This window comes from Gymnoscopelus braueri (genome assembly GCF_963280865.1).
Source record: "Gymnoscopelus braueri genome assembly, chromosome: 10".
Taxonomy (NCBI): Eukaryota; Metazoa; Chordata; class Actinopteri; order Myctophiformes; family Myctophidae; genus Gymnoscopelus; species Gymnoscopelus braueri.
The window spans coordinates 49,547,996-49,620,084 of record NC_137611.1 but is presented as its reverse complement, the minus strand read 5'-3'; the positions used below and the strand labels follow the sequence as shown (position 1 = coordinate 49,620,084).

The following is a 72,089-nucleotide window of genomic DNA, read 5'->3' as shown; positions in this document are numbered from 1 at the left end:
AGCAGACTGCTAGGATACAGGCAGGCAGAGTCACAATTCGGATGGAGGAAGGACAATTGTAAACCAGTTAAACAGAGACAGGGTCAATGCATCTTATGTTGGGCGAAATAGGGAGTACATTAAAGTGGTACTTGATGTAGCTATGTTTTGTGCAAAGCAGGACATCCCACTGCGTGGCCACAGGACCACTGAAGGAAATACAGGTAATTTCTTAAAACTTTTTGATATGCTAAAAAAAGATGATCCAGAGATTAATACTCGTCTTGATGAGCTAAGGTTAAGCCCAGAAATACAAAATGAATTACTCGAATCAGCTGCTTCCCTTCTTCTCCAAAAGATAAAAGAGGATTTGCATTCTACACCCAACACCCATTATGCCATATTGGCAGATGAGTGTAAAGATCTGTCTAAAAAAGAACTTGTGGCTGTGTGCCTTCGGTATGTGCAAAATGGACTAGTGAAGGAAGAAGCAGTGTTTTTTTTAGATACAAATGCTATGTCTGCAAATGGAATTTCAGATAAAATCCTAGAAGTGTTGGCACCATTCGACTTGGACCCCTCATTGTGCGTAGGCTTTTTTTTTGACGGGGCTTCTGTGATGTCAGGGAGTCATGCAGGAGTGCAAGTGATTCTTAGACGCACTTTCATTATATATATATTCATATTCGTGAATATTCATTGTCAAGATAACATAGTTGTCTGTTGGACATGATTAGGCAGGGACTACAATCCTTCTGATGACCATGAACTGTGCTTGGACATCTCTCCTTTCAATGCATGTCGTGAGCACTGAACTTTTGTTTCACCCGCATCTCCTGACATCATTATATCACATAAAGCTGCTCCGAGTGCTCCCGCTTGCATGCTTTCACTTCAGGCACAATACTGAAAGTTAAGTATTTTATGCTCTTTTGATCTCACCAATTAAATGTACAAAAATAGCAAAGCACAATCTTGTTACTAAAGGCAATGGCAGCCGAAACTCTGATTGGTCTGATTGATGTAACACCCAAACCACACATTATTAACTCATTCACTGCCATAGTTTTTCAGAACACTCTGCAGCCAGTGCCAGCGTTTTTGAGCATTTCTACAAACCTTTCAAGTGTTGGCAACTTATATCCTTTTAAGCTTTAGTTAATAGCAGTTGGTATTAGACTAAAAGCATATGTGTGTCCTAATTACTATTGTTTCATTGTTGTTCATATATACACCCAAAGAAAATACATTATTACCCTATGAAATCAATATAGCTCTGTTAGTATGATATTCTTAGAAGTAGAGTTATTGTGATAAATATGCTTATATTATCTGCTCGTATAGCGGAACTCTGTGTGCTATCTCCCAGTAGACAAAAACTCACTCCCCTGTTCCGGGCCGACACTTTGAGACAGCGGAGGCTTACAATGATATCAGCATCCACTAGTTAGGGAGGTTGTGTTGCATTCCACAGGTGCGAGGGACTCGGCCTGTGGGATCCAAGGTCGTCGGTCGAACCCGTAAATCAGGGGGGGCCACTTGCCCACCCTGCTGAAGAGAACCTGGTGGACCAATGGGGACTTCTACTGATAAACTGTTCATGATAATATGCATATGATATAGGCTCCAGGGAGAGATATATCCTCCAGACTTCATGAACTGGACTGAACATAACTTCTTGTTTGTTAATTGGGAGCCCAGAGATCTCTGTTAAGTACATTTCTATATTCAATCTGTAATTATTTTAACTTACTGCTTAATTAATAAATACACTTAATTTTAACAGTCTTGTCTGCTCTTAATTTCACCAATTCAACGGACGCGCGGAGACGTGTGATCTGAAGGGTTACACATTATTACATTGCACTATTTGTCTGTTGTTTTTAGCCCCAGTCTCCAACACAAGAGCCACAGAATATTTAGCTCCAGGACAATTGACACACTGAGTGTCACAAAAGACGGAGGAGTGTCTCTGCTTCCATTGAAGAAAAAAAAAGTGTGTCACCGGAACCCTCTGCTCTTTAGTTATTGGCTGTTGAATATAGCTTGTTCTCGCCAAAAAAGAAAAGCAGAGAAAAATGTATGTTTCTAAATCCTCAAATATTAGATCAAACTGGGTTTGTTGTCATCGTTATTTCCGGGTATACTCTTCTCCGAAAGTCATAGGATCACTCGCGTTAACACTGAAAATACCGTTTGGGTTTGTTGTGATCGTTATTTCTGGGTATACTCTTCTCTGGAAGTCATAGGATAACTCACGTTAACACTGAAAACACTTTTTTGACGTGTTGCACATCATTGACACTCTGGGCTTTGGAAAAAAATCGGTGTTACACGTCATTGACACTGAATTAGTTAATCCAGGGCCTCATAGTGTTTAGCACCGTGTTGCACCCGGTGGAAGATAGCAAAGTGGCGCTGGGTCACACCCTGACAGCACAAGGCAGCACCAGGCGCTAAATTGCGCCCTGGAAATAGGGCCCTTTAAAAACACTACAAGTGTTCTTCCCCAGTGTGAGTTCGCATGTGTGATTTTAGATCACCCCTTCGACCACAGCATTTGCCACAAACTGTACAGGTAAAGGGTCTTTCTCCAGTATGAGTTTGCATGTGTGATTTCAAATCACCCCTCCGGCCACAGCCTTTGCCACAAACTGTACAGGTAAAGGGTTTTTCTCTGGTATGAGTTTGCATGTGTGATTTTAGATCGCCCTTTTGACTACAGCCTTTGCCACAAACTGTACAGGTAAAGGGCCTTTCCCCTGTGTGGGACATTAGGTGTTTTTTCAGATCACCCTTTTGACTACAGCCCTTGCCACACACTGCACATGTAAAGGGTTTTTCCCCTGTATGAGTGCCCATGTGTAACTTTAGCTGACCGTTATAAACAAAGCATTTTTCACAAAGTGTACAAGTAAATGGCTTTTCCTCTGTATGACTCCTCATGTGTTCTTTTAGATGACTCTTGCGACCAAAGCCTTTCCCACAAACTAAACAAGTAAAGGGTTTTTCGCCTGTATGAATCCTCATGTGCTCTTTCAGTTGACCCTTTTGACCACAGCCTTTGCCACAAACCAAACAAGTAAAGGGTTTTTCCCCTGTATGAGTCCTCATGTGTGTTTTCAAACTTCCCCTGTGCCCAAAGCCTTTGTTACAAACTGTGCAAGTAAAGGGTTTTTCCCTTGTATGACTCCTCATGTGCGTTTTCAAACTACCCATGTCACCCCAGCCTTTGCCACAAACTGTACATGGAAATGGCTTTTCACCTGTATGAGTCCTCATGTGTGTTTTTAGTTCACCTTTTTGACCACAGCCTTTTCCACAAACTGTACACGTAAATAGCTTTTCCCCTGTATGAGTCCTTATGTGTTCTTTTAGATGATCCATTCGACCATAGCCTTTGCCACAAACTGTACAAGGAAATGGCCTCTCCCCTGTATGAGTCCTCATGTGTCTTTTCAAAGTTGAGCTTTTACTAAAGCCTTTGTAACATACAGTGCAATGAAAGCTTTTCTTCTCTGTGTGACCGGAGTGTGTTTGTTTTGAGGATTTCTCATCACTGTCTTCAGTGTCGGATTCAGAACATTCTGAAGAGAGGAGATGATCATCACTAGATGGTTGTGATGGTCCAAAGTCACTGTCTTCAGTGTCAGATTCAGAAAAGTCTGAAGTGAGGAGCTGGTCGTCACTAGTTGGTTGTGATGGTACCCAGTACTCTTGTGTTTTCATGTATTTCGTTGAGGTGCTGGCTACAGGCTCTGTCTCTCCGTTTTCATCATCATCTTCACTTTTCACTGATAGTAATGGTGACGTTGACTCCTCTGGTCTTTGAACGAGCTCCCCCTCTTCCTCTTTAATCTGTGGAGGTTCTGGTTCCTCCCGGACCAGACCGGTGCTCCTTTTCTGTTGTTCAGAGGAAACCTTTTTACAGACAGTGATGTGCAGGAGGTCAGATTCAGTCAAGTCTGAAGTGAGGAGCTGTCCATCACTAGTTGGTTGTGATGGTACCCAGTGCTCTATACAATATTGAGTTTTCATGTGTTGAGTTGAGGTGCTGGCTACAGGCTCTGTCTCTCTGTTTTCATCATCAGCTTCACTTTTCACTGCTAGTAATGTCAATGTTGACCCATCAGCCTCCTCTGGCCTTTGAATTAGCTCCTCCTCTTCCTCTTTAATCTGTGGAGGCTCTGGTTCCTCCTGGAGCAGACTGGTGCTCCTTTCCTGTTGTTCAGGGGTATCCTCTTTACAGACAGGGATGTGCAGGAGGTCTAGGCAAAAGGTATAATGAGATAAAACAAGTAAATGTTTGAACTTTAATTGTTTTCGCATGCAGTATTTCCTCTCGTCTTATAGCTGCAGTTGTTGTAAACCATCAGTTTATCCTCATTTTTAATAGACATGTATCCGTTGCATCCATTCTAATTTACCAATACACTTACGCTGTGGTAGGAATTGAATACTCTCAGTTGTGTAGTTCTCCCCACTCCCTCCATGGCTGATTTGTTGAACAGATTCAATTACCTCTGTTAAGTATAATAACATATCTGCCACCAACATTAAGTATGAACTGTTAACTGTTATTCTGACTGTTAACACAGATTTCTCTACAGTAGACAGTCAAATCCACCACAAAACAAAACATGGAAAAAAATAGATAAACAGTGCATACCTATCCTGTACAACGTTACTACCGGGTCCAGCCTTGCATCCAGCAGACCACGTCTCTGGTCCATCTCTCACTGTTCCTCTGACAACGTTGAATTTATTTCAGAGGCCATCTGTGTGCTGTAGATCTGTCCCTCGGATGGTCTGTGGAAATCACCATTACAAAAACAAACAAACAAAAAACATTTAGCTATCATTCAGAAACCTTACACACCACAGAGAATAATGTAAGAGCTGCAATAATGATATAACAACATTTTCCCACTGGCCATCGTCGGACGAAATATTGCCCATATATTCACGCGAGAAAATCAATGGAAGAGCACATCGCCATTTTCAGAGGATGTAAAGATGCAAAGAAAAACACAAAATCCCCAATTTGCCATTATTTTGGATTTGGCAAGCCCAAAGACACAACTCAAGTGATTTCTTTGCAAGCGTCTTTGCCTTCAAAGGATTCTAACACGACACATTTGCATGAACATTTGCAGAGTCACCATCCCGCCGAGCATGCCAAACTTGCACCGAAAGCAACAGACGTTTGGCGATAATAGCCTATGTACAAGATTGCAGTTTGGCAAATTTTCTAAATAAGGTGATTTGATGTAGTAAGGGAGAGGGGGGGGGGCATATACAGGCCCACGGGGGTCTATACAGATATGTTTGAATGTGTACTCTCTGTTATCTGTAAAATCAGGAAAGAATAAGTGAGACAGAGAAGGTGGTTGCTTTCTCTCACAATTGTCTGTAAACAATGACAGTAAGATGACGCGTTTCCCTGCATATAGGTACTGTTTTTCTGACTAAACCACTGACTAATACTGCCACCGATCGTTTTGGAAGACACATAGCAGGTTTGCTGTGGTACTACAATTGGTGTTCACCATTACAGATCACTGGTTATTGTCTCCGCCAGGCTGAAAGGCATGGGTGAGGGAGTATGTTTTGCGTGTGTACAGCTAACCTCCGGCACTGTTGGCTTGATCGCAGCGAAACTGTGCACACGCACTCCCTGGATGCCAATTCAGAACCTCAACCAGGAGGCGGCTTTTTACAAAACAATTGTTTTTACAGTACTCCTACATATTTTATTCAAACATCACGCAACTCGGTATACAGTATCTCTATAGTTATTAAATGAAACGGGTCTTAAACAGTTTGCAGGAGTGCTCCATTTTGAACAAAATGGCTCAAATCACGAACACAGCATGCAATTTCCGTGAAATTTTGCACTCACATTTCCACTAGGTTGAGGAAGAAGTGCCACTTGAGGCCAAGGAAAAACATTTGTCCTGCATTTTTCACATCTGCCTTTTATAGCGCCACCAGGAGGCCAACTTATGTAAAACACATTTTTGGATATTGCTCCTTCAGATCTTATCAAAATTTCATGCAAATCTGTACAAATGATCTCTATAGTCATGTGATCAAGACGGATCTGTTTGATTTTTCATCCATTCTGCTACCAAAGTTTGCAAGAGTGGCCCGTTTGGAACAAAATGCCGCAAATCATGACCGCAGCGTCCGATTGCGGTGAAACTTTGCACGCACATTTACACTAAGCTGAGGAACAAATGCCACCCTTTCAATATTGCCCTATTATAGCGCCACCAGGAGGCCATTTTTTGCAAAAGATTTTTTTTATATTACTCCTACAAATGTTGTCTAAACATCACGCATATCGGTACATATTATCTCTTTAGTCAAGTGATCAAGAAAGATCCGTCCGTTCTCTCTGATTTTTCACATTCTAGAATGTGAAAAATTGATTGGCGAATTCCGAACAGTGCTGGCCCACACTAGCCTACCTGACCTGGCGGAGACCTGTGCTCCGAGGAGCACTTTTTCTAGTTTTTAAATGTAAATTAAATGAGCACATCATAGACAAATAATACAACAATAATTATACCCCAAATTTGACCACACAGTAGTGGGTGTCACACACTTCCCAACAAAGAAAAATGACTCCTGGCATTGCAGATAAAAATACACCATCTTTAACTCATCAATACACATGTCATTAATGACATGAATGCTGCCTGTAACTGCAAACTGTTCCTGTTCGCTGATGACTCGGCACTCCTGATCTCGGGTGAGGACAAGTTGCAAGTTGAGGAAGCTCTCAGCTCTGAACTCTCCAAAATCCGTACTTGGCTTACCGATAACAAACTGTCACTACACCTTGGGAAAACTGAATCCATTCTCTTTGGGACCAAACATTCCCTCGGTAAGATGAAGGTAAATGACTTCAAGGTCAAAGTCGATGACACAATCATCTCTATCAAAGAAGAGATTACCTATTTGGGATGTATTCTTGACTAATACCTGACAGGTGAAAGCATGGCAACAAAGGTGGTCAAAAGAGTAAACCAGAGAACCAGATTTTAGAGTTTCTTCTTTTGTCAACCCTCAGGCCCTCAGGACCCTCTCAGGGGCCCTGATTCAGCCCCTTGTTTTGACTATGCTTGCTCCTCTTGGTACTCCAACACCTCAGTGTCACTGAAGACTAAGCTTCAAACCTCCGAAAACAAACTGATTCGACTACTTCTCGGGGACCCACCTCTCTCCCACTCACTTTGCCAGCCTAGGCTGGCTCAGGGTGGAAGACAGGGTTAAACAACAAAAAATGGGGCTGGTCTTCAAAATTGTAAATGCAGATTTGCCCGAAATGCCCCCTATACCCGCATATCTGTCTAAATACCTCCAAAAAGTTAGTGACACGCACAGTCACGAAACTAGAGGGAGCGTAAACAACTATCTAATACCACCCACCCATAAAACAAACATGGGCAAATTCTCCTTCTACAGCACGGCCACCAAGGTATGGAATAGTCAACCCCTTCCCTCAAAAAATGCAGTTCGCTGGGCTCATTTAAAACAGCCCTAAAAACTCATCTTTCTGGAGGCCAAAAGAGGAGGTAGTACCAGTTTCCCGGTAGACAGTCGACCCCTCCCCCCTTTTTTTTGTACATATTTTTTGTTTTTGTTTTGATGCTTTTTTGTACATAGTGTTATTCTTCTCTGTATTTTTTATGTTGATTTTGAACGGTTTGGTTGCTACTATATGTGTCTATGAAATGAATACCAAGGACCCAACGGAAACAAGTCTGCAAGGACTTTTTTGGACGGACCTTTTAGACAAAAGTATTATTAATGTAATTGTGATGTTTTACATTATTTTTGCCTAATACAAATTTCAATCAATCAATCAAATCACAAAGGGAAGTATAGGGCAAACACTGAAATGGAGGGTGGTTGATATGGAATGTGGTGGGGCTGCATTTGCCATACTGGTATATGTGGCACCCCATAGGCACAGTGTTAACTCTGCCCTCTGGCTGGTAAGACGGTTCACCCAAAGATTCATAATCTGTCTACCAGAATTGAGGCTGACACCCATGGAGTTCGGAGTCAGCGTTGGAGAGGGTCTCACACCACACGGGTGCTCCTACTGACTCCACATGTTGTACACATAATGCTCAGTGCTCTGCCTATAGTTAGAGCTGCTTCCCGCGTCGTTAATGTACTTGCACGATGTACAGTTGTATGAAACTCCACGATTGCGCAATAATTTAGCGCCCCCAGCGCCGGAAGTCCTATGATGCAATATACGTCACATTTTTGCAGTTCACAGTGCATGCAAGTGTGTATGTGTGTGTGTGTGTCTGTCTCACACAGACACACAGAGAGAGAGAGGGACACAGTTCTTACGGCAGTAAGTCAATACAGTTTTCCAAACAGACTGTATAAGCTTTAAGGCATGCGATCTGCCTTTTCAGAGACATCATATAGATCGCGATACAGCGAGTGCACATTCTATGAATTGCAGTTCCATACCTTAATTTATACTTCTGTAGTATGGCGGTTTCATTAGTCAAAAAGAACATATCTACAAGCTAACGTGTGGCGACTCAGCGCGTTGTTAGCTTGAAGATCTGTTATTTGAGCACATGCATGCTATTTTCTTATACAAACTAATAATCATCATGCCACAAAGAAAATTAACACCAACATCATGCGCTTGTCATCGCACTACAGCTACAGAAACAGCTTGTCATTATGTCAACATGTTACATGTGTGTGCGTTTGCAAGCACGTACAGATCCGCGTGTGTATGTCACAAGTGCTGACACGAAGAGCCGTCTCCTGTCCAGTGTCCACTATTGTCTGATAATGAAACTTTTCTGACCTCTGGCCGCACTGGACAGCCCGCCACTTTTTTTTATATTACAAATTATCTCTCAATGTTCACCAAAGTTCTGTACTGGTCTGTATCAAGTTTCTATCAAGTTCAGGGGCGCTCAGTTATGGAACACACACACACACACACACACACACACACACACACACACACACACACACACACACACACACACACACACACACACACACACACACACACACACACACACCAAATCTGCTAACATTTATGTCCTTTATCTTGTTTTTATACTGTGTATCCATATGTCGTTAAAATATATACGTTCATTTATTTTTTTCTGATTACTGATTGCATTCTTATTTTGATTGTTTTTTTTTGTTAAATAGGTGAGATTAACTTTATAAACCCCACACGTTTTTTTTTTATCTCACCGCTCAATCTGCTATTATTATTTGTAGCATATTTTGTTGTTGCTTTTTTTTTCTTTCGAGAGTGACCTGGACTAGAGGCAGCATTATTACAACAATGGACAGACAATACAAAAACAATACACATATCTAAGACACAAATGAACACAATATCCAGTTAAAGTGCAAAACAGGATCAGACACTGTGCACATTAAATGGGGATCAATAGCCAATTTAAATCTGGAACAACCTGGCACTTAGAAGTGCTCTAGTTAGCATAAGCCAAAAGACATACATCATACATGTATTTTAAAAATACATTTGTCTAAAAAATATAAAAAAATATATATTAACCATGAATCTGTTGCTAGAGCCCAGTGTTGCCATATTTTGTGAGATAAATAAGCAACCAGGTCTATGAAAACAAGCCCAAAAGAAGCAACCAAGCTATTTGAAAATAGCAGATCTACAAGCTCACAACGTGTCGTGAGCTTGTAGATCTGCTATTTTCTAAAATAAATCTTGAAATAAAATGGAATATTTGGAAGATTTTTGAAACATTCTAGCAACAACAAATCATAAAACATTTTCAGATGGGGGTTATAGGGACAAACTAGCCTACATATTAATTTGGGGGTTCATGACATGAAAATATTTGAGAACCACAGGTTGAAATAACTATTTTTTTTAAGCAAGCCCAACTACATTTCAGAAACAAGCCCAAATAAGCAGCCCACAACTACCAATATTTACAAGCAATTTTACAGAGAAAAAAAAAATCCCAAAGTTGCTTATAATAACAGGGCATGGCAACCTCGCCATGCTAGCAAAATCAGAAAGTGAACCCATCCAAAGCAAAGAGAATCTTTCATCACATACCAAGTTCCATCACTGCTACAACTCCTGTTGTTGACTTTAAAAATCCTAAAGAGCAGCAGCTTTTGATGAAACACTGCGTGAGATGAAGGCAAGCAGTTAGTCTTCTCCGTTTCTTCTCTGTGAAAACACCATGAGAAGTCTTTACAGTCTGTGGCTGCAGCCTGTCAACACAAACGTCTTCCTGTCTGCGCTTTCACAATAAAACCTGGTGTGTGTGTGTGTGTGTGTGTGTGTGTGTGTGTGTGTGTGTGTGTGTGTGTGTGTGTGTGTGTGTGTGTGTGTGTGTGTGTGTGTGTGCGTGCGTGCGTGCGTGCGTGCGTGCGTGCGTGCGTGCGTGCGTGTGTGTGTGTGTGTGTGTGCGTGTGTGTGAGAGAGAGAGACAGAGACAGAGACAGAGACAGAGACAGACGTTCAAGTACTGTATTGCCTAAGTACAATTTTGAGGCATTTTTACTTTGCTGGAGTATTTCAGATTTTCAATACTTTTACTTCTACTCCTCTACATCTCAGAGGCAAATTATACTTTTACTCCACTACAATTGTTTGCAAACTTTAGTTACTAGTTACTTTGGATATTTTGAGTATTATTACAAAACATACAATACCCACTTCAGGCCTATGTAAATAACCAACCAGGTCTATGAAACCAGGGGTCCTTGAGGGAGTCCCAGGGGGTCCCCAACAACATATTTTCAGATTGGGGTCAGATTGGGGTCCGCAGCCAAATAGCTCATTTGGGGGTCCTTGACGTGAACAAAAAAAATAGATAACCACTGATTTTTGTTATAGGATGATGATGATGATGATGATGATGATGATGATGATGATGATGAAGAAGAAGCATGATTCTTCTTCTTCTTCTTCTTCTTCTTCTTCTTCTTTTTCTTCTTCTTCTTTTTCTTCTTCTTCTTCTTCTTCTTCTTATAATTGTCTTGGAGGCGGAGAGTATGTTTTCGCTTCGTCCCGCTGTGTGTCCCCCTCCCCCCTAGCCAAGCTAACATTGGTCAAACTTCACGTGACACGTGACAATATGTTGTCACCAATGCTTTTGATTGGCTAGCGAGACGCATGACGAAATAAAATCCTATAAATAGGTGTGTCACTTCAAAAAAACATTTATGTTTTTTGAAGTGAGGTAAGACAGGATCAATCAGTCTTGATTGGAACAGTACCTTCCAGTACAAATCACCCGTCCGTCCGTCCGTGCGTGTGTGTGTCCCTCTGAGAACACCTAACATTGGTCGACGCATGACGAAATAAAATCCTATAAATAGGGTTGTCACTTCAAAAAAACATTTAAGTTTTTGAAGTGAGGTAAGACAGGATCAATCAGTCTTGATTGGAACAGTACCTTCCAGTACAAATCACCCGTCCGTGCGTGTGTGTGTCCCTCTGAGAACACCTAACATTGGTCAAGCAAAGGCGCAGAAGGCCAAAGCTAAGAAAGCATACTCATCTACAACAGTAACACAGAAGAGGACTATAGAGTTGAATTGATCCCACAACAAGGCCGAAGTCTTAATACTGTAACAATTGGCCACCTTGTAGCACTAGAGAAAACTGACATAGATCAAACACACCAATCAACTGCTGAAACTGTTCAAGACAATGAAGATGAAGAAGACAGACAAGCATTTGAACAAACCAGTCAATTATGAGGACTCCCATAATATGACACATTGCTTCAAGAAGATTTTTTTTAGATGCAGACACTACATATTCAGTCGCCCCTGCAGAACACCAAAAACCACGCGCATTCTACCAAGACGACCCGTTCTACCAAGACGACCCGTGCTATTAAAGAAAATGTGCTCCGAGGAGCACATTTTCTAGTTATTATTGTATTTACTATTATTACTTGTATTCAGTGGTGTAAAGTAACTAAGTACATTTAGGCTACTTAAGTACTGTACTTAAAGGGATATTTCACTTAAAAAAAAAACGTTTGGTCATTTTATGGTCTACTCAGGCTTTTGTGAGCCCCCCAGACCGTTTTTAAGTTGCTTGATTTAGTATTTAGATATTTGATAATCATGTTATCAGACACGCCCCCTTCGTATACAAACCCATTATAACTTCAAACTCCATTTTTAACATGTTAGATTCATCAAAAACACCCGTCCTTGGTTCTGGTGGCTCACCCTACCCTCCTAATACACGAGGGGGCGTGTTTTTTCGATAACTTTTTTCATTTATTAAAATAAATAAATAAATACAATAAAAAGGTAAAATAAAATAAATTCTGAGGTAGGCCTATTTGTACTTTACTGGAGTATTTCCAATTTCCAATAGGCTACTTTTACTTCTACTCCACTACATCTCAGAGGCAAATATTGTACTTTTACTCCACTACAATTGTTTGAAAACTTTAGTTACTAGTTACTTTGCAGATATCAATTATTATATTATAAAATATACATTAACCACCTTAGCCCTGTTTTATACCTAGCCTATTTGAAAATAGCAGATCTACAAGCTCACAACACCTCGCATCGCGACGCGTTGTGAGCTTGTAGATCTGCTATTTTAAAACATTTTGGTACTTTTACTTTTGGTACTTTAAGTATATTTTGATACCAATACTTTTGCACTATAACTCAAGTAACATTTTGAACACAGGCTTTTTACTTAATAGATTTACATAATAGAGTATTTTTATATTGTGGTATTGCTACTTTTACTTAAGCAAAATATCTTAGTACTTTTTCCACCACTGCTTGTATTCATTCATTCGTTCTGATCGGACCCCGATCATTTTCATAGATCGGGGTCCGATCAGAATGAATGAATGAATGGACGTGGGCGTAAAATAACTCCTGGGCTAGAATTTAAGCTGATTTGTACTCTGCATTGATAAATGAGGGCATTGTATTTTAATTGACAGCTCTTTGAAAACACATAATATGGCGCCATCTTCAGGCGAGTTGAAAATGTCACAACACGGACTTAAAACTCGTCTAATAGACGTCTGTTAATTTACTTAGACGGTCTAAGTAAATTAATTCACTTCCTGGAATGAAAACGTATATACATTAAATGTATATATTTGCATAGTTTAATAGAATAATTCATATTATGTTAAACTATGCATACGATGCGTAGGTTTATGCACTTCTTTGCACAATGAACAACATAAACTGATTGTCCAGCTTGTTGGGTTTTACTGTGAAAGTGTGGACAGGAAGTGCCATGTGTTGTAATCGTGTTTAACTTGATGCTTTGCTTTGACGTTTATCAGGGTTGCCATGTCCACTTATTATAAGCGACTTTGGGCTTGTTTCTCTGCTAAGTTGCTTGTAAATATTGGTGGTTGCGGTTTGTTGGGCTTGTTTCTAAACGTGTATTTGCTTATTTGGGGCTTGTTGTCCTTAATCATTTTCATGTCAAGGACCCCCCACATTGATATGTATTTGTCCACGGACCCCCCATCTGAAAATAACTTGTGCCAATATTTTGCCCCCAGTGTTGTTAATGTTCTAAAAATGTTCCAAAATTACCTATTTTTTCCCCCAATATTATTATTATTATTATTTTATTTTGAAAATAGCAGATCTAGCTACAAGCATTTGAAAATAGCCGATCTAAGCTCACAATGCGTCACGATGCAATGTACTTTGCGAATGTACATTTAGATGCCAATACTTTTGTACTTTAAGTACATTTTGAATTCCAGACTTTTACTTGTTAACAGAGTAAATACATAATATGTATAATACTATGATATTATGATATGGAGGTTGAAAGCTATAGGTCTCATGTGTGGCCTAATAGTCGCTTTTCTTTTGGGCTTGTTTCCATAGACCCGGTTGCTTGTTTCTCTTGCAAAGAATCTGGCAACGCGACTGTGTACTCAGAGCTCCGTTCCGGTAGCAAATATAACACATCCGGTTTTTGAGCTAGCAACTATAAGGTTTCCGGTTGCCTTCAAAGTAAGAGCATCGCATTTAATGTTTTATGAAAGACATACATGCATTTCGAAAAAGACATTTATACAGTGGTGGAAAGTAACTAAGTACATGTAATCAATTACTGTACTATGCATTTTGAAAAATACACGTATACAGTGGTGGAAAGTAACTAAGTACTACTCCACTACATTTCAGAGGCAGATATTATACTAGTTACTTGTTACTTTGTATATTTTTGATTATAATTACAAGACCACTTCAGCCCTATTTAAACTTTGGAAATTTGAAAATAGCTGATCTACAAGCAAAAGATTTTTATATTTATACAAGACCACTTCATCCCTATTTAAACTTTGGCAATTTGAAAATAGCAAAATATTTGTATATTTAATTACATTTTGATACCAGTACTTTTACTCAATTACATTTAGAATTCAGGACTTTTACTTTTGTAGAGTATTTCTACATTGCAGTATTGATACTTTTACTTAAGTAAAACATTTTAGTACTTTTTCCACCACTGCATTGATGGATGTATTTATAAGAATTAGCCTACGCCCTAACAGGTCGTTATTGAAATTGGCCTTTGATCCACATTCAATGGGCACTTAGCACATTTTCCATACACCCATGTTTAACCACTGTGATTAACCTGTCCAGTGTCCAATTTGTATACACTATTGTCTGAAAACGGCCCTTTTCTGACCCCTGACCTCACTGGACGGCCCGCCACTTTTCAAAATACAGCTCTCCCGCTTAGCGGAGAGTGTGGCGGTGTAGAGGGGCTCTCCCCGAACGCGTGCGTACCTCCGAAGTTCCGGCGCCAAGCACCGTCTCCTGTCCAGTGTCCAGTGTCCAATTTGTATACACTATTGTCTGAAAACGGCCCTTTTCTGACCCCTGACCTCACTGGACGGCCCGCCACTTTTCAAAATACAGCTCTCCCGCTTAGCGGAGAGTGTGGCGGTGTAGAGGGGCTCTCCCCGAACGCGTGCGTACCTCAGAAGTTCCGGCGCCAAGCACCGTCTCCTGTCCAGTGTCCAATTTGTATACACTATTGTCTGAAAAGGGCGCTTTTCTGACCTTTTCTGACCATTTATCCATTTAGATAAATTATTAATGTTTAAAAAAAACGTTTTTGTTACACAGAAACATAATATGTGTGCAAATTAACCGTTTTTCAATGGCTCCTTTTTGCTCTAGAGGGTACTCTTATTCTGAAGAGATCGTCCACCGGAAGTCTTATAGTTGCTCCGTTATAGTTGCTGACGGAACACTGCTAGACTTCTCATGGTGTTTTCACAGAGAAGAAACGGAGAAGACTAACTGCAAGCCTTCATCTCACGGAGTGTTTCATCAAAAGCTGCTGCTGCTCTTTAGGATTTTTTAAGTCAACAACAGAGTTGTAGCAGCGATGGAACTTGGTATGTGATGACAGATTCTCTTTGATTATTGTTCACTCTCTCCTTTTTACATTATGGCTAGCTGAGCATTTAGCTTATTATCTCAGCTGGTGTCTGTCTGTCTGTCTGTTTGTTTCTCTTTCTCTCTTTCTCTCTTTCTCTCTTTCTCTCTCTCCTCTCTCTCTCCCCTCTATCTATCTCTATCTCTCTCTCTCTCTCTCTCTCTCTCTCTCTCTCTCTCTCTCTCTCTCTCTCTCTCTCTCTCTCTCTCTCTCTCTCTCTCCCCCCCTCTCCCTCTCTCCCGCTCTCAAAAACAACATTAGGAAACAAGCCCAAATAAGCAACTACCCCAGCCAGCACGCCCACATGGGACCCATATGCGTCCAATGCGGGCTACTTGGGTACCAAGTGGGCATGGGCTTGAACTGGGCAAATTATGAGGGTCCCACATGGGCTGCATATGGGCTAATTGGGCGTGGGATGGAAGTGGGCAAGCCCATGTGGTTCCCGCATGGTCTGCATATGGGCTAACTGGGCGTGGGATGGAAGTGGGCAAGCCCATGTGGTTCCCGCATGGTCTGCATATGGGCTAACTGGGAGTGGGGTGGAAGTGTGCAAGCCCATGTGGTTCCCACGTGGTCTGCATGTGGGCTAACTGGGCGTGGGATGGAAGTGGGCAAGCCCATGTGGTTCCCACGTGGTCTGCATGTGGGCTAACCGGCATGGATTGGAAGTGGGCCAGCCCATGTGGTTCCCACGTGGTCTGCATGTGGGCTAACCGGCATGGGTTGGAAGTGGGCATGCCCATGTGGATCCCACGTGGTCTGCATGTGGGCTAACCGGCATGGGTTGGAAGTGGGCATGCCCACGTGGTTCCAACGTGGTCTGCATGTGGGCTAACCGGCATGGGTTGGAAGTGGGCATGCCCACGTGGTTCCCACGTGGTCTGCATGTGGGCTAACCGGCATGGGTTGGAAGTGGGCATGCCCATGTGGTTCCCACGTGGTCTGCATGTGGGCTAACCGGCATGGATTGGAAGTGGGCCAGCCCATGTGGTTCCCACGTGGTCTACATGTGGGCTAACCGGCATGGGTTGGAAGTGGGCATGCCCATGTGGATCCCACGTGGTCTGCATGTGGGCTAACCGGCATGGGTTGGAAGTGGGCATGCCCACGTGGTTCCCACGTGGTCTGCATGTGGGCTAACCGGCATGGGTTGGAAGTGGGCATGCCCATGTGGTTCCCATGTGGTCTGCATGTGGGCTAACCTGCATGGGTTGTAATTGGGCAAGCCCACATTGTTCCCACGTGGTCTGCATGTGGGCTAACCGGCATGGGTTGGAAGTGGGCAAGCCCACATTGTTCCCACGTGGTCTGCATGTGGGCTAACCGGCATGGGTTAACAAAAGGAGTAAAGGAGTGTAAAAGCCTATTCACTTTCAAAACTGCCCTAAAGATACACCTTCAGGAGGCTGCCATTCGAAAATGGCCCCTGTTTAAGTCTTAACCCCCCCGCTCCCTGATTTTTCTCTTCTCTTGTACATGATTTTCACTCTTCATACCAGTAACCTGTAAGCTGATTGTATGACATTCTGTTGTTCTGCATACTGCTGGATTTATTGTGCAACTCTTGCAGGCACTCAAAACCAACTTTGAACTGGTAACAACACAAATAAACAAACATTTAGAATGAACATAACGTAAACATAAAGTACAACATATAAACGTAATGTATTAAAGAAAATACACTCCAAAATAATAGCATACCTTTTTGCTCTACAAAACATATGGGAATGAGATCCCTGGTGCCCATGAACACAGTGACGCACACATTGAAATAAAATTAATCAATCAACAAGACGTTCAATAAGACGTTCACAAACATAACCGACATGTCCCGTGTCACGTTGTCAAACAACGGAAATGTACTGTGTAATCACCTAGGTGTCTAACTGACACCAGACCATAAAATAATGAAGTGTTCCACATGAACCCGCATGAACTGAATTAATTGGCACTTCCAACACATATTAATAAAAAATGCACGGTGGCGCAGTCGGTAGCGCTGTCGCCTCACAGCTAGAAGGTCCTGGGTTCGATTCCCGCCGGGGACGCTGTGGGCACTGGGGGCGTGTCTTCTCCTCCGCGTCATCAGCGCCCATACCCTAGGTGGGGTTGGTGAAAGGGCCTACTCTGTGTGGAGTTTGCATGTTCTCCCCGTGTCTCCTAGGGTAGTTAATACCCTCACAAAAACATGTAGTAATCCTGGTCGCTATACCGCCTCCCCCATGACAGCCGGGGCGCCTGATGGAGGGGAAGGGAACTGGTTGGAATAAGGTGTTCCTTCCACGCGCTACGTCCTACTAGGGAAACTCCCCCCTGTCAGGTGACAAGAAGGTCAGTTGGCTCTCATGCATTGAAGGAAGCATGAGCTCGGCCCTGGCCTCCCTAGGCTGAAGGGGACTGGTGTAGCGCCCAGGATCACTTAGGAAATTGGCACCGGGTGAAAAAAAATGGGTTACAAAAATCGCGGGATAAAAATTTAAGATAAAAACAAATTACACTACCAATAGATATAAAATGAATAAATCATATTGGAAATAAATAACTGAATTTAAATATAAAACAAAACAATTATGATAAGAATTATGGCAGCTATGGCAGCCACATATGGGGCTGAAGTGGTTGTTAATATTATTTGTAATAATAATCAAAATCTACAAAGTAACTTGTAACTAAAATGTTCAAATAATTGTAGTGGAGTAAAAGTATAATATTTGCCTCTGAGATGTAGTGGAGTAGAAGTAAAAGTATTGAAAATTGGAAATACTCCAGTAAAAATACTTGACTACTATAAAAAATTTACTCTCTTGGCGCGATGTGAGCTTGTAGATCGGCTATTTTAATCTTTATGCCTGCCCTATTGTGTGTGTGTGTGTGTGTGTGTGTGTGTGTGTGTGTGTGTGTGTGTGTGTGTGTGTGTGTGTGTGTGTGTGTGTGTGTGTGTGTGTGTGTGTGTGTGTGTGTGTGTGTGTGTGTGTGTGTGTGTGTTCTTGTGCCTTGGCACCAAGAAGGTTGGGAAACGCTTGTCTACAGCCTACTATACAGCCTGTAGAGTAGGTTGTTGACTACAGCCAAGCACACAACGTGGCTCACAACGTGGCTCACGTGGCTGTTTGGTCCAAAATGTGTTTTAAGTCATTTTAAGTACTCATGATTAGAACATGATTGAACATTTCACAATTAACGTCAAATATTTCTACAGTTGCTTCAAATTTCTACAAAACCTGTATATCATGTCATTTTGGGGCATAAACAAGAAGTCGAAGGGTCAATTTAAGTCTGGTAATGATGCACTGTGCATGTTCAAATCATACATATTTTACATTACAATTTTGGACAAAATAGCAATTTTTACATCAAGGTTCCTACTCTTCCTTAGTGCCCACTTTTGTTGTATCCTTATATTGATGCTTAATTGCAAATAAGAGTGAAAAGTGTTCCATGCAGAACAGCAGGGACCACCCCACAATATTTGCGATGAGGGAAGGAAGGAAGGAAGGAAGGAAGGAAGGAAGGAACATTCATAGGGGGGCCCACAGTGAATCCTTGTCTCAGGGACACACCCCTGTGTCACATCCTTATTCTATTCCTTCATTCCAGACCAGTGTGTGGAGTCCAGCCTGCAGGTGCAGATGAGTTCTCCACAACCTGCAAGGACCGTTTCCATTAAAGAGGAACCTGTAGACCACCTGGACATCAGTAAGTTCCATGATCTATCTATCTTTCTTCAATTCTGTGCTGTTGTAGGGCTACCACCTTAACAACTTTTCATTAATATTATAGTGTGTGTGTGTGTGTGTGTGTGTGTGTGTGTGTGTGTGTGTGTGTGTGTGTGTGTGTGTGTGTGTGTGTGTGTGTGTGTGTGTGTGACAGATCTCCATTTGCAAATGAGAATTTCTTCTCTCTCTTAGTTTTACCACATCATATTAGTAAAAGGCTGTGATCTGGTTAATAGTGATCTGCCTCTTTAAAAACTACTAATAACCGTGGCGTTGTGCTAGTGACAGTGCAGTGGTTCACCTGTGGGTGACATTTATTTATTTTTAATCGTTTTTTTTGGGGGGGGGGGGGGGGGTGACGGTAAAGTGACAATTTAAATGTTTAATACCTAATAGTCCAGGGGCCAAGCCAGATTTTGGTAACACATAAGGTGGCCGTACATTTTTGGTATTTTTGTATTCCTACATGTCTCTAGTTTATATTTTGGTATGATACATCTTCCAATTCAGTAGCTTAATAACAGTAATCACTCTAAACAAGCCATATGAAACCGTGATGTGTGTGAATCATTTATATGGCTTCTAGACAATACTTTTTGGAAACCGATGGTCTTATAAACAGTTGACCCTGAGGTAATTGTACCAGTAGAATCCATTTCTGCTGAGGAAATTCTGGTATTGTGCATATTTAATTAGATAATTTGCATATTTGAACACATTTGTGGAAATTACATGATGTATACAATTACAGTTAGATATTTCAAAAAGTGTAAAACATATGTATTCATCCATGCTGTGACTGGTTGTGACACGACTTCTCCAATTTTTGGTGTTTGCAAAAAGACTGCTTTGCTTAACATAAGCTTGTAAAAGTTGACCTTCCTTCGGTCTAGTGGGTGGTCATAACTGAATGGGTAGAGAGGCCGCATGGGAAAATTAAAGTCCCAGGTTTGATTCCTGGCCCCAGCTATGTGTCGAGGTGTCCATGAGCAAGACACTTCACACCTAACTGCTCCCCAGAGCCATGCAGTCCCGGCAGCCATTGGCTGGGTGAAGCTGAAATCCGAATTTCTTCCCCTTTCCCTTTCCCCTTGGCCAATGCATTCACTGGTCCAAATCAATCAGAGTTGATTGATGACATTAGGTGTCAAGTAATGGCTGTCCTGTTTGGTGGAAAGTGCACAGATTCCCTCACAACAACGCAATCTAACACCTTCAGCAAGGAGGTTGTCTCAATGTCTCAGCTTCATCACTTGTAACGCCTGAACGTCTAAACTGAATCTGCCACCAAACTTCACTGTCGTAGAAGACACTGGTCTATCATATACATGGTTTTGATGGGGAAAAAGAGGGTGTGGGTGCCATGAACTAGGGGTGCAAGCTGCAGGATGATCAATCTGTCTTACTGTATGTCAATAATGCATGCTGCTCCAGAAGCATTCATTTTTGGAGTTCATTAATTGTAACTTCTCCACTGCTTACAAGACACACCGCTGATCTGGTAGAATATATGGACAACCATGTACTACTGCCTGTGGACTGTGTCAACTTGAGGAATGTCTCAATTCCACATAAAAAAATCTTTCAGAGGAGTCAGAGTCAGAGTATGACGACGAATAGTGACTGTATAACAGCACCTGTTAATAACACAACAAGTGTCTATAATGGGCTATGGCTTACTGGATTACTGGACAACCCCATTGGGGTTATTAAAGTAATTTCGTAAGTAAGCAATAGATTTATGCTTGCTTATTATGCTTCCCCCTTTATAGATTGAATAGTAATTGAAACATAGCCATTTTAAGCTCCTGGCAGCCATCATGGACGCCATCTTGAAAATGAGACTTTCTGCCTTTCTGGAAGTTACATTTTACTAGATTATTTGTGTATGCTTATTTAGCATGCCCAATAGTAACATAATTCATAATTTGTATGAATTTATGAGGTGTTCAACCATATACGGAGCCATCTAATATAGGAGTTTCTGCATACCGGTCACTAGTGGGCCAGCCCAAGTTGTATGCAGGGCTTTTGAAAACCTTACACCCTCACCTAACACCATGTCAAAAATCTAAAACCTGTCACTAAGTGCACAATCTTTATGAGTGTTGACATATTCCCTCACAGCTATTACAACTACAGCTTGTAGCAGTTTGTCCGAGCTAATCTCGCAAACCGTTCCGCTGATCAGCACCAAATTGCTTGTGCACATTGCCAGTAGGTCACAGACATATCTCCACTATTTTTTCACACGCATGTTTTACACTTTTTTAATATCTAACTAATTGTATTTATCATGTGATTATTTTCACAAATGTGTTCAATTATGCAATTATCTTATTAAATATGCACAATACCAAACTTTCCTCAGCAGAAATGGATTCTACTGGTATAATTACCTTAGGGTCAACTGTTTATAAGACCATTGGATTCCAAAAAGTATTGTCTAGAAGTCATATAAATGATTCACCCACATCACGGTTTCATATGGCTTGTTTAGAGTGATTACTGTCATTAAGCTACTGAATTGGAAGATGTATCATACCAAAATATAAACTAGAGACATGTAGGAATACAAAAATACAAAAACTTTACGGCCACCTCAGGTGGTACCAATTTGTGAAAATATCAGTGTTGGCCCCTGGACAACAAAATAAATGAAAAAAGACCAGTACTGCATCAAAAGTAATACAAATAATTAGGCCTGACCTCGACTAAGTCGACTAGTCGACTGGTTAGTCGCGGGGGGTCCGAGTCGACTGCGTGTCTCTTAGTCGACTCTAGTCGAGTTTTTTTTTTTTTTTTAATGGCCAAAAAATGTTTTAATTGTTTTTTGGCCAAGTCTACACCTGCAACGACACGTAACTTCCACTTTATTCTTCTTATTCCTCGTCTTTGTATTGGTATTGTTTGTGTTGGAGCGCCTCAGTGCGGCTGCAGAGTTCATGTGCAACCTCTTCCAGAGAGAGATAGAGACACTAGAAACTCTGCTGGAGACACAAAACAAACTGTGTAGACTTGGCCCTTTGAAATAAAATGTATTTTGGCCCTAAAAAATAAATAAATTATTAGTCGACTGCCAGTCGACTATTGGCAATTAGTCGCCAATTAGATTCGACTAAACAAATCCTTAGTCGGGGACAGGCCTACAAATAATACTATGAAAACTGGTCAAACATTGGCCAAATTGTCAAATAATATAAGAAAGAGACAAAAATAATTGAAACGCGAGGCATTGTGAGCTTGTAGATCAGCTATTTTCACAATATTTATATTTATATGTACTTACTGTGTCAGGAACCCTCTTGGGCCACATGATAGACCAAGTGTAGGCCTACTGATGCCACAGGGCCATATTTTACAACCCAGCTTACTGAGATTAGGACAACATAATACTTGTCTGGATTATTCAGAGCATGGGGAATCCATTAATCCTAGAAACAAACACATTGCCTGCCAAAAACGTTTTAAAACGTTTTTGGAAATACACCACTTGCCTGCCAAAAAAAAAAAAAAAGAAAACGTAAAAATGATAATAATAATGAACCAGGAGATAACGTGATCCAAAGATTTGCTGCTCCATTCACTTCCCTGTTAAAATAATAACAGAGAAAAAAAATCCCTTTTTCCTGTGTTTTACTATGTATTTTTGAGTGAAACATGCTATTTTCAAACAACAAATGTCAACGAGGTCGCGATGACCTCGTTGACATTTTTGAAACCACACCTGAAAACCCTCAGTGATTAGCAACCATCAGGGGATCACTCATACTGGAGTTAAATATTCTGTGACTACTTGAAAAGGCAACCCGATCTCCAGAGATTACCGTAACATTGCACGGAACGAGTGCACTTCATTCCGTGGATAGCCGCCTCGGAACTCCCGAATTGCGTGCATATGGTACGGCGCTGCCTTGTGACAAAACCATTTCGGAGGCGCGCAGTCACAGGTGAATTGTCCCCCCGTGGGAGGACCACCGAGGGAGCTAAGGCGACCGAGTTGCCGTCCTGAACGGTGGGACATTCGCCTGTGCCTACTCAGCGCCGTTTGAGTTATGTACCGATAGGCACAGAATCGTAAATTTTATTGTGCGGACTGCTCTGCTTCCGGGTTTTTCCGTGTTGCGACTGGTTACGCCCACCGTGGGACTCGCCGTACATATGCACGCAATTTGGGAGTTCCGAGGCGACTATCCACGGAATGAAGTGCACTGTTCCGTGCAATGTTACGGTATTCTCTGGAGATCAGGCTGTGAAAAGGTATGCTGGCAGAGGCTGCAACCTGTTTAAGAAAACCCCTGGCAGTGAAAAATGCTAATCTTACGTTTTCTGGGTCAATGAATCCAATAAAGACCTCAACATTATGCTCAGGATTATGAAAAAAGCAACAGACAAATCTAAATCAAAACCATAGTATTTATGTGTGACATTGTATTACATAAAATACATTAAATTGAGGATCTGGGTTTATCAGATTGTGTTGTCCAACTTAACTATACAAAGGATCTACTATGTCACTAACAATCCAATAATTTTCTTTCACATCTCTTCATCAGTGTCCAAAGTGCTAGTTTCATCATTACATTTTCACTGTAGTCACTTCCACAAATACAAAGGTCTGTGCGAGTCTCATTGCATGCACACTTCTGGGTTGTGCAATGGGGTTTGCACTGACATCTGACCAACTCCACTATGGCCTGTGGTGGTGGGTAGTATCTCACCATCAGTGGTGGAAAGGTCGCAATGACTTCCCCGGAACATTGACCTTCTGATATACTGCAGTGATTGTCCCATGTGTGGTTCCTTTCCCATCAGCGGTGTCCTCGGCTAAGTCAGTATTTTCAACAGCAAAGAACACAAAGGTTCCTTTTTTGAGGGAGTGAGGGATGTACAGGCCATCAAATTGTCTTGTGTTTTCCTCAACAGCATTGGCTATAGCTGTTTACAAAAGCAGTGGCCGACTGTATGGTACACAATAGTTATGTGAGTGAAGGAGGTACATATACAACCGTTTATGCAGATTTGTTCTTGGTTGTCCATACATGACGCATCACTGTACCTTGTATGACAATCTCAACCTGCCATCTCCCACATCAAGAAGACAGCAGCACTGGCTGCTGTATTTTTTTAAATGTATTTTAATAATCCACAGTATCTGAAACAGCTTATGGAACCTTCCACTTCTAGAAATCAACTAAGACATTGTTCACAGATTTACTTTGAAGTTGCAATTGCATCTAATTCAGTCAAACAACATATTCTGACTCCTACCTGTTCATATTTGTTGAATAACATCTTTTCAATTGCTCTCTGCTGTCTTCTCACCCTGAAATTACCTGTTTTGACTAATCATCATTATAACAGATCTATGACGCAATGATTCATAAACGTGCTATGTGTACTGTTGCTAGTTACCCCGCATTGTTTGCAACTTTCCACATATTTCGCTGCTTTTCGCATATTTCGCATATTTCGAGAATCGTTTTGAATCAAAAAAAAAGTTTTTGAATCGGAAAAAAACGTTTTTGAAACGAGAATCGTTTGTTTTGAAAAAAATCTGGAAAAAAAACGCAATCGTGACCCCAAGAATCGTAATCGAATCGTGAGATAGCAGAAGATTCACAGCCCTACCTGTCGGTACATTTAGCACATTGAGTGCCAGGGTTTTTTTAAAACAGGGTACAGTCAGTGCCTGGATTTTTAACAATTTTTTAACCTTTTTCAAGTAGTCACAAAATATTTTCAGTGATCACCGTCCTCACGGTGATCCCCTCATTACACACATAGAGGTCTCGTACAATCGGGGGATTTTTTTTAAAACATTCGGTAATCCGTTCCATAGTTGCAGCCAGTTGAAAATAGTCAAAAATACATAGTAAAAAAAAAAGTACACAGGAGCCGAGATACAGGCTTTTGAAGTCATAAGTTAACCAGGAAGTGGATTAAAGTCTAAATCTTCGAAAAATGATATCTCCTGGTGCTGTGAAGGAAAACATATATATATATATATAGATATAGATATAGATATATATATATATATATATATATAGATAGATAGATAGATAGATCTATCTATCTATCTATCTATCTATCTATCTATCTATCTATCTATCTATCTATCTATCTATCTATCTATCTATCTATCTATCTATCTATCTATCTATCTATCTATCTATCTATCTATCTATCTATCTATCTATCTATTTTTTTTTTCTTCCAAAAACGGTTATAACCGTTTTTGGCACACCTCGTTTGGATTATGAAAAACGGCCCGGACCGTTTTTGGCACTCAATGTGTTAGAAATAAAAATGACAGTATCCAGATTAATGGTTTATTCTCACTTTATATTTTTGTCTAGACATCCTGCACCTCCCTGTGTGTACAGAAGAGGTTTCCCCTGAACAACAAGATAAGAACACCAGTCCACACATTAAAGAGGAACAGGAGGAGCTGCTACAGAAACCAGAAGAGGCGGGTGGGTCAACATTGACATTACTAGCATTGAAAAGTGAATATGATAATGAATACAGACAGACAAGACCCTCTAGCCTACCCTCTAGGATGTATCTCCGGTCACTTCCCCTTTCCTTCACTTTGAAAAACACTTATTTACACCCTCTGTTCCCTGAGTTTTAAATTCAGCCTTCATCTACAAACCATGTCACATCGAAGTCCTTATTCTATTCCTTCATTCTGATGTCAAAGTCAAAGCTTACCGTACAATGGAAGTCAACAAGACACTATTTTGGGATTATTCATGTTTAATTAACTGCAGAACGATACATCTCACCAATCAAAGTAGTTACATCATGACAACGGTAACTACCTAAACGACTACCAAAGTGTCCTATTGCTGGGGGCACGGTGGCGCAGTCGGTAGCGCTGTCGCCTCACAGCTAGAAGGTCCTGGGTTCGATTCCCGCAGGGGACGCTGTGGGCGCTGGGGGCGTGTTCTCTCCTCCGCGTCATTAGTGCCCATACCCTAGGTGGGGTTGGCGAAATGGCCTTTCTGTGTGGAGTTTGCATGTTCTCCCCGTGTCTCCTAGGGCATATAATCCTGGTCACTATACTGCCTCCCCCTGGCCAGCCTTGGCACCTGATGGAGGGGAAGGGAACTGGTTGGAATAACGTGTTCCTTCCACGCGCTACGTCCAACCAGGGAAACTCTCCCCTGTCAGGTGACAAGAAGGTCAGTTGGCTCTCATGCATTGAAGGAGGCATGAGCTCGGCCCTGGCCTCCCTAGGTTGGCAGAGGGAAGGTAGTGCCCAGGATTACTAGACAATTGGCACTGGGTGTAAAAAATAGGGTTACAAAATCGTGGGATAAAAATTTTAAGTAAAAAAAAAAAGGGTCCTATTGCTTTAAGGAAGTTGAGTGAATTAAGTGCTGACAGGTGTGCTCAATGTTTCAACCATTACTGTTTCAACCATTACAGTATGAAACTGAGTCAGTGTTCAATATCCGCCAAACTGTATTGGTAAATTAGAATGCTCCAATGATAAATGTCTTTGGTAACGGCCACCGCTATAAAAGTGAGCAAACACTGCATTTAAATGGCATATACAATGAAACTTCACCTTTTCAGTTTTTTGGTCATTGTGGGGGTTCTATGATGTCCCTTCTACAAAAGTATCAAGCAATGAATTGATTATTAATTATAACAATAATAATTGAACATTCTTTGTTGTCGTCTGGCTATTTCTCAAAATGTTTATTTGAAATGTGTTCTCATCTGATTTGCTACCCACAGTGCTTATTAATCCCACCCACCAGGGAGTGGATCATTTCTCCTGTCCGCCATGTTTTCATGCACCACATTAAAACCAGGAAGTACTTCTTGCCATGATTTATTTCTAGTTGTTTAAAGAATTGGTGTGTCCAGCACCGTTTCTTTAAAGATGAAAAAGCGAAACTGTAAGGTGCCCTGTAGTGAAGCTTTTCCCCACACATAATTTTTATTTAGACACAGTGAAGCTTTTCTCACAGCGAGGCAACACTGTGGGAAAGGCTTTAATGTTTAATCGCTTAAAGAAAATGACACATACAGTGCAAAAAAAAAGGAATGAGATAATTATATCGTTTTTTAAATCAATGTTTTCTCTGATTTCTATATTCTGCCTAGACGTCTTGCACCGCCCTGTGTGTAAAGAGGAGGTTTCCCCTGAACAACAGGAGAGGAGCTCCAGTCTGGTCCAGGAGGAACCAGAGCCTCCACAGATTAAAGAGGAACAGGAGGAGCTGCTTCAGAGACCAGACAATGATGAAGACGGGTCAATATTGACAATAATAGTAGGGAAAAGTGAAGATGATGATGAAAACAGAAATACAGAGCCTGTAGCCAGCACCTCAACTCAACACATGGAAATGCAAGCTTATGTAGAGGACTGTGGAACATTGCAACCAACTAGTGATGACCAGCGCTTATATTCAAACTGTTCTAAATCTGACATCACTGAAGACAGTGATGAGTGGGAGGAGACCAGGGAAGATCAGTCAGCTTTAAACACATTGGAATCAATCAACAAGACACAAAATGTGGAAGGACAAAGATTGTCTTTGAGCAACAAGCTGTCCCTGGAATCATCAAATCAAACTCACTCCATGAGTAGTCACACAGTGAAAAAACTGTTTAGTTGCAAAGTTTGTGGCAAAATCTTTAATCGTACAGGAAATCTAAATAGGCACAAGATGATTCATACAGGGGAAAAACCCTTGACTTGCAGAGTGTGTGGCAAAGGTTGTGTTCATAGGGATGAGCTGCAACGACACATGAGGACTCATACAGGTGAAAAGCCCTTTACGTGTACAGTTTGTGGCAAAGGCTGTGGTCAAAAGGGTCATCTAGAAATACACATGAGGACTCATACAGGGGAGAAGCCTTTAACTTGTACTGTTTGCGGTAAAGGTTGCGTTCACATGGGTCATTTAAAAGAACACATGAGGACTCATACAGGGGAAAAGCCGTTTACTTGTAAAGTCTGTGGCAAAAGCTGTAGTCAAATTAGTTCTCTAAAATCACACATGAGGACTCATACGGGGGAAAAACCCTTTACTTGTTCAGTTTGTGGCAAAGGCTGTGGTCAAATGAGTGATCTAAAAACACACCTGAGGACTCATACCGGGGAAAAACCCTTTACTTGTACAGTGTGTGCCAAAGGCTTTGCTCAAATGAGTGATCTAAAAAGACACATGAAGACTCATACAGGAGGGGAAGAAATCTGTTAGTTTTTGTTTTCTTTTTTCCCCGTAAATGTCCATGGTATGTTTTGTATCTAACACAATGGTAACATAAGATATGTGTTCCTTTTCTTGTTTAAAGAGACTGCGTCTGTGTTGATTGAAACTATGATGAAAAATGTTGACTCCCTTTTTTCACCAATTTCTAAATAACAACTAAGCTAAGACGGCAAAAACTAAACAAAAATGTTGGGGAGGTAGACTAAACTTAGTTTATCAAGAAAGCTGGTGTGCTTCACTACATTTGAAATGCAATGCAAGTTAAATAAACCACCACTGACCTGTGTTGATTAAATACAATCCAGTAATACAAAAATAATATTTTTTTAGTAATAGTAAAATCATACCAAAGACAAAGTATTGACAAATCAACAGCGCAAAAGCAGGATATTGGCAGTGGTGAACAGTAACGCACATTACATACAGTAAGTAAATGTACTTGTATGGGTATTTGCGTTTTAGGTTTTGAAGTATAACTTTCACTCCACTACATTTCAAAGAAAACATTGTACTTTCTAGAAAGGGTAAAAGTATATTATTAATTAACTACTAATAGCAGATCAACCAACTCGCACAAGATACAGGAAGAGCGCATACCTCGATGTTAAATTGGCTGTTTTCCAAAATGCACAAAAATAAATAAGTTTATAAGAAGATAGTCTTATGTAATGTAAAGGATACAGATTTAGACATGCACAGTACATCATTATCAGACCTAACGTTACCTTTCAACTTGTTCATGCAAGAATTACTTGCTATATATGTTTTGTAGCAAATATCGTAAACACATTAGACTTTAATTGTCCAATGTTTAAGCACATTTTAATACTTACTTTAATGTATTACTATATATTAAATAGTATTACTCTAATAATACCTTTTTAAACATTTTGGAAAAAATGTTGTGAGCTTATAGATCACCTATTTTCACTATTATTGAGATTCTTTTTTTATTTTTTGGATTAAAAAAAACAATCCTACATTTCAATACAGAAATACATTGATATTACAAAGGAATGTACTTTGTAATGTCTACTTTTCAATAAAGCAAGTACTCCAGTACTTTAAGACCTGGAACCCCATTATGTAACTATAGCTGGGAACCCTTTTTGGGGTTCTTGTTGCTATGCACAGTATATAGCAATATAATGTTTTTGATACATATTTGAAGATTCCACCATTAGATTATTTTTCTCTGTCTTCACACCTAACATCAGCTCCCAGTACTTACCACAGGACCCAAGCCATGCTACTCATACACTGAGTTGACAGTGCCCTTGTGGTCCAAAGGCGAAAGCTCTACCAACTGAGTTACTCGGACACAAATGCTCAGAGCTCTGTCTGACCTTCGCTTCAACTGAAACATATTCTTCCTTTAGGATTATACCTACCCCATTTCTCCTCTCGTCCACCCCATGGTAGAACAGTTTAAAAAACCCTCCGGAACTCATGGCCTTGCCCATTGAGAATCTATTATTGAAGGGAGACCTGGTCTACAACAAGGTAGCTATAATTGTGAAATGTCTCCTAAAATGTGTAAGCAATATAGATTATGACTTGTTGATTTGGCGGCCATCTTGAAAATCTTGAAAAATGTTATTGGAGTTATATTGGAGTTTTGGATGGCCCGGCCTCTAAAGTTGAAGGGTTGACCCAGAAGAATGTTCATGCCAAATGTCATGCTTGTATCACAAAATGTGGAAAACTGGTAAATCCCACAAAATTAGGCTTTTTCTAGCCTGATTATCAGACTGAAGCTGCGTGGAGCTTCAGTCTGACATTGGCTCCAGTGTAGGCGATTAAAGGGGGAGGGGATTTCCCTAAACCAATCCTAAGGGATCCCCACCGCCACCTCCGACTCTCATTGGACAATATATTTTGTACCGAATAAATCCTAGGTTCACATTACAACACCAGACCAAGAGAGGCAGTCCATTCAGAGAGTGGGCGGGGCCTATGGTCTGGAACCAGGCTAGGCTTTTTCTGGAGGAGCTGGGGAGGTCTCTGGTGAATCCCCACATTGAACGATGCCAGTGGCTGCCCCAAGCCTCTGCCAGTTTGGTGACAGAGCTTCAGGCTACACCCACACCAACAACCCACACAAGGAACCAGCCAGGGGATGCCAGGGGGAAGCAGAGAAAGAGGTGCAGTCCTGCCCCACCAACAAGGACAGAAAAAACAGTGCCGCTTGCCACACATGTGAGAAACACATCTGTAAGGAGCACACTTAAACAATCACATACTGTGATACACACACACACACACACACACACACACACACACACACACACACACACACACACACACACACACACACACACACACACACACACACACACACACACACACACAGCAAAGTCTCTCAACCTTACACAACACCGTCATACTCATAAGGCATGGGCCGATGACATCTCGAAGAGTATCGGTGTCCTGAGGCAATACTGTACCAGGACCCGCGTTAACGTCAGTGGTGGACAAAGTATATACTCAAGTAAATGCTCAAGTATTCAAAAGTACAAATAATGAAGTACATGTTTCCAACAACTTCTTATAGGCCACGCCCATTTCTGCCCGACACATATTTTCCGCCATTCTTCAAAACACACTTTCCTACTACTCGTACAGATTTGGACCAAAACTCACGCAAATCGGTACACATTATGTCTTAGGTCACGTGATCTAGATGTACCTGTTTTCCGATTCCATTGCGATTGGCTACAATAAATTTTCAAATTTGTGGGAGGGGCCCGTTTTGCAAAAAAATCATCAAATCATGAATGCAGTGTCCGATTGCCATGAAACTTAGTAGGACAAGGAAGAACCTCCACACCAAACTTTTCAAATCGGCCACATGGTGGCACTATAACCGCCCACTCAATGTTTTGGCCTATAACTGTTGAACCGTAGGTCGTACAGTCAAACAACTTGATTCCATTTTTACTTGGAATCCTTGGGTTCCATATATGCCCTAACCATTTTTCTTTATTGTGCCAACTTGATTTTCCACCATTTTACACTGTCTTCTAAAACACACTTTTTGCTACGGTTCCTACAACTTTTGGCCAAAACTCACACAAATCGGTACACATTATCTCTGAAGTCATGTGATTAATATATATTAGTCAGCTTTCTCATATACCATTCCAATTATCTATAACTGCCTTATAACATTTGCGGGCCCTGGGTAGACAACCCGGCCTGGCGGAGACCCGGTATTTTCTAGTTTTTTCAATTTTTTTCCTTTTCAAGCACATCCTCTTTAATTAGAATGATTGTACTTTTGATCTCACTACATTTCTAGGAAGGGACTCTTGGGACCCAAACTTACCGAAAATATATTATGAATGAACCTCTTAACCTCTATTTCAAATGTAGTGAAACTAGCCGATCTACAAGCTTGCGTTGCAACGCAACACATTGTGAGCTTGTAGATCTGTTATTTTTGGCTAATGTATCCCCCCAGAATATGGATGCAGGAGTTCAAGTGGTTAAGGTAAATCTCTACTTGTACAGTGAGATTTTATCTTATGTGCAGAGCAGACGATGCTAGTGCATGCATTGTGAAAACAATCAGAGGCTACTTTGCTAAAACCAATATTGAGCAATTTATGTTAGTTGTATGTCGTGATTTACAGTGTCAAGAGCTTTGGATAAGTCCACAAAGAGGGCGGTGCAGTGCAGTTTATTGTCCAGAGCAGTTAAAATGTTGTTGGTGACTAGAGTGACAGCCGTTATTGTGCTATGGTTGGCTCTGAAGCCAGATTGATTTTCATTTGAGATTGAGAAGGAATGATTTAAGCTGAGAGTTTACGAGAGATTCTAAGATTTTGTCAAGACAGGGTACTTTTGAGATTGGTCTATAATTATTTAGGTCTTGTTTATCTCCACCTTTATGTAGTGGAAGGACATGGGCTAGTCTCCAGGTATGAGGGAAACAACTTGTTACGATTGAAAGATTGAAGATATGTGTTATGTGTGTTACGATTAGAGGTGCTGCAGTCAAGAAGAAGGGGTCTAAGTTATCCTCTCCGGTCGAGGTTTTGTGATTAATGTTAAGAAGAGCTTCCAAAACAACAGAGGTAGAGAGGGGCTGAATGGAAAACTGATCAGTTGCGCTATTGCTGTTATTTCTGTAATCAGTGGATAGTGGGGGTCCATTGTAGGTGTTAATAAATAAGTGCCCAGCATCTGCAAAATGTGAATTAAAAGCTTCCAATGGATCTGAGATTAGACCATTATTGCCATTGACTTGAGTAGGAAGAGCAGAAGAGGAGTTGTTATTGAGGGAATTTACTGCTTTCCAGAATTTTACTGGATTTCCCTGAGAAGATGTTATTAAATTAAAAAAATAGTTTGATTTAGCCTTTCTAAGAGAGGAGGTGCATTTATTTCTAATTTGGCGAAAGCAGGCCCAAAGAGGTGGGTCTCCAGAGCGCCTAGCCCAAGACCAGGCTCTGTTCCTCTCGTTAAATAAAGCAGCTATAGCTGGTGAGAACTTTAATGAAGAGAGACTTTATCCTTAATTCTCAACATTGCAGAACATGTGCATGTGCATGTGCATCCACAATAGACACAAAGGTGTTTGTAAACGGGTCACTATTTAAAACGTCTGATAAGAACACTTCCTCATTAAAATGCTTAAAACTTCTCTTTAAGACCACCTGAGATTTGGTCCGTTGCAATCGGGCATCCCTTTTTCTTTTTTTTTTTTCTAAATTTTTTATCTCGCGATTTTTGTATCCCATTTTTTTTCACCCGGTGCCAATTTCCTAAGTGATCCTGGGCGCTACACCAGCCCTACACCAGTCCCCCACAGTAGGGAGGCCAGGGCCGAGCTCATGCTTCCTTCAGGCATGAGAGCCAACTGACCTTCTTGTCACCCGACAGGGGGGAGTTTCCCTGGTTGGACGTAGCGCGTGGAAGGAACACGTTATTCCAACCAGTTCCCTTCCCCTCCATCAGGCGCCCCGGCTGTCATGGGGGAGGCGGTATAGCGACCAGGATTACTACATGTTTTTGTGAGGGTATTAACTACCCTAGGAGACACGGGGAGAACATGCAAACTCCACACAGAGTAGGCCCTTTCGCCAACCCTACCTAGGGTATGGGTGCTGATGACGCAGAGGAGAAGACACGCCCCTAGCGCCCACAGCGTCCCCGGCGGGAATCGAACCCAGGACCTTCTAGCTGTGAGGCGACAGCGCTACCGACTGCGCCACCGTGCCTCCTCAATCGGGCATCCATTATGCAACCAACTGGGCAATGATCACTAACACCCAGCTCGATGACCCCACAGGAAGAGACCTTGTCAGCTCTGTTGGAAAAAATAAGGTCAATCAGGGTGGATTTAGTAATATCAAAGTTTGGCGTAGTGGTTTCAAGGACCAGCAGTGATATATTTAAATCACTAGCAACCTCCTTGAGGTGTTTGGAAGCTACACCCAACCAGTTCTGGTTCCAGTCCCCTAAGACCAGAAGCTCCTCATCTGAGTGCATGGAGAGCATGCTGGCAAGGGTGTCAATAGTACCCGGATCAGCAGACGGGGGTCTGTAAATACCCACAATAATGAATGATGTTGTTCCGAACTGGACCTTCAGAGAGAGCCATTCAAAACACCTGGGATGTGAGACAGCATTTAAAAGTGTGGAAGAAAGATTCGATTTGGTATATATACACACCCCACTGCATCTACCTAATCTGTCGGCTCTAAATAAATTATAATTTAAAAGAGCCACTTTGGCGTCACTGGTACTCTTTTTGAGCCACGTCTCACTTAACACCAGAATGTCAGGATTAGTCTGTTTGACCAGTAGAAGTACAAAGTCTAAGGCTTCGTCCACACGTACACGGGTATTTTCATAAACGTAGCTTTTTATATGCGTTTTGGGCGGTTCGTCCACACGCAAACGCGTTTTTGGTCCATGTAAACGCATCTTTTTGAAAACTCCGGCCACAGTGTAGATTTCTAAAAACGGCGTTTATGCGTCGCCGTGTGGGCGGCGTAAACGGAGTTTTTCACATTATAAGCATGCGCAGTTGAGAGTACTGTAATATAATATAATATGATATAATAATTAGCCTATAGCCTACATCATTTATTTAATATTCCTTTCCTCACTGTCATTGCATGTTGACCGCGCATACACTTGTCTTCCATTAATGGTAGGCTATGTTCTACATATAGGAACAAATTATATTCTGTAGGCCTATGAATAAACAAAATTGAGTTTGCACCGAAGAAACATTTTGCAAAATTAATGTTACTCTGTCAATCATAATTAACAATCAAATCAAACGTGTAGACTCGTCGCTCCAGTAAATTTCATACAATGACCTTTTCATGCTGCTCTTTTTAACCCAGCACCCCAACAAGTGATGTGCATTCAAATCTGCATTTTTATCATTAAAAAAAATCGCCATTTAATAGGCTACTGGGTTGTGGGACACAGGCACTCATTTATCAAATATTTCCAAGTGACGTAATTACATAATTGGCCTACAAGCAATTAAAATCAAGCGATTTAAAAACAATCTAACATATTTACAATGTTATAAGTTAGATGGTTAATCATTCACCCATTTAAAAGGTGCCATAACAGTCATACAGATCTAAAGGATTTAGCTGGAATATTTTCATGGAGAGAGCGGTCTCTCAACTTGGGTATCCTACAGTTATATATAACCGACATAAGCGCAGGAGCTCTTCTTCACGTTGTGTGTTTTTGATCACAGGACTTCAGCAGGAGATTGGAGATGGGTAACTCCCACCAAACACCAGCCATTATCCATTAATGTTTAAGCATTCATTAATCACTCACTCCATAAATGTTCAGATTGTGACATTCTGACCAGGGCAGGCTATCCCTCATGAATGTGCATGGTGTTATGGGCTTTTTATTTCAAAACAGCAGCAGTCAGGTCTCAACAGAGCGCACATTGCGCACTGCTCTATTAATGGGTTAAATTTAAATACAAACCTAATCCATTCGGTACGATGTGATGGTATCATTCTTGACAAAAGAAAGTTTATACCGTGACCGTCACAGAATATGGTAATCCCACTGGCAAACCCTGTAGGACTATAATAAAAAATCTAAGGTAGGAAGGTTTGCGCTCTGACAGAAAAGGCTTTACCAAAAGTTACAGCCAGGTGCGAGATGTCAGCAATGACATCGAGAAACAATAGAATATTTTTTTGCATCCAAAGAGCCACAACATATTTTTGTCAATGTGTGCATCTTCTCGTAGGCTAATTCAATAATCACCATTTAATAGTGAGTGTAGTAAAAGTTGCAGGACAGTTTGTGCTCCGGTGGAGAGCTGCGCATTGGGCAGGAGCCAGCTGGTGATGCTGACGTCGTTCTGAAGTAGATAGTCTATCTATGGTTTGTCTGTAAAACATACAGTAGACAAGGCTATTTAACCTATAGGCTACTTTGTTTGATGGGAAAGCATTGCGATGGAGAAATCACATCCAATATAAACTAAAACAACTGGATGTGAATCACCCATGTTACCTCGTAACCTCGCTGCCTCTGTGATCGCCGACGGTCTATTTGAAGAAATAATCCACCGTTTACTTTGAGTTGAGGACATGAAGAATGCAGGCCTACGTTTTCAATCACACTATTTGGCTGAATATCCACAACATGTCATGTTATGGTTTAATTAACTTTAAGGGGAGCTGGTCACCTTGCGCTGGAGTGACTGTGACAGCCTCAAATTACTAATGCGTGCCTCGGATGAATTTGTATTTCGAGCCCACAAAATACTAATTTGAGGCCACAAGATAGTTAGGACGAGTTTACTTAACTTGTTCTTAAGTACAGTGCTTGAGTAAATGTACTCAGGCCATGTTTTTAGAGACATTTTTAATTGGATTATGCAACATAATAGCCATGTGCATTCATCATATTCTTTATTGTGGTGGAGAAATGTTTGCTATTCAAGGATTATTATTATTATAATAATATTATTAACATTATTCGTTGCGCACTGGTCCAATACAATATAAACCAATGCGCTGTTGGTTATATCTATACACACCCACAGCCTGGCACACAACATTCTATCTTCTAATTCTCCAGGAATGTCTGTGATTATAATTTTCCTATTATCAGCAGATGTGAGAGTGTCAATTCCTTGTGTCTATTGTGTTTATATAAGATGATAGTCTATTCAAAGAAGACAATTTGTGCCGCGTGATGCCATTCGCTCCAAATGACGCACCTCAGTTGTATTCATGGGTTGGCCTACATAGGAAATAATGAACTGATTACAATAATATACAATTCTCTCAAATCAGTAACAGGTAGGTGATACATATGTCCATCAAATATGGTTTTATTGAAAGGCAATCCAAGGTTAGAGCTTGGAAACCAACCTTCGGAGAATGTCTGACGGCTTGGATCGCCTCAGTGCGGCTGCAGAGTTCATCTTGGAATTTGTCATTACAATTTTACTGTAATCCACAAAAGTGTGACTGTTAATTCCTTGTGTCAATACATTGTTTTTATCACCGGTGTTATATCTTATATTTAGCTTTTATGAAATGTCTGAGATCATTGTTTTTTTTTTGGAAGATTGGAAATGTATTCTATTGCTAGTTTGGCCACAAAATAGGCTATCAGCACGTCACACAGCTTGTACACACACACACACACACACACACACACACACACACACACACACACACACACACACACACACACACACACACACACACACACACACACACACCATGTATCTATCTATCTATCTATCTATAAATCTATAAATCTATCTATAAATCTATCTAAATATCTTTCTATTCATCTGGCATCTATCATCTAAAGACCGCTGACTGCACTGTCTGTAGCCATAATGCTTTAGCTATGATGTCAGCTGACAGTAGCCTATATATAGCCTAATATAGTATATAGTATCTGATTATTAGGCAGTGCGTTTGGCGTGTGCGTAAATATGAATCTGGCAGCTAGGGGATAGGGATAATACATTAATTGACGTTCATTATACCATATAGATATAGGTGTTTTGATAACATTTTTTTTATTTTTTATTATTATTTATTCACCTGGGGGGGGGGGGGTACGTGTGGTAATAACGCCTGGGTTAACTGCGTGCGTGCGTGCGTGTGTGTTACGGCCGCGGACTTTTGATAGGCAGGCAGGCAGGCGGAGACACAGACAGACAGACAGACAGACAGACAGACAGACAGACGGCTGTGGGCGCACCGCTGGAGCGCACTCAAGCATTGGTTTGTATTGGACTAGGCAACGAATAATAATATAATAATAATAATCCTACACTTTGCAGATATAAATTATTATATTATAAACTATACATCAACCACTTCAGCCATATTTTATAGATAACAGATCTACAAGCTCACAATGGGAGCTTAAATGGGTATTTTCAAACATTGTATTACTTTTATGGGGCGGGATGGAGGGGTTAATGGGGGGGGGGGGGGGTCGCGGATAGCTTCAGGACATGTGGGGGGGGGGGGGGGGCTTGGACACACGGCCGATGCGGTCCGTGCGTCGGTCGGGAGCCTGGCACACTGTTCGTAGCTGGCGACCTAGCTGGCAGGCGACGTCGCAACTCGCAACCCCCCCTATACACGCGCACGGCCGCACACACACACACACACACACACACACACACACACACACACACACACACACACACACACACACACACACACACACGTGTGCGCGCCGCAGATCCAAAAGTTACATTTCAACATATACATTTCAACATAGCATTTTATTGAGTGGTAATCAAATCATAATTGATACACAGAAGTAACATAGACACTTCAGAGATTAGATAGAAAGTTTACAAGACAGATATAAACTTTTATTTTATTTAATAAAAGGAGGATTAATGAAGGATTAATGCACACGGGTGCTTCGATGTTGGTTGGGGTAATTAATGACTATAGCAACATGTCATCCCGACCCTACGAGACACTTTACCAAGTTCATTCATTCAGGAAATATTATTATATTAATATTTAGAGAATACATATTTTTATTGACATTTTAATAAAATAAATATAGGCGCTGTGGATTCGTCTGTCTCATCGGGACTCAGGGACGGAGGGACCAAATAATAATAATATATAATAATTTGTTATGTTCTGCAAGCACTTAAGTTGCTCTAACATATATGTTGCAAAGTAGCCTGTCTATTAACAATAATAATAATAATAGCCTACTGGCACCGGTGATAAAAACACAACGTCAGACATTCCCCGAAGGTTGGATTCCAAGCTCTTAACCTTGGATTGCCTTTCAATAAAACCATATTTGATGGACACATCTGTAGTATCACCTACCTGTTACTGATTTGAGAGAATTTTATATTATTGCAATCAGTTCATTATTTCCTTTGTAATCCATGAATAAAACTGAAGTGTGTCATTTGGAGCGAATGGCATGGCGCAGCATTGACGTAGCACTTTAATTCCTGGGCCAGGCGCAACAGCGCATTGGTTTGTATTTTATTATTAAAGATAAATCTTTAATAATAAGATATATTTGTCTGTCATCGCGAGACTACAGTTGTTGACCGCTGTGAATAGACAGTCTCGCGATGACAGCTGCGTTTTTACCGTCTTAATGCGTTTTCATGTGGACAGAGAGATTTTTATAAACGGGGCCGTGTAGACGCGGAGGTTTACAAAAACGAAAACGATAAATCTGCGTTTATGAAAATACCCGTGTACGTGTGGACGAAGCCTGAGTTGTGGACTAGACTCACTATTTAAGTGAATTATCCCAAGCCATTTTCTATTTTTAAGGTTACTGTGCCTAGATGGTTGTCTAGCAGTAATAAGTACAGGAACATGGGGTAGAATGTAGATTGAGACTGTAATAGACAGGGGGATTTCGGGGGAACAGAAATATGACACAAAACGGCCTTGATCCACATGGATGGGACTAGAATCTGAAGAGGAAGTTAAAAAGGTTGGATTGCGCCGTGCTACATAATACAAAATTACAAGCAATGTATTTGATACAGTTGTCCCGTGATAGTATAGTGCCCTTACTGTTTAGGTGCACACCATCTTTCCTATACAGATTGTATAGTTCAGGGGTGGGCAACTTTGTAGATGGTGAGGGCCACAAAATGTCCTCACTCACTCTGGGGGGCCGCATTGTGTATCAGCAGGAACCATTGAGCCGCATTGAGTGACGGCGCGGGCCGCATTGCCCATCCCTGGTATAGTTGGAAATGAAATCATAGCCCAAAGCATCACAGAAACGTTTAAGCCACAAATGGAAGCTAAAAAGTTAAAAACCTGCAAGCAAGATACACTGGGCCCTGTGTGTCATCTGCCAACAAGACACTAGTGAGAGTAGTAATGAGACACTGACTGACCCAATGCTTACTAAGCAGAAAGACGCTGGGTGTGCATATACTGTACGTCGTTAGCTGAAAGTCTCCTGAAAATTAAGGAACTGAATGAAATACCTGGAAATGTACAGATAGAGAGACTAGATGAAGGTGAAGGAATTGAAGCTGCTCTGGTTGTCAATAAAGCTCAGTTGCATCAATCATGCAGGTTGGCCTTCAACAAGCAAAAGCTCAATGGGCAGAGCAGAGAGCTCTGAAGAGATCTAGCGGTACAGGTGATGCCGACACCATTGCAGGGCCAAGTATACGCACCAGGAGATGTACTAATCACACTGACAAACCAGTAGAGGAAGCACTCCTCTACACTTAAGGGGCGGCCATAGCTGAATGGTTAGTGAGCCCGCCTAGGGAGGCCCTGGTTGCCCCAGGTACGATTCCAGGCCAGACCAGCATATGTGTCGATTAAATGAAATTTGTCCCTGAGCAAGACTCTTAACCCCTAATTGCTCACAGGCCCTCATTGGAAACAAGACCGCAAGGACTTTCATGAACGTCCTGTTAAAAGGAATTATCCTTATCCCACTCTGTTTTTTTCTGTTGCAAGCCAACTGGGGCTGATGGTTTACATGAGGCAGCCAAGTTAAGACATGTGCATAGCTCTTACAGGACACAGAACTGCTGGCTCAACTTAGTGCAGGAGATATGATTGCACTTGAATCAAAACATCACAATAAGTGCTTGGTGAGCCTCTATAATCGTGCCAGAAAACACAAAGTTGAAGAAATGTGGGGAACTGAAAAGGAGAAAGTGGTATCAGGAATGGCTTTTGATGGAAATGTAATATACATTGAGGAAGCACGCCTTGATGACAGCACTACACCGGTCTTTAAGCTGGCTGATCAGGCTCATCTGTACACATCAAGGATGGAGAAGCTTTACATTAAGCTTGATGCTAGAGTGAACACAAGATTGAAGTAAAGACTCTTGGCTCAGATCCAAGGCCTGCAACCTCAGACCCAGGAGCAGGATGTCCTTCTTGTGTTCTCTGATGACATTGGTGTCGCCTTGACCAAGGTATGTGAATGGGAGAGTGCCATGCACACATTATGCGTCGCCACATGTTTGATGAGCAGAAACCTTTCACAGGGTTCCAAGAGGGATGCCAAAGAGACTATGTGCCGAACCTACTGCTAGCACTGGTAAACATGGTTCTTGAAGGTCCAAGCATCAGAGACCAGAGTGAATGTCCAGCAACATCTGCAGCCCTAACCATTGCACAACTGATCAAGTTCAACAGCGTCAAGCACAGACGGATTGGAAGACCCACCACATCTGCCAACCTCAGACACAGCACTGCTCAGGAAACACCTTAACCAATGTATATAGGCCTGATGGTCCATGCCCAAACCAGGAAGAGGGAACTAGTGGACCGGCTTTCACACGTAGGTGTCAGTATCTCGTATGACCACATGCTTTGTTTGTCAGCACAGCTAGGAGATACAGTCATCCAGCAGTTCAAACAAGGAACATGTGGTTTGCCCCACTAAGATGTGTGGTGATGTCTTCACAACTGTTGCAGTTGATAACATTGACCATAACCTTAGCTCAACTACTTCAAAGGAATCCTTCCATGGCACAGGTCAAGGGGTTGACCGCAGAATTGGGATTGTTGGAGGCCCTGCAGTCCAAAAACAATATGGGCCATTTGCCAAGCTACTACACATAAGTTCCACCAGTCGCACCAGTAGCACCAAGAAGGCACCTGTGCCACCTAGTACAGTGGCATCACTGAGCAGGGAGAACTCTGACCAGAACATCAAGGAAGAGTACTGCTGGCTAGAAAATATGCAGAAGATTATTGATGATGAAGAGAACTCTGGAAATCAGAATGTGAACAGTATGTCTTGGGCTTCAAGGGCCCTACTCCCCCTGTTCCACGAGAGTACCCACACTATGACAATGATAAAACACTCAATGGACATAGTCAGACAGGCTGTTCAACATCTGAATGCTAGGCAGATGCCAGTATTAACATTTGATCAACCATTGTATGCCATTGCCAAGCAGATCCAGTTGAAGTGGCGTGAGAGGTATGGGGAAGACAAGTTTGTTGTGATGTTTGGTGGCTTGCATATAGAGATGGCAGCTCTGAAGACCCTTGGTGATTGGTTGCAAGGCAGTGGCTGGGTTGAAGCACTGGTACAAGCAGAGATCACAACAGCAGGCACTGCTGACTCATTCTTGCGTGCAGCACCAGACAACCGTGGGCACCAGACAACCGGATCTTCTCAGCTATCCCCATTGATCAAGCGCATGAGCAGAATAATGCTTACAGACAACCCTAGTGCCCTCCGGCGATGGTTGGTACCTGGCCCTGAGGTTGCAGCACTGATTGATGACTTTGAAGAGGCATACCATCTTATGGGAAGACAACATGATGAGCCCCACCATGACCAAGTGTGCAGAATGTATTTAGAAAAGATGTCTGCTCACTTGTCAATGTCATGGAAGAACTGGGTAAACCATTTGAAGAGGAGAGAGAAGATCTACTTTTACTTGCCACAACATAGATTGCAGACCCATCGGTAGTAGAGACCAGAAATGTTCAGAACTCACCAAAGATTAGCCTGCAGCAGTTCAAAACATTCACAAAGGAATGTCTTGTGGAAAGTCCATTGATGACCCAATTCACTGCAACCGTCTGAAACTGTTTCTTGGCTCAAAAAGAAAGATGGCAAGTAAAGAGAAGCAGCAGCTGACGTCAATGAAAAGTGATGCTGAGCTTTTCTCACACCTGTACATTAGCTGTCAAACAAGGTGTGGAAATCTGGAAGAATTTTAACATTATGAGAACCAGGCATGGCCACCAGCACTCTCTGATGATTACGTCTAGGGACAAAGAGTGACATTCTGACATGCCTAGAGGAACTCTCTCGAGCTCAGACTCCTGAGCTGAGAAGTCCCTGATGCTACATGTGCATTTCTTGAAGGGGCTGCCATCATTCAGATGATGAAGCCAGCAGGTGCCAAGACATTTGAGGAGTATCCATCCCTTATATCACTTGTCAGCTGTGCAGCGTGTCACGGGTAGACCTTGTTTGGGATACACACAAGGATGATTCCCTTAAGGCACAGCAAGAGCCAAGCGTGGTAAGGGTATAAGGAGATGTGTGGTTGGAAAGGCTGTCATACCAGGAAACTGGCAAAACTTTCTCCGGTTAGACAGCAACAAGACATACTTGTTCAGTTTCCTATCCAAGGTCCTCTTTCAGGCATTCAGTGAGGAAGACAAACAAGTTGTCGTCACTCATGGGAAGGGGGTTCTCAGCACACAGCAACTTGCATGATGTCCACACCCTGGCCCCATGCACCTACGAAGAAACTGATACACGTATGCTACTTCATGTGCACACTGCACAGCATAGCCACAAAAAAGATGCTCATTCGCACTGTTGACATAGAAGTTGTTGTCTTGAATGTGTTTGCCATAAGTCAATTACCAGCTGAATGTGAGCTGTGGTTAGTGTCCGGAGCATATATATGCTTTTCTTTATTGTTTCATTTTGAGTTGCGGTGCTTTGGAAGCCAGTCTATAGCCGCCGTGTCAGCAGTTCAGCATTGAGGACTCCAATTGGACAAGTGAGTTGAACAGGTGCAGGTTATTACTTACAGTTTTAATGGCTTTTAACACTGGATGGCTTTGAAAGACCCGCCTTCCCTCATTGGACTTAGGATTGATGCATTCCCCTCCTACGCCCCTTCCCCATTCCGCTGCTCTGCTTTTATTAGTTTTAGGTTGAATAAAAGAACATTGACTTTGGACTTCTTGCCTCACTGTGTGGTTTTGTGTGGTGTCTCCCCATTTATGGTCATTGTTTAGAACTGAAGCCTTTTGGCTTATTTGATTGTTACTACTGTGTAACACCATCACCAACTGACTGGGGGTGGGTGAAGACAACAGAAGGAATGCATGAGCCCCACTGGACGACACTGCCACACGCATCAAAATCCTGCTTCGAGCTGACATCTTGTGGCTGCAAAAGTGGTTGCTCAAAGCGCTGCAGGTGCAAGAAGGTGGCTCTTCGGTGCACAGGCCTCTGCTTTAGTGAGGGAGAATGTGCCAGCTCACTCTGTTATGTATGCACACTGGGTCACCAGTGATTCATCAGTCTATGGCTGTGTTGTGCCAAAATTATTGTGCCTGTTGTTAGAGAGTGTTGTATTCAACTATTATGCCTTATTATACTATTATGCCAATTATTATAAATTACATATACCTGAAGGTTATTAGATATTTTGGTCTTTGTGTGTTTGTGTGTGAAGCAGTAAGTAAAAATATGTGTTTCCCTGGCATTAAACTGTGTCATGGCGTGATCCTTTTTGCAAACACAATACTACTTTCACAGGCTATTCCTACCGGCTCGCTAAATACCATAGATAGGAGCTACCCTAACCTGAAATGTTCGTTTGTGTGTGCGTGTGTGACGGTGGCCAACTGAGTCACATTTAACTTGCCAGTTTACTGGTTAGGTAATGGCACCTTTTACTCCTTTTACTTATTCACATTAGATTCACAACAATAAAATATCAGTTGCACGTTAAAGTGCGGGGTGTGTAATTATTGTGAATACCAATTGAATAAAATGATTGAATTGCAGACTATGCCACCTTTTTTGAAGAGGAAGGTCCCCCATAATAACACCTTTTCCTTCACAGGCTACACACAGGTTCGAGATTAACCAGGTACGTACTTTAGACTTAGTCAGAACAACACATTTCAAAACCCAGGAGATAACTGACATGACACAGTGGATACAAAGGGTAAACATACATTTATTGAGAACTTTCCCTGTTACAAAGAGGCCTCTGTGCCTTTAAAACCAAATACACAAAGAAACAACCAACAATCCTAAAATAAACCTAACCTCCTAAGGCGCCGCTTAACTAACTAAAACACATTCAATACAAATACTAAAATATAAATGGGGCTGATGTGCAACAATAGCAGAGCGCAAAAAAAATTGCAGGAAATGTGAAACAATACTTTTCAGAAGTGAAGTGCAGGTGCTAAATAAAGTGCATTTAAATACTACAATCAAATAAGACCAATTTCAAGTGCAATACGAGGGTTTCTGTAGCCAAATAGCTATGCGCAAAATATAGCAATAAGTGCAACAATAACTTGTCACAAGTAAAATGCAGGTGCTATATAAAATGCGTAAAAATGCTATAAATAATTAAGACCAGTATGAGTGAAAATAATGAGGGAAAAAGGTAGAGGGAAGCCAAGCCAGGAATCTTCAACGTTCGTCTACTTCTTGTCACTGTCTGAAATTACAGAAGCATGGGCCAGTTTATCTGTTCCCAGATAGTATACTGCGGGCTGCTAGAAGTAGTGGCTATCACAAGAATAGTGTTGCATGGATCACAACTTACTCCGAAGGCCGCGGATTGCGGCCTACTGTCGGAGTTGCGAGTTTAGCCTCTCCGTCGTCGGCTCCACTCCAGGTCCTGCTTCGCTCCTTATATGGTCTGGTTTGGCTGCATTCGTCCTCTCCTTCCCCTCTGCACACACTGTCTCTCTCACGGGTTCTTCTCTGTATGGAGCCGTCTGCCAGTGTTTGCTCTGGTTGGCAGCACACGCTCAACCGTCTCTCTCCCCCTTTACCTCGGCTACGCACTGGGTCTTTCTGTGTTTCGCACCGGTTCCTGCACACACTCCTACCCACAACCTGCTTCTTCCTTGTCTCCTTTTCAAATGACCCGGTTCACTGTTCATGCCAGGGACACCGCACCCTCCTCCTTCGTGGTTGGCTGCTGGTGACGTAACCCGCTGTCGGATTGGGCCGTGGGGACCACGCCCGAGTGCCAGTCAATATTGCAGCTGTTTGCTGTCATTGTTAATCAGGGGCACCTTAAGTGGCTTGGGGACCAGGGGAAAACATTGTCCATTACAAAACATACAAATACTTTCATCACAATATGGTTAAAAAGGGTTAAGATGATGAAAACATGCAGAAATATTAATAACAGAAAAATAATAATGACCCGTTTTCCACCCTGTCACACGTGTGTGTGCGTGCGTGTGCGTAGTGTGTGCGTACATGTCAAACTATAACAAATTTCTGCTGTCTTGTCAACAACCCCACATACCACTCACCTACTGGCTACGGCTAGCCCTGTCGTTCGCCCACACAGCCCGAGCGAGATGCTGGATATATCAAAGTTCAGAGATGGTGCCAAAACAATAAATGAAAATAACAAACTATGTGTATCTATAATGGCCCAATACACTTTATTGTTTTCAATATATCTACTGTAGTTCTTTTGAAAATAATAGATCTACAAGCTCACAACGTGTTGTTTTGCGACATGTTGTGCGCTTGTAGATCGACTATTTTCAAATAGCCAAAGCATAAATAGGGCTGAAGTGGTTAATTAATGTAGCCTATGTTTATTTTTCTATATAATAATACAATCTACAAAGAGACTAGTAAATAAAATGTTAAAAATATTGTTAGTTTTGGACATAGGCTACAATGTTTCCACCTGACTGCAACGGAAGCCTATACGAACTACCTAACAAAACTGTTACCAAAGGACTGCATCAACCGAAACATAACTTTGAGTCAATGCATACGACAATGTAACACATGATTCTCAGTATTTTTGTTATTTATTATTATTATTATTATTATTATTATTATTATTATTATTATATTATTGTTTCGATGAATTGAATACACAGCCCCAATGGAAACAAGCCATAGTGCTTTCTTGGGTTTATCCATTTAGCATCCTTTTGTATGGAACTGCACTTTCAGTGCTTTTTTGCGAACTGTTAATAAAGTATTCAATCGATCAATCAAACAAACAAACAAAAATCAAGGACCCCCATGTTTGATATCAGGCCACGGACCCCATATTTTATATCTGGGAAAATCTTCACTATATATTTAATTCTACTTCCATAGAACACTCAGTGTTACAGATCGACCAGTAAGCTAAGGGTCGGATTTTGGACCCCTAGTCAACAGGATGCCTTCAAAGTGGACAGTCAGCTGAACAAATTAATTAACTAACTAACTAACTAACTAACTAACTAACTAACTAGCTGGCCAAATAACTAACTAACTAACTAGAATAGTTAGTTCTGCAGATGTGGTCTCTCACACTGATAGATTTATAGCAATGCATTACAGAACATTGCATTTTGATTCATTCCATTTTGGAATTCGTTTCTCTGTCGTGTTCTGTGCTGTCGCGTTTTCACCGCTAGATGGCGCATTGGTAGCGCTGCTAATGGACCGTCGGTCTTTTGCGTTTAAACTTTAAGCTCTCACGTGGCTCAGCTTTCTAGGTTTTATTGTGAAAGCACAGACAGGAAGTGTTGTGTGTTGTTATCGTGTGTAGTTTGGCTGCAGCCACAGACTGTAAATACTTCTCATGGTGTTTTCACAGAGAAGAAACGGAGAAGACTAACTGATTCATCTCACGGAGTGTTTCATCAAAAGCTGCTGCTGCGCTTTAGGATTTTTTTAAGTCAACAACAGAGTTGTAGCAGCGATGGAACTTGGTATGTGATGAAAGATTCCTTGGTGAATCCTCTTTGATTGCATTCACTCTAGCACTGTGGCTACCTTGTCAGTTAGCTCAACTTCTCTCTCTCTCTCTCTCTCTCTCTCTCTCTCTCTCTCTCTCTCTCTCTCTCTCTCTCTCTCTCTGATCTGGGGGTGAGATTGGGTGGATGGCCTAACAAGTAGAATAGTATGTTATTTTTATTGTTTTACTCATTCAGCTGCAGCAATAGCATTATCACATGCCAGATATCAAGTTACAGAAATTACACAATGTTGTAGGTCTATGCCATGTTATAACAAGTGTACTACGTCACAATACTGTAGGCCTATACCTTAAAGGTAATTGTTATGATGTGATTGTAGGCAGGGTTGCCAGATTATGCAACAGAAACAAGCGGCCAGGTCGACAAAAATAAGCCCAAAAGAAGTGAATGTAGGCCGCATCATCACACACACACACACACACACACACACACACACACACACACACACACACACACACACACACACACACACACACACACACACACACACACACACACACACACACAGGGTCCCCAGCAAAATGAGTTCATATACATATAGCATCAAAATCTGCAACCCGGAACTACCAATATGTATAAGCGACTTTACAGAAAAGAGAAATCACACCCAGTGTGAGTAAGCGGTGCATACTCTGCGGTAGTACTCTATTATTTGATGTGTGGGTGCTGTTATTCAGGCAGTACTACTATGTTTGAGTGTGTGCCGGTTTTCATTTGGTACTATTTGATGTGTGGGTGCTGGTGTTTAGATGGTACTACTCTATGTGATGTGAATACAGCAGAGGGTGCTGCTGTATTCAGATGTATACTACACAAGTGTTTTACAGAAAAAGTACATATAATGTAACAATATTATAAATTATCTATCTATCTATCTATCTATCTATCTATCTATCTATCTATCTATCTATCTATCTATCTAGTTTGAAATACCTGCCTAAAACAAGTTTGAAATACCTGCCTAACGATGATGTCACTGGTGAGCATTAGTGAGGACCAATTGTATGAAGACAGGTTGAAAATTGGTGAAGTCGTCCTTTTAAGTGGAAGTACAGGCCCTAAACCCAAAAAGCAGTACATAGCAGTAATTATTGATTGTGATGTGGGTAACTTGGTAACACTTGTGACAACAGAGACAGATTGTTCAACGCTCAACAACCTGTAATAAAACACGTTATAATCATGCTTATACATGGGACGAGCATTCATTTGAATGCATCTTATATGAATACAATTAAACACAGTAAGTTAGTTATTAAAGTATGGAAAAAAGGGGTACTACCATGGTGTGCGTGTGCACGGTACAATAATATCACAATAAGTCCACAATATGATATTTAAAAAAATAAATGACTGAAAATGTGTCATATTATAGCTGTGACTATAATATAGTTACGAGTAGCTCGTAAATTCCACCCATATGTGGTTAAGATGTGCTCTTCTTGTTTGAGGCAGGCTTTGTGTCACTTTATCCTCCGATTGAATAAAGCCTGATGTATTCTTGGTTGTCCATGTCAAATGATTAAGGGTCATTTCAGACGGCAAGCGGCCAACGCGCCTATGTAATTCATTTTCAATGAGAGGCGGGCGATAATTTGTGACGCGTGGAGAAGTTTAGGGGCGGTGAGGCGAGCGGGCACGGTCCCGTGAAATTCTTGCGTGTGTGCTCGTGCGGGTGGCAAGAGCTGGATTGTGGTGAGCTTTTGTTTTCTCCGCACCGCACAGGAGGACAAAACAACAATGATCGCTGCACGATCACCGCTGATCCGAGCGGCAACGCGTGCGTGGACTGCTTGCCGTGTGTTACGACCTTAACTCATTGAGTGCCATTCACGTGTTTTACAGCTATGGTGCAACATGCCAATCACGTGTTTCACGTGTTTTTGAAAAAAAATGTTTAATTTCTTTTTTTATATATATATTTTTTTTACCTAAGATATCATTATCTGAAGATTTGCAGCTCCATCCACTCCTTGTTTAACTTATAACTGAAAAAGGCTGTATCTCGCTTCCTAAGCACTTTTTTTAAAACTTAAAAACAAAAAAACTAAAACAAAATCGCACTGGCCAGAAATGGACAGAAATAATTTTGGCACTCAGTGAGTTAAAGGAGAATTTTGGACTAAAGTTTTCTTACCTTTTCTATGACGTTATGATATCTTAGGATGAATGGTACAGTAGAAATTTTTCATAACTCCACCCCTGAGCCGCCACAGCTTAAAAGGTGCGCGGATAGGCCTTAGGTTAGATCACATATTTGAATAGCTTTTTTTTTTGTTTTTTTTTGTGAGATCTGACGTTCATAGTGACAGAACACTGTCCCAAAAAAAAAAAAACAGAAGTCTCGCTAGACGAGATTGAAATCTCGAGATTTCAATTTCGTCTAGCGAGACTTCTGTTTTTTTTTTGTTTTTTGTTTTGGTTGCATAGTGTTCTGTCACTATGAACGTCAGATCTCACCAAAAAAATAATTAAAAAAAGCTATTAAAATATGTGATCTAACCTAAGGCCTATCCTGTACCATTCATCCTAAGATATCATAACGTCATAGAAAAGGTAAGAAAACTTTAGTCCAAAATTCTCCTTTAAGTCTGTATTTTATTCCTTCATTTTCAGACCAGTGTGTGGAGTCCAGCCTGCAGGTGAAGATGAGTTCTCCAGAACAAGCCACGACTGTTTCTATTAAACAGGAACCTGAAGACCACCCGGACCTCAGTAAGTTTCATTATCTCTCTCTTTTTCTTTGTCTTTTTTCAGTCTTTAATTATGTTCTGTAGTAGGGCTATCACCGTAACAACATTCCAGTAATGTCATGTGACAGATATCCATTTGCAAACTGAAAATTGTCAAAACTCCACAGAGGGACCTTTTTTAAAAAAAAGCTCTCTATTCTGATATAGTATGAGAATAGTCAGATCCCGTCTCTCCAGCATTTCTAAAAGGAAAACACATTTTCTTGTCATCACTTCTAGTTTTACTTGTTTATCCTGTATGAGTTCTGTCCTGAATTGATAAAATTGCTATCCTGACCTGAACATTTATTTTCTGTTTAATACAAAAGACAGGGAGGCCCATGTTACTGGACAAACACTCTTGTAATGATTACAATCATTTAACCACTTTAAACCTGGCCTCTGTATTGTGGGCATGTCATTAAAGACTAAAAATCTTTGTTTAAATGTTAAAGGGAAAATAGCTGATCTACGAGATCAAAACGTGTCACGTCACAAATTGTGTTGAGCTTGTGGATCAGCTATTTCTGCTATTTCGTATAAAGTAGGGTATTTATTTATGAAAAAGCTAAATATTAAATATAGAGATACAAGGTTTATGTCTACACCAAAATACACCCAAGGTAGCAGTGAATGTGTATGAGTATAAAATGAGTTGCATATATATGAATACCTTCCTAAAAAAATACATACATAAATTACCTAACAAATAACTAACATAACTACTATTTACAAACTGTTTAAGAACTGCCTACAATAAATACAGAAATATATTAAAATACCTAAAAACATTGAGGAAGAATAAATAAATACATGAATGAATTAAGCAAAAAAATCATAGTTATGAAAAATAAAGTTGTGGAGAAATGTGTTCGAACATTTGCTGCAGACAGTCCGACAATTGTCTCTTCAACTTCAATTTCACCGCTTGTTCGGTCTCACGCATGAGGTTCTGGAGTTTGAATTTAAACTTTAGACAGATGGTCTGGTGGCAGAGACCTCACAAAGTCTGCCACGTGGAGGACATATCTGCCATATTTGAGTTGTTGTCCCAGCAGTCTCACAAGGATGGCAGTTCTTAGCTCTCCCTGCCTGCTTCTATTGCAGCCTCCATTTCGGACCTCCTTTAGTTTACGACAGCGAGACTTAAAAAAAGAATGCCTTCTGAGGCCCTCTTCCCCTTCCTAGACCTTGGAGCGGAAATTGGGGCTGCGGAATAACCGGGGACATAAAGCCTGAACATCAGCTGGAGACGGGGATGCCGGGGGTGGAGAAGGAGCACTAAGAGCAGGGGCGGATTAACCCTTTGTGGTGCCCGGTGCTTGGACCCGGTTCGGTGTCCCCCCCCCCCCCCCCCGTTTTGTCAACGGGGGGGGAGCAGCGCGGTGCCCCCCGGGAGCGTTTTGTCAACGGGGGGAGGGGGGGCGGGCGGATGCCCTGCTTCCAAATGTCGGCGTTTTTCGCTGTTTTTTTTTTTTTTCACGCCGTTTGGTGCCCCCCCCTGGTTGGTGCCCTGTGCTTCAGCACCTCAAGCCCGTTGGATAAGCCACCACTGACTAAGAGCAGTGTTAATTTTGTCTAAAATTATGACCGTTTGTTTGTTTGTTTTTTTTCATTGACGAAAACAAAACTAAAACTAAATAAAAACTAAGCCACAATGACTAAACTATACTAAATGTATTGACAATTTTGTCAACAAATAAAAACTAGATTAAAATGTTAAGGAGGGACTAGTGGAGAAGAGATCCGGTAGAACTAAGACAAGTCATGTTATGCTTGGCTTGTGCTGAAGATGGTGTGTCCAGCACAGACCGGTCAAAATGTATCCATGTCTATGGTGGACAACTCATCAATGAACGGGGAAGGAGAGATGGGGAAGGGGAGGTGCTGGCTGCTCGTGGAAGGCTGCTCTTATGTCTAAACAAAGTGTGAGGGGGGTGGGGGGCGGTAAGGAAAGCAAAATAAGTGTTATAAACCCACTTAGAGTACAAATCAATCACATTTTCATTAACAAAACCTCAAGATCCTAAAGGGATACTTAAGCCAGATCACAATAATTTGATAATGTTTCTAGCTTTAAGTAATCCACCCTCATAGTGATGGCATTTTTATAGTTATTGCCTGTAATGTCATGAATGTATTCACCCACAAGGTGGCAACAGTGTTCCAAGCATTTAGGCAAGGATAGTGGTGTAATGTAACCTATTAATCCGCACCAAACTTGGCACAAACATTGTTCACAGGTCTGCCATGAGAATAGTCGCACCAGGTTGTATAACCCAGCTTACTGCTGTCAGGAGCCCCTAAGGGCCACACATTGTACAACCCAGTTTACTGCTGCAAGTGGTCCCCAGAGGCCACACTTTATCAAGGTGGACCGTTGCTCCAATCCACATCAAACTTGCACAAACACTGTTCAGGGGTCTGGGGTCACACCAACAAACCCACATATGAGGCGCTAAAGCAGTGTTAATGCAGTGTTTACACTCCATATGGCTATAATTCTATGACCTTTGCTCTGATCAGCGCAATATAGGACTAGATTTGAAGGCCGCAATAGCGGACTGAATCTAATCTAGTAAATTAAAATAAGCCAATTCCATAAAAATGGGATTACATATGGTCTATATATGGTCATTCAATACATCACTGGCTGTGTATGCTATATACTGCTGTTGTCTTTGCACGCAGTTATTACACATATGACATAGTCACAAAGTTACTTACTTATATTATAACATTTTATTTGATATACCTTACTTGTATATCATTTTTACTACTGCATATACTTGTACTAGTAACACTATTCAGAGGGATCTGCATATTACACAATTTGTTTTCACTGCACATACACATATGAGCATGTCACAGATAGTCTCTTAACCCATTAAGACCGGGAAGGCAACGCATCTGTGTCATTTTAGATGTATTTGGCTATTCAAAAATAGCAGATATACAAGGGCATGTATCCGTGGCCAAATACATATAATGTTGGGGTCCTTGACATGAAAAAGTTTGAAAACCACTGATATTATAGCAAGTTTTTTTTCTTAGGATTTATGTTAGGATTTAGAAGACAGAATCCCCAGAAGCAAAGATTTGAGTAAAAATGTTTGCTTTAAAAATATACATACGTATTCAAAGATTTGCACACATTTTCCATGATTTTTCCAAAAATAGCAGATATGCAAGCTCATAGTGTGGAACTCTGTGTCGTGCTATGAGCTTGTAGATATGCTATTTTTGAATAGCCAAAATATAAAATAATGGTTGAAGTGGTTACAAAGATGCGTTCCCAGTTTTAATGGGTTAAATCAATTGAATCTTGTTGCCTTAATGACCCCCACTTTCTTTTCTTATGTAGAATATATTGAGCGCTATGGAACCAGTCCAGTGTGGACTGACAAGAGAAACCACAAAGGAGGCTTCATCCCCCCACAGAAGACACGCAAGGATTGCATTGTAAGAATAAATAGTTTTGAGTCAGCCTATATCCTATATTACAATTGCCGGCCCCCACCTTCACTTAATGCGGCCCACAGGTTAATATTGGAATAGGCCTACTGATATATTATTGATTTCAGCTGTTACAATTACAAACATGCAAACTTGACCCGCTTCAGTCTATATTAGTAGCTTAATGACTAGTATTACAATTCCATTGTCTTTTTTATGTCCAATGTATTTGTATTTAAGTTCAGACAAAAAAGGCAAAAATAAATTCTGGATTTCAATTCAAAAATAGCCTTTTGAGCTCGTAGATCGGCTATTTTTGCTGCTTTTGAATCGGATCAGCTATTTTTGGATGCAGCTATTTTTGCTGCAAAGATTTATTATGGATAAATTAAAAAAAAAGCAGATCTACAAGCTCAAAACGCAAACACGTTTTGAGCTTGTAGATCGGCTATTTTTGCTACTTTTGTGTGACATTGAATGGTGAAAAAAGTTTAAATACGGAGAGACAGTATATGCAATGTGGCCCTCTGGAGTGAGTGTGGAAATATAGTGGCTCTCTCCATCATCAAAGTTGCCCACCCATGGCCTATAGACGAATCCACAGACACGCTGCCTGTAGGCAGCCATAGTGTCGCCGGACTTGCGAGTTGGTACGCCGTTGCTCCGATCCGCATGCCGTCTGGCATGAGAATAGTCACACCAAAAAGCCTAAATTGCACAGATAGGGGGCACTACATCAGTGCTTAACGCTTCAAATGGCCATAACTCAGTGACCATTGTTCTGATCAGCGATATGTTGCAAATAATGTGTTTGATATTATCTGAACATGACATGGAGTCATTCATTCTTCTGTCATCTTGTTTAGATGGGAGGCGAAATCTGTGAGAACCCATGTCCAATTTGCAGGGATCCAAGCATCATCATCCACCATCAGGTATGTTAATATCACAATTATTGCAATCATGTTACTGTCATTATTTTGGTGCCATGACTTTTTAAAACCACATTAACCCTGGTGTCCCTATTTTGGGCGTGTTTTTTTTGTTCTGCTTTTAACGGATTTAGTGCCAAGTAGGCTACATAAAATGATAATAGCAGAGTGCCAGACATTTTTTATTTATCTTACCTTTTGAAGTAGTCACAGAATATGTATCTTTAGTATGATTGATCCTCTGATGGTTGGTAATAGTAGGGGGTACTAAGTGAAAAATTGTTACGCGGCGGATAAAAGCATGAAATTTGATACAGATGTCCCTTGGGTCATCCTAAAACATCCTAGAAGGGGTGCCCAAAAAAATCTTAAACAGGAAGTGAGTTATGGACAAAATCCAAAATGGCCACCTAAACTGTTGACCGTTGACTCAAAAGACACCAAAATAATCTCCAAAAAGCATAAAATGTGGCACACATGTCCCTTGGGTCATCCTAAGACATCCTAGAAGGGGTGCCCAAAAAAATCTGAAACAGGAAGTGAGTTATTGACCAAATTGAAAATGGCCGCCTAGTGTTGTCGATTGACTCAAAAGACAACTAAAGAATCTCCAAAAAGTATAAAATGTGTCACACATGTCCCTTGGGTCATCCTAAGACATCCTAGAAGGGGTGCCCAAAAAAGTCTTCAACAGGAAGTGAGTTATTGACTAAATTGAAAATGGCCGCCTACAGTGCTGGCGATTGACTCAAAAAGCCTATAGAATCTCCAAAAAGCATACAATTTGGCACATATGTCCCTTGGGTCATCCTAACACATCCTAGAAGGGGTGCCCAAAATAATCTGAAACAGGAAGTGAGTTATTGACTAAATTGAAAATGGCCGCCTACAGTGTTGAAAGATGATGCAAGATACCTAAAGAATCTCATAAAAGCATGAAATGTGGTACAAATGTCCCTTGGGTGATCTGAACGCATCCTACAAGGGGTGCCCAAAAAGGTTTTAAACAGGAAGTGACCGCCTAAAGCAGTTGACACAAAAGAAAACATAAAGGGACGTCATAAAAGTGTATAATTTGGTACGTACATTGAGTGCTTCTTAATATATCCTAGAAGAGGTTATTTATTTGCTTGTTTATTAAACTTTTTAGGAAGGGACCATGTTGAAGAAATTCTAAACGGCTGTTTAAACAGTTGACCATGGCAGTCTGCATATTATGCAGACTCAATACGACAGGTTATGCAGTGCATAACCTGCCGTATTTTGTAGTCTACCTTCTGTTTTCATTTCTACATCACTTATTCATTTTACTCTCTGCATCTTATTTATTTTGCACTCTACATCTTCTTGCTTGTTTTACACTCTATCTTCTCATGTATTTTCTTCTTGATCATTACTGTTTTTTTGTGATTAGTGTTTAGTAACTACATGTATTCATGTGTGCCATTTCGCAATTACCAACACATTGGCATAATGCTCTGCAAGGTAACCCAGCATCCCGGCATCTACACTTTCTCGAACAGAAGGGCTCAGCTTTGCAGCCACACTTGAGTTCTCTACAAACTTAAGCAGCCTCTGGCAAGAGTGTCCATAAAGGTGTCCACGAATCAGCGACTTTAATCCATCCATATTTGTCAGGAGATGGTAGAGATTGCATAGCTTTCAGGCTTCTGGACCAAATGCCAGATTGGCTGCTCGATTTGAATATTGTAGCAGTGCAGCCCGTGTGGGAGGAGTGTTTTCCATTGAGAGACTATTAAAACTTGTTTTGGCACCCCTTAGGATGCATTCAGATCACCCAAGGGACATTTGTACCAAATTTCATGCTTTTATATGAGATTCTTTTTTATGAGTGTCTTTTGCATCATCTGTCAACACTGTACACGGCCATTTTCAATTTAGTCAATAACTCACTTCCTGTTTCAGATAATTTCAGGCACCCCTTCTAGGATGTCTTAGGATGACCCAAGGGACATGTATGCCAAATTGTATGCTTTTATGAGATTCTTTAGTTGTCTTTTGAGTCAATCGACAACACTGTAGACGGTCATTTTCAATTTTGTCAATGACTCACTTCCTGTTTAAGATTTTTCTGGGCACCCCTTCTGGGATGTCTTGGGATGACCCAAGGGACATGTATGCCAAATTGTATGCTTTTATGAGATTCTTTAGTTGTCTTTTGAGTCAATGGATAACACTGTAGGCGGCCATTTTCAATTTTGTCAATAACTCAGTTCCTGCTTAAGATTTTTTTGGGCACCCCTTCTAGGATGTCTTAGGATGACCAAAAGGACATATGTGCCAAATTGTATGCTTTTATGAGATTCTTTAGTTGTCTTTTGAGTCAATCGACAACACTAGGCGGCCATTTTCAATTTAGTCCATAACTCACTTCCTGTTTCAGATTCCTTTGGGCACCCCTTCTAGGATGTCTTAGGATGACCCAAGGGACATATGTGCCAAATGTTATGCTTTTTGGAGATTCTTTTGTTGTCTTTTGAGTCAACGGTCAACAGTTTAGGTGGCCATTTTGAATTTTGTCCATAACTCACTTCCTGTTTAAGATTTTTTTGGGCACCCCTTCTAGGATGTTTTAGGATGACCCAAGGGACATCTGTATCAAATTTCATGCTTTTATCCGCCGCGTAACGATTTGGCCATTTTTTGTGCTTAGTACCCCCTACTATAATCACAGGGGCTTTCACTGAGCTTCTACGGAAAAAAAGTGATTAGGCAAGGATAGTGGTGTAATGTAACCTATTAAGTGATTTACTGTAAAATGTACACAAATCAAAACAGTTCATAGCGCTTCATCTTAGTATGAACAAGAGGAACATGCAGTGCGACGAGTCTGTGTACACTTTACGGTTTTCCTTCCTGTTCAAATATTAGGGTTTTAACCTAAATCATATTCCTCATTCCACAGAATGTGAAGTTGTTGGAACAGTTCATAAGTCCATACACTGGGATGGTGTATGACCACACTCAAACAGGTACACAAAGATTTCTATGCAGGCCGCTTCCGTGTGTGTGTGTGTGTGTGTGTGTGTGTGTGTGTGTGTGTGTGTGTGTGCTTCCAGTGCTGGCCAGGTTTTGAGGTTTTGAGCGTGCACACACGCACGCACACACGCACGCGCGCGCGCACACACACACACAAAGGAGCTATACTATGGGATGTTTTTTTTGTATTGATATTATGGGATGTTTTTACATTGAGATTATGGGATGTTTTTACATATAGATTACTCAATGTAAAACCAGCACACACAAATAGAGTTGTACCGTCTGAATACCAGCACACACTCAAACACACCACTTACTTCACACCTGTTTTCTTTAATAGATTTTAGTTCCAGTGTTAACAAATGGCTAAATGTTATGAGAACGAACAAGGCGATTTGATTTATATAGAACAATCAAACACTTCCCTCATTTTGTTTCTCTTGTAGGTGTGTGTTTGCTACAACAGAAGAGACTAAATGAGGCAATTAACAAAGCACGAGACTATGGTATGTGATGTTGCACACTAGCTTAGTGTAAATGTGGACTCTTTTTGTCATTCTCTGTATTTCATGCTCAGATTATTGTATTGTATATTGCAGTGGTTTTCAAAATGTTTCATGCCAAGGACCCCTAAATTGATATACATTTGGCCGCAGACCCTGTTTTGTTCGAGGGACCCCCAGAAGCAAATATTTGAGTTTAAAATGTTCGCTTTAAAAAATATATATATTCAAAGATATGCACACATTTTCAAGATTTTTCAAAAATAGCAGATTTACAAGCTCATAACGCGGCGCTCAGTGCCACGCTATGAGCTTGTATATCTGTTATTTTTGAATAGCCAACGCTAAGTGGTTAAAATGATTGTGACGCTATGTTAACTAATTTCGCTGGGGACCCCCTGGAACCCCCAAAAGGACCACTGGTGGTCCCCGGAACACTGGTTGAGAACCACTGATATATTGGTATAAGTACATCTTTTGGTATAAGTAAACTTTTTGCCAGACCCAAGGGGTCGGGCTTACATGAGGCTTTGTATCTGTTTCGTCCATACATGGGCACGGGTCATTTGTCCTCCGGCCCCAGCCAAAAAAAAGTTTCAACGTCCCCTTTCGTCATACAAAAATCTCAAAAGCGCACGGCATATCTAGAGGGCGGATTGCCCCGCCCCCAGCTATTCATTTCTATTACAGTGCTCAGTGGCGTTTTGAAGCACCCGGAAGTAAGAAATATTGGTTCCATGGAACCAATATGGATCCATTTCATTGGTTCCATGGGTCCTGACGCATCGTGAGCATGCGCACAAACGGGAGATGCACGCGCAGTATCATTTTAAGTGCATTCTCAGATTTGACCACCAGGCTTGGCCGCTTCACTGTTCTACCGTAGTTCTGGGGGCTTGCAATAGACCATATTCACATGGCGGCCAATTTGGAATTTTACATCGAAAATGCCAGGCAACGGAGTGTCATGCTGAAGTCATGTGACACTGTGTTGACAGTTAACAATGTGTGTAACATAAACAGACAGTAATTATATATCGTTGCTGCCAGCAGAAATCTCCACACTTTTATTTTGTAAATTGGAATGCCCTACTTCGTCATACTACAGTGTCAAGCAAAGATTCAAGTAAAAAAAAAATATATAATAATAATAATAATTTAAAAACAAATAATAATAATAATATATATATATATATATATATATATATATATATATATATATATAAGCAGATCTACAAGCAGATCTACAAGCTCATGGCATGGCACTCGGTTCCGCGCTATGAGCTTGTATATCTGCTTTTTTTTAATAGCCAAAGACATCTTAAAATGACACAGATGCGTTCCCTTCCTGGTGTTAATGGGTTAACATTGCAGCTAAAGGGTCCAACCAGTGCTATTCCGCCGGAATAGAGGGGGCAAGGGGAACCTTTTGTCCCCCCCACCCTTTCAAGGGTTATGGTCATTAGGTTTGTTATAACCGTGGACGGGCCGCCTCTGTTGTGACAGCCCACGTCAGGGTGTTGAGCAGAGATCGGGATTGTTTAATGTGTCATCAACCTATTATATTGTATATATTATACCGTATATACTCCTAGAAATATGCTCAATGAGGTGTGTGTGTGTGTGTGTGTGTGTGTGTGTGTGTGTGTGTGTGTGTGTGTGTGTGTGTGTGTGTGTGTGAGTGTGTGTGTGTGTGTACACGCAAGGACGCAGAGAGCATTTGAGAACTAAGGCTTATTTTTAGTATTTTTTTTCTTTAATTCGGTTAATTCGGTACAACAAAATGTACTCCATGAAGTATAGACGTGTGGCAAAAAGGAAAAGCCTCTCCATCGCGCACCTCTCCATTCAGAAATGGATAACAAGAACCGTTGTCCTAAAACACCCTCGCCCCGGGTCTAATCCGGTGGCCTCGGTCCACGAAAAAAATGGGGCAGTGTGTTTTTGGACGAGCGTTCCGTTTTCCACTCAGTTTTTTTATTTTATTTTTTTCTTCGTCCCAGAAGTGGGGGGGATATGATTTTTGAAGCGGCCTCAGGTCTTAACACATTCCCCGCCAGAGGGTTTTTTTGTTTTACTTCCCCCACTGCCAGCATTGTTTTAACCTTTTTTTAAAAAAAAATTAAGTAGTCACAAAATATGTTCCGTGATCACCGTCCTCACGGTGATCCCCTCATTACACACACACAGGAGTCTCGTAGAATCGTGGAAAAAAATAATCCAATTGCGGTAATCCGTTCCATAATTGCAGCCAGTTGAAAATAGCATGTTTCACCCAAAATAACATGGTAAAAAAAAAAAGTACACAGGAGCCGAGATACAGGATTTTAAAGTAATAAGTTAACCAAGGAGTGAATGGAGCTAGAAATCTTTGGATCGCGATATCTCTGGTTCTGTGTGGATAACTTTTTTTTTTTTGAACAACGGTTATACTCGTTGTTGGCGGTAAACGGGTGTATTTTTCAACAACGGTTATACTCGTGTTTGGCAGGGTTAATTAGTATTATTTATTTATTTGCGGCTTCTGTATTATTTGTGTTTTGAAAGGCAACTACTATAGAAAAGCTATTACATTTTCTGGGGGAAATAAAATAAAACCTCTAATTCAGGAATGATCATGTGATTTCATACATCATAATGTTGTGGAATAATAATACTTCATGCATAATTGTAATAATCGTTAAACCGTGATTATTTCCCAGACTATAATTGTGCCTTCAACATCTATAATTGTTGTGTCTGTAATCCCGATGAAGTATAAATCAAGCTTTATAATTCAAACACAGTATTGATTATTTGGTCATTTATCATTTTATTTGGCAGAATCAGTCTGACCTTACAGCCTTAATAATGGGTGTGTTAGATTTAGGTGCCAATGTGCAGTTTAATCATTTAATGTTTTCACTTATTTTATCTTTTGCCTAGATGTCCTTGTGAGTAAAGAGGAGGTTACCCCTGAACAGCAGGAGAAGAGCCCTAGTCTGGTCCAGGAGCCTCCACAGATTAAAGAAGAACAGGAGGAGCTACTTCAAAGACCAGTGGAGGCTGATGGGTCAACATCGACATTACTAGCAGTGAAAAGTGAAGATGGTGATGAAAACAGAGAGACAGAGCCCCTAGCCAGCACCTCAACTGAAAACATGAAAACACAAGCTTATGTAAAGAACTGGGGAACATCGCGATCAACTATTGACCGGCTCCTCTCTTCACACAGTTCTGAATCTGACACTGAAGACAGTGATGAGTGGGAGGAGACGATGGAAGATCAGTCAGCTTCAAACACACTGAAATCACACAAGGCACACAATGTAGAAGAACACAGATTGTCTTTTAGCAACAAGCTGTCCCAGGATCTGAAACCATCAAAACAAACTCACTCCATGAGCAGTCACACAGGGAAGAAAAACTTTAGTTGTACAGTCTGTGGCAAAATGTTTGATCGTAAGGCATATCTGAAGAGGCACACATTGACCCATACAGGGGAGAAGCCTTTTACTTGTAAAGTTTGTGGTAAAATGTTTAATGTACAGGGAAATCTGAACTCACACATGAAAATCCATACTGGGGAAAAGCCCTTTACGTGTACAGTTTGTGGCAAAGGCTTTTGTCAAACAGGTGATCTAAAAAAACACATGAGGACTCATACAGGGGAAAAGCCCTTCATTTGTACAGTTTGTGGCAAAGGCTGTGTTAATAGTGGTGTGCTAAAACTACACATGATGACTCATACAGGGGTAAAGCCTTTTACGTGTACACGTTGTGGCAAAGGCTGTGCTCATATGGGTGAGTTAACACGACACATGAGGACTCATACAGGGGAAAGGCCCTTTGCTTGTACACTTTGTAGCAAAAGTTTTAATTGTAAGGGCAATTTGAAGAGGCACATGATGAAAAAAAGAAGTCACTGCATGGGGAATAACACAGAGAAGAAAGACTTTAGTTGTACAGTTTGTAGCAAAAGTTTTAGTCGTAAAGGAAGTGTGAATAGACACATGATGATTCATACAGGAGAATGCCCTTTTGCTTGTACAGTCTGTAGGCAAGGCTTTGGTTGCATTGGTGATCTAAAAAGACACATGATGATACATACAGGGGAAAGACCATTTATTTGTACAATTTGTGGAAAAGGCTGCAGTCGAAAGGACGAGCTGAAAGTACACATGAGGACTCATACTGGGGAAAAACCCTTTACCTGTACAGTTTGTGGCAAAGGCTGTGGTCGGAGCGGTGCACTGAAAGAGCATATGAGGACTCATACAGGGGAAAAACCCTTTATTTGTACAGTGTGTGGCAAAGGCTATCGCCAAAAGGGTCAGGTTAAACGACACATGAGGTCTCATACAGGGGAAAAGCCCTTTGCTTGCATAGTTTGTGGTAAAGGCTTTAGTCTAAAGGGTACTCTAAAAACACACATGAGGACCCACACAGGGGAAAAACCCTTTATATGTACAGTTTGTGGCAAAGGCTGTGGTGAAAAGGGTGATCTGAAAAAACACATGAGGACTCATGCAGGGAGGCAGGGAAACTGTTAATTGTATTTCAAAGTTTACATAGTAAGCTTTGAGGATTCTTATAGGTAGAAGCTGGTATAGTTCATGGGCCAAGACTCAAAATGTCACAGTTACATTTTTCAAATAGCTGATATATTGTATATGCGTTGTTTTGTAATCATAATCCAAATTTACAAATAAACTAGTACCTAAAGTTTTCAAATATTTGGATTGGTGTGTAAGTAAAATATTTGCATCTGCAATGTAGTGGAGTAGAAGTTAAAGTATTGAAAATTGGAAATACGGCAGTAAAGTAAATCCAGGTTAAATCCAGATTTCAACTAGGGGTATAGTGCTAGTTTTAGAAGTGAGGGAACGCACAGTCAACACATGCAATATGCAAACATTGTGACACCTCAACCTTAACAAATATGAAAACATTGCATTACATTGTGAATGGCAAAAATGTGAATTGCAGCAATGAATAAGAATGACATGCATTAGAGCAAGGATTTAATTTGTGTAAACGCATCCTCTTTAGTTTGTGTTTGTTTTGTTTTAACCTACATTTTTGAAGGATGTGAAACTAACTACTACCAATAAAAACTGCTTCAAATGCTTCTCTTTTGTTTGGGATACTTTCACTATTGTATTACACAGCTCACAAGCTCATAAGATGGGGCTATTCTTCTCAGTAAACTTTCTAAAGCATTACCCTTCAGGCCATTCAACAATTGACTTATAAAGAACAAACATGTTTTACATTCTTGAAATACCAGCACAAGTGCCTGTCCATGATTTATTTTGGCTTGTTAATTAACAAATGATATTTTTCCCCAATACTTCATTCAATTTGTATAGAGCCAAGCTGTATTGCTTTAGTGAGAAGAACATTAAGTGTATGTTGCAGTATGTGACCAATTTGTTGCATATTTATTAAGAGGTTGTGTTCATTGCATATTAACAGCTGCATTCAAACGGTGTCCAATCTTTCAGCACAATATTACGACAGTGCAATCTACCCTTCCTGAGACACCATGCCACCCACCACTTGTTTTATATCATCATCATCATTCACATCTGAGTCTGTCAGCTGTACACTCTGATGGTTTGCATGACCTTGCATCTCCTGCAAGTTGAGAGCAACAACTAGATGGAATGTGATGCTGGGGAACCACACATTGACTGGATTTCCAGTTGCCTCTCGTTTGTGGTCCACCCATGGTCCTTGGGGCTTGGTGCAGATGTTTGTTTTTGAGGAAACCATCCCCAGATTACAGCCTGATACTTGGCATGGATGGAATGCATGAATTAGTAATACTCACATGGTGGAAGCTGGCTGGGCTCGACCTTCCCATGTGTTCTGCACAGAAGTTGGTACCAAAGAAGGTTGACATCTGTTGTGTTAGAAGAGGTACATATAATTATGTGACTTGTCATTTCTGCAGCTTCTTCAATAGCTCATCAGAGACATCCCATGCACGGCTCGAGCACGAGGAAGACTTTTCTTTTCTTTTTAAGGACTTCTCGTTAAGTCCTGTCAGACTTCAGTTAGTTTGGGGATTCCCATTTCCCTATGTCCTGCAAATGGCAGGAGACAGTGAACACATGCATGCCAATCAAAGCACCAACAACACTATCGCCAAGTGATTGGTAAAGTGTGGTCCAGTAATGTTGTCCTGTTCTGTGTACCACATGTTTGGTGCACTGGCCATGAAATGTCCTTGATTAAACCCAGAGTCAGCACTAGAACATCTATATCATTAGCCGTGATGATCAGAGTAGAGAGACAGCTTCTTACTGAAAGGATGAGTTTGATTGATTGACTGAATACTTTATTAGACATTTATTTTATGTCTAATAAAGTACTTTATTAGGGACTTGTTTCCATTGTGGTTCTATGTATTCAAGTCATCAACATAACATATTATTACATTTCATCAACAAATACAAATAACTATTTGTACAAAGGAGAAAAACGAAAACGGTAACAAAAAAAAACACCAACTGTGTAGAAGAATATAACTTCATTATAACATTACCATACCATGCATTCTTCTATAGTCTTTTCTATCTATTTTATGGTATGAGCTCTCCTTAGTACCACTGCTAGGTGGAGCAGTAACCCCAGCAACGAAGCACTGCTCTAATTGTGTTACCTCTTCTGGTGTGTCATGTGTGGCGGGGGGGGGGGGAGCCATTGCAACGTTATAACGTAAGGCAATGTATGTTTTTTTTATTCTCAAATTTAATTTATTTTAGCTCTACAGCACAAAACGACAGGGCTTGCACTTGAAAGTGTCAATAATCTCATTGTGGTCCAAACGGTTGGTTAAATCTCTCTCAAACGCCAGGAGACAAAGACTATTAAGGCGAGAGGTTGTCATTGTACTGCGTGCAGTGGTGGAAGAAGTAGGCTACTCAGATATTTTACTTAAGTAAAAGTAGCAATACCGCAATATACAAATACTCTGTTACAAGTAAAAGGCCTGTGTTCAAAATGTTACTTGAGTAAAAGTACAAAAGTGTTGGCATCAAAATATACTTAAGTACTAAAAGTAAAAGTACTAGAATGTTTGAAAATAGCAGACCTACAAGCTCACAACGCGTCGCGGTGTGACGTGTTGTGAGCTTGTAGATCGGCTATTTTCAAATAGCCTAGGTATAAAATAGTAGCCTGTAGTGGAGCATTGCTGAAACGATCTTTCACGATCTTTCACTTGGTGATACAAGCACCAAATTTGGCACACAAGTGCTTCAGAACCTACTCTCTCAGAAAAGTACGTTATCCACTTGAAAAAAACAAAATGGCCGCATGTTTCAAGATGGCCGCCATTCGAAGTGGTTTTAAACAGTGTTTGAACTATATTTTGATTGAATAATCCTATTGTGATGGTCTATACATCGAAATGTAAGTTTTTGAGTATGAGATATCCAATTCTGCATTTAGAAAATCTAAATTATTGGATATTATGATGATACAAATGCTGTGCTGTGCTGTGCTGTGCTGTGCTGTGCTGTGCTGCACTATACTGTACTGTACTTTACTGTACTGGACTGTACTGTATGGGACTGTATTGTACTGTATTGGACCGTAGTACTGTACTGGACTGTACTGTATTATGCTGTGCTGGACTGGACTGGACTGTGCTGCACTTTGGTCATATGGAACCAAACCGTAACAGTTTGGTTCTTTTAGTCCTCACATTTGCAGGCACACAACTGTGTACACTTAAGCATGAATGATAGCATTTGCATCGTCCTCGGGATTCAGTCTTTTAGACACATTTTGTCAACTGCTCACAAGTCTGAACAATAGGTGGAAGGATTGTCCAGAGAACTTGCCAGACCTCTCCATCTTTTTGCCTGTTTGCATTTTGCACACTGTTGCCTGACATGCAGTTTTCTTGCCTTTACCATGAAAAGCTGACACAACTGTCTTTCCACTGGCGTGGAAGGACAGCATGCCACTGGATTTCTCTGGGCCAACAATTACTACCATATCATGAATTGGCAATCACCTAATGGACTGACCCTGGCCAAATTATACCCAAATCATTTCTAAGCCTGCACTGACTGCAACAACAAGAATATCTGTGTTGCATGCCTTAATCAACACAGACTTCATTTGTTGCTTGGCTGCATGGAGAGCATGTGTGAAGATGCTGGAGTCAGCTTCTTCGTGGTTGCAAGGACTTAAGCCTTCAAGGCTGATGAGTTTGTTTGAAAGAGGCCATCTGCCATCCAGGTAACTGAAGCCCCGTTACCCTTAGCTCAGCTCTCCCGCGCTGGCACATCCTGTCAATTCAGGTGCGGCTATCTAACTACAATACTACAACTAACTAAACTTGTAGTTGAGATATATACAGGGGCTTATTAGCATTTGGGACACCAAAGTATACTACAGTACAAACTACAGTGAGTACACCACTACAACAGTTAGTAAACTACAACTACAGCTAGTACACTACAAGCCGACACTGAACCCCATGCTGAGTCTCACAGCAGTGATGTCACCAGTGTGCCCTGGTTGTGCTTTGACATCACTCTTATAAAAAATGACAAACCAATAGAGCTTGACCACAGCATTTCAATGAATGATCATGGATGTTTCCCTTCAACTTAATGCAATATCTGTGATCAGACAGCTTCCGAGTCACGTAATAAAATATTGAATCTTGAAAACTGGCGGCCATATTGGAATTCAATTGACACTATTGAGTTCTTCCAGTCAGAATACATTCATTTCGATTTTTGGATCATTAATACATTTCTGTTCATTCAAGTTCTACTTCAAAAACATTTATTTTGCATTTGATGAGGCGGCCATTTTGAAAACTGGCGGCCATCTTGGAGTTTCAGCTGGATAACGTACTTTTCTTAAATAGTATATCCTGGACATCAGTTGTGCCAAATTTGGTGCTTGTATCACCAAGTGAAAGATTCTGATGGAATATTGATTTAATTTGCCCCACTACTGGGATCCAGCCAGCTTCACTACGGTCGGCGGATTTTTTTTTCTCACTTCGTTTCTTAGTCTGGAAAGGCTCCTATTTGACTCGTTTTGCAGAACTACACTGGAACTACCTTACGTAGGCAACGTCGTTGCTGATTGGATGTTGTTCAAACGAATCACGAATCACAACGATTCCACTGGTGTTTTTGTCCCGCTCCGCACCACAGACCAATCAAAAGCCACGGCTCGTTTTCAGTCGTATAGCATGTCCCGCCTCCCTTGGAGAGACTGAGAAACGAAGTGAGAAAAAAATCCGCCAAACGTAGTGAAGCAGGCTGCATCCCAGGCTAATAAAATAGGGCTAAAGTGGTTAATGTATGTTTCATAATATCATAATTTATATCTGAAAAGTAACTAGTACGTTTTCAAATAATTGTAGTGGAGTTAAAGTGCAATATGAGATGTAGTGGAGTAGAAGTAAAAGTATTGGAAATACTCAAGTAAAGTACAAATGCCTCAAACTTGTACATACGTACTGTACTTAAGTAAAAGTTACTTTCCACCACTGACTGCGTGCACTTTTGATTCTGTTTACACTGGAAAATGGGCGTTTGATGCTGCATGTCGTCATTGGCAGTGTCATCAATGCGTTAAAGAAACAATGGACACTTGTTACGACTGGGGTCGTATTTGAGGTTATTATTATGAGTTGGTCCTAGTGTGGAAGGGTGTGTGTGTGTGTGTGTGTGTGTGTGTGTGTGTGTGTGTGTGTGTGTGTGTGTGTGTGTGTGTGTCAGAGGTGAGATGGTGGAGATGAAAGGAATGTATGCAAATTCAGGTGTGCCATTCCCGGAAGGCGATTGGTGGGGCGGTCATCCAAACCGGCCAGTGATTGGTGGGGAGCTCACAGGAGTCCTTCCAAGTGGCTAATAGGGTGGAGGCTCCCTATATAAGAGGAGCATAGATCTCAGTGCAGGAGCCGTCTTCCTCCGCTTCCAACTGACCACCACACCTTACGTTTTGTTACTTATGAGTTCTGTGATTTGACCTAAGTTATTTTCTGTTGATATAAGTTGATCCTGAGGTGATTGTTTCTTTTGCTTATTGTTTATGATAGGAAGGTAAGCTATTGTATTATTGGTTCTTTTGATAGGTAAGATATATTTACTTTCCAGTTAGTTCTTTTGATTTGTTACTTTAGTTCCTCAGTGAGTTATATACCCTTATGACCCAAGTTTATGTTACTCCCTTGTTATTACTTTATATCTTTATAAATAAACCATTGTTATATTTTGCACTTCAACCCTTTGTGTGTGTGGCTACTTGGGAGTTGGGGAAGGCGGGAACATATTCATGTTGTGTCTCAGGCACCCCTAGACTGGGGCATAACGGAGAAAACACCCACTGGGCACGCATCAAAAACCTTAATAAGTGTGTACATTTTGAAACCGGTTTTGCCGACTTGCAAATGGAGGGCAATTTGAAAACAAAGGTGACTTGCTGTAGTTGGCTAAAACAGAAAATATGCATGCACAGCGTGCCATTCCCATAGTATGGACAGGGGTGAGGGGCTGCTAATGTTGTTATTGCCTGGGCCATGGCCCAACTGGCCCAATAGACGCTACGCTTTCGCTGGCTGTTCACAGAAGTACACCGGCCTCAAGATTAGATCACTGTTATTTTGATATAGGCTGTGTGCTTTTTATGAAATAATGAAAAGTTACCAACAGGGGGAAATCATATGTCCGACTCCAATGAATATTGAATCCTCTGTCAGAAAATAAAGTGTGTCCAGGCAAAAGCTTATTGAGGAAGCCACTGTTTTCTGTGAGGAATTTGTCAGACACCTCTCCAACCTTTAGATATGAAAAAAGACCCCTGTGGTGTAATCCTGATTAGGTGGTGATTTTTATACCACCTAATCGAATGTCAAGGCTCTAGCTTTTAAATTGGATGAACGCTCAATAACAATTTCAAAACAATCTATTATTACAGTGATTGCCATGATGTAATTTACCCTGACACAGGTGCTATGGTTCCCCTTCATTGTTCCTGTTCTGGACAGTCAATCAAAGGCTTAAGATACACATGTATCAATGGCAGCAGAATAGGTTATAGAAACAGTTGCAACATAATGGGCTAGAACTTCAATGGCCATTTTTTGTCATAGCCTCATCAAACATAGGAGTTCAAAAAGTGAAAAGGTGTAATAATTAAAATAATAATCAACTTTATTTGTATAGCACCTTTCATGACAGCCCAAAGTGATAACATAAGAAAAATAATACACTATTAAACCAGATTAAAAACAATAAGATCAAAAACATGATCAAGAACAAATTAAAAGGAGGCAAGATCAAAATTAAAACAATACAAGAAAATAGCTAGAACAAAACATCACTAAATCACTTTAGAAGGATTACAGTCTCTAGACCTATTCAAACATGTATTAGGCCTATCTACATTTACAGGGCACAGAATTTCCTCAGGTAGTCACACAGATCTCACACCTGTTCATTCACTTTCATATTTAACCACACAGACTACCTGAGTACGTGAGGCATCCTGCCTGGGGTAAGTCAGGACTTAAACACATAAAAATAAGCAGTCATTAAAGCCATGTTATGGCTGAACTGTGAGATACAGTAGTTCACCTTCTCTGGGTCTTGGTTCAGGTGATAATTTATAATCCTCCAGGGATGCCTGCAACTTTTCATGTATTGTAAGTGTATGCAACTCTTCTATTCAGTCAAAACTGTAATGTCCTAGCAAGAAAGATGTGTTTGGTTGTTCTCCGGACTGAGTATAAATACTATTACCTTCAGGCACCCTCAGCTTGCACTGTGGAATCTGTGTCCTGATGATGTCGCTGACTTTTCTCACAACAGACAAAAATAGAATAGTAGTTTTTGATCTTACTACCCTCTCCTTTCTTCTCTCAAGACACTTGCCCCCTGCCTGGTCAGCACCAGCCACACATTGGTGCCCCATATTGACAGATGGCACCAATATCTGGGTTTGTCTCTTCATATAATATGGCTGGCACACCAATAAAGATGTAAACATAAATATACAAGGAGTTCCCAACACTTGGTTAGTATTACTATAGATGAAACAAATGAGATAGCCGCCTATACTTGTTCATCAACTGTTAGCACTGATGTAAAGGTCAGAACACAATATTGATCATATATGACCCTTGAACACACAAGTCACAGCCTGTTAAGTTGTCAATCATTCTTAGAGCTTGAATCCACCTATCTCGTCCTTTGATGTTCAAAGTATGTGTTTGCTACCCCTGGTGGGTCACTATGCTTGGGATTATACAACATCCTTTTCACTCCCTTTCCAGCTGTATTAAAGCAGCCTACTACCAGTGGTGGGCCGTCAGGGCCAGCAAGGAATTCTCTGCTGGCCTAAACATCATCAGAATATAAATTTTATTTTTATATATTTTTTCCACAAATATGTATTAAATTATTCCCCAGAGTTATACTCTTCGTTCATGTCATAGCTTTCCTCTTGGTTGCACTGCTTCCAGCCTCAGGTTGAGATTTTGAGGGCTGGACTTTATGTTAGAGTTTTTATCCAATCATATTCATCCGTCATGTGTTGCCAGGGGTCTAAAATCAGAATCAACACTTGTAGTTTAAAGTGAATGGAAATGATATTCTGGCGTTAACCAATCAGCTTACGAGTTGGCTATCGTCCGCCTGCTGGCTGGCTCCAGTGTTAAACAGGAGCCAGCTAGCAGGCGTAGAACGTTCACGTCTTTTCATTGGCTTACGCAATATTGAGAGGCGGGTCCTACATGGGCAGGTCTATGCAGATGGCAGACAGGAGAACTAGGAAACTGAATTTTATTTGAATTTGAAAAACAAGCTAATTCGCGTACTTCTAAGCTGTTTTTTCAACCCACAATGGCGGAAGGAGGAGAAGATATCGATTTGGTCGCAGATATAATTATAACGCCATTCTCAAGACGAACCTTTCAAGAAAAGTTAGACATTGTAAGGAGAGGTCGCCCGACCCCGACGCTAGCAAGCCTGTCACAGCCGGGAAAGGGGTTCGTCCACCACTTTCAAATTGCAAACTACGAGCGCTACCAATGGCTCACAGGCTCCGAGAGGCACTGTAAACTGTACTGCTGGGAATGCCTATTATTTGCAAGTGATCGATTTGGTGTTTGGAGCAACACTGGCTTTGCAAACTTGAGTTGTCTAACCAAGGCAGCAACGAGACACCAAAGCACGGCTGGGCACTTACAAGCAATGGTGCTTTTGAAAACTTTTGGGGACACCTGAGTGGATCTACAGCTCAACGAACAAGTGCGCAGGGCAACGGAGCTCCACAATGAAAAGGTAAAGAAAAATAGGGAAATATTAAAAAGGCTGATTGATTGTGTCATGTTTTTGGGTAAACAGGAGCTTTCATTTAGGGGACACGATGAAAGTGCTGAGTCCACAAACAAAGGAAACTACGTGGAGCTTCTTTCTTTTCTTTCTGAAAGCAACACAGATTTACAATATCACCTGTCCACTAACAAAGTGTTCACTGGGACGTCAGGCAAAATACAAAACAACCTGATTTATGCTATTGCTGAAGTGATGGGAGAAGAGATCAAAATGGAGATACAAAAAGCACCCTTTGTTGCTGTTATGGTGGACGAGACAACAGACGTGGGAAATGCAGCACAGCTCTCACTCGTCCTGCGTTATGTGACGGACACAGGTGTCAAGCGATTTCTCCGATTTGAAGACGTGACAAGCGGCAAGCGAGCTGATGACATAGCCACTCTTATTTTCCGTTTCTTGGAGGAAAATGAATGTAGTCTGAATAAAGTTGTGGCACAGTGTTATGATGGCTCAGCGGTCATGGCATCTGGACTAAATGGGGTGCAGGCTAAAGTTAAGGAGAGGGCACCTATGGCCTTATTCATTCACTGCTATGCACATCGACTAAATTTAGTACTGACTCAAGGAGCCTCAAAGCTTAGAGAATGCAAGGTCTTCTTTGCCAACCTCAATGGCCTTGCAGCATTTTTCTCAAGATCCCCTAAGTGCACGCAACTGCTGGATGACATCTGCAAGCGTCGTCTTCCTAA

General features: G+C 41.1%; 1 protein-coding gene across 2 annotated transcripts; it reads left to right on the top strand.

Annotated features, from left to right (window-relative positions):
• The first annotated feature begins 15,301 nt into the window (after positions 1-15,301).
• Positions 15,302-63,133, top strand: LOC308093928 (uncharacterized protein). Of its 2 annotated transcripts, XM_080440333.1 has the most exons (9): positions 15,302-15,425; positions 19,067-19,165; positions 25,545-25,661; positions 50,030-50,128; positions 53,510-53,607; positions 54,468-54,536; positions 57,460-57,526; positions 57,983-58,042; positions 60,965-63,133. In XM_080440333.1, the coding sequence occupies exons 1-9, from the start codon at positions 15,416-15,418 to the stop codon at positions 62,569-62,571; spliced, it is 2,226 nt and encodes a 741-aa protein (XP_080296459.1). In that variant the 5' UTR covers positions 15,302-15,415; the 3' UTR covers positions 62,572-63,133. The 2 variants fall into 2 exon arrangements, with proteins under 2 accessions (XP_080296459.1, XP_080296460.1); XM_080440334.1 differs by lacking the exons at positions 15,302-15,425; positions 19,067-19,165; positions 25,545-25,661 and adding an exon at positions 47,232-47,365.
• Positions 63,134-72,089: the final 8,956 nt, after the last annotated feature.

Coding starts and splice junctions, on each gene's coding strand:
- LOC308093928 (XM_080440333.1), top strand. Junction 19,166..25,544: donor TGTAGACCACCTGGACATCA/GTAAGTTCCATG, acceptor ATTTTTGTCTAG/ACATCCTGCACCTCCCTGTG. Junction 25,662..50,029: donor ACAGAAACCAGAAGAGGCGG/GTGGGTCAACAT, acceptor CTTCATTTTCAG/ACCAGTGTGTGGAGTCCAGC.